We start from the raw sequence: 71,008 nt of genomic DNA, 5'->3' as shown, positions 1-71,008 counted from the left end.
AATTGTAGACCATGTACCAAGGTAGCTCAAACGGTAGAGCGATCGCCCGAATTACAATTTAATCGAACCGAAGATCCTATTTTTTTTTTTAATTATCTCGATACGTTGTTTTTATAAATATACTTTTTGGTGGAAAAAAGATCCTATTTTATAATGACTCGCTGAAGCACACACACACATTCGAACAATCACTATTAATATAATAACATTAATTGAGATTTTACTGCATCATTCGTTGATACATTTTGTGCAACCTTAGTTAAAGTTGGAAGCTCGTGCCAAAAGATAAGATATATTCAAGGAGATAACAGATTGCATGAGTGGACCACGATAATCATCAATAATAATTAAAAAAATAATAAAATCAATAATCAGATAATACTTAATAATTACTAATATAATTCTTTAAGAGAAAATGTACAACTTTTGAAATAATCGTTATTAAATAAAATAGCGTCATGTTCTATTATTTGTGTCATCTTAAATATATCAGAACGTAATTTTTTTCGAAAGTGTTAATATTTATTGTATATATACGAGTATTAAGCGATATATTTACGTAGGACTTCGTAGCTCAGTTGGAAGAGCGTTCGATCGGTAAGCGAGAGGTTCCGGGTTCAAATCCCGGCCTAGGTACAATGGATCTAAAATTTATTAACTTACCTGAGGTTCAGTTCGTACCATATTATTATTTCCTTGCAGCCACTGGTAAGAGGTCCGTCACAGTATTAATTATAATTCTCATCATATTTGATAACCACCCATAAGACTGCGTTTATCCGACTCACTAGTCAATTTCCACTAGCAGCAACTACGTATAATTGCAAGTACATAATGCGAGATGAAAAATCTGGTATGCAATGTGTATTATATTGCTTGTAGTATCGGGTAGTGGTAAGTGACTAGTGTGAAAATCTACAAAAACATATCAGTAATTCTTTCATTAAGACTTCCATCTATTGATGTAAGCTTTTTGAAAAGAAGTGATATCTTTCATTTCATCCCCTTAGTTCCATAAGTTTCTTACTGTGTTGGTTGTTAGAATTAAAAAATTGTAGACCATGTACCAAGGTAGCTCAAACGGTAGAGCGATCGCCCGAATTACAATTTAATCGAACCGAAGATCCTATTTTTTTTTTAATTATCTCGATACGTTGTTTTTATAAATATATACTTTTTGGTGGAAAAAAGATCCTATTTTATAATGACTCGCTGAAGCACACACACACATTCGAACAATCACTATTAATATAATAACATTAATTGAGATTTTACTGCATCATTCGTTGATACATTTTGTGCAACTTTAGTTAAAGTTGGAAGCTCGTGCCAAAAGATAAGATATATTCAAAAAGATAACAGATTGCATAAGTGGGCTACGATAATCATCAATAATAAATAAAGAAATAATAAAATCAATAATCGGATAATACTTAATAATTACTAATATAATTCTTTAAGAGAAAATGTACTACTTCTGAAATAATCCTTATTAAAAAAAATTACGTCATGTTCTATTATTTGTGTCATCTTAAATATATCAGAACGTAATTTTTTTCGAAAGTTTTAATATTTATTGTATATATACGAGTATTAAGCGATATATTTACGTAGGACTTCGTAGCTCAGTTGGAAGAGCGTTCGTTCGGTAAGCGAGAGGTTCCGGGTTCAAATCCCGGCCTAGGTACAATGGTTCTAAAATTAATTCACTTTCTTAAAGTATTGTCAGTACCAAGTTATTATTTCCTTGCAGCCACTGGTAAGAGGTCCGTCACAGTATTATTTATAATACTCATCATATTTTATAACCACCCATAAGACTGAGTTTTCTGACTCACTAGTCAATTTCCACTAGCAGCAACTACGTATAATGCAAGTACATAATGCGAGATGAAAAATCTGGTATGCAATGTGTATTATATTGCTTGAAGTATGGGGTAGTGGTAAGTGACTAGTGTGGGCAAATCTAATGTGCCAACAAATATTTCTTTCATTAAGCTTCCTCCTACTAATAGAAGCTTTATGAAAAGAAGTGATATTTTTAATCTCATTCCCTTAGCTCCATAAGTTTCTTACTGTGTTGGTTGTTAGAATTAAAAAATTGTAGACCATGTACCAAGGTAGCTCAAACGGTAGAGCGATCGCCCGAATTACAATTTAATCGAACAGAAGATCCTATTTTTTTTTTTAATTATCTCGATACGTTGTTTTTATAAATATATACTTTTTGGTGGAAAAAAGATCCTATTTTATAATGACTCGCTGAAGCACACATACACATTCGAACAATCACTATTAATATAATAACATTAATTGATATTTTAATGCATCATTCGTTGGTACATTTCGTGCAACATTAGTCAAAAATTGAAACTCGTATCGAAAGATGAGATATATTCAACGAGCTAATAGACTACATAGGTGGATGACCACGATCATTATCAATATGAATAAAACTTAATAATTACTAGAATAATTCTTTGAGAAAATGTATAACTTTTGTAAAAATAATTTTTCAATAAAATAACATAATGTTCTATCTTTTTTGTCAGCTTAAATTTATCAAAACCTAATCATTTTCCAAAGTTTTTATATTAAATATATATGTGTATGTGTATTAAGCATCATATTTACGTAGGACTTCTTAGCTCAATTGGTAGAGCGTTCGTTCGGAAAGCGAGAGGTTCTGGGTTCAAATCCCAGCCTAGGAACAATGGTTCACAAATTTTCTGCGCATAATTACCTAAAATTATATTGTTTCGTGACTTTGCCTCCCTCCCGGAAACGATAAGTGGTATTAATATTATAGTTGTAGGAAAATATTTTTATGATACTTTAGCTTTTAAGACCTGTGAATAGTCTTGGAACAAAACACTGCGGGGGTCAATTTTTCACTTGTAGCTCAGTGTGCAGTGAAAATGATCGGTGCCAGACTATAATAACACTTACAACACTTCTTCCGTGTGAATTCCACGTTTTAATGTGAATTTTCAGACGTAATGTGATATTTTAGAATAATTTACCATAGAGTATTATTTCTTACCGTGAATGGGTAGTATAAATGGATAGTTCAAATTTTAGGCCTAGTTCCTGGGTAGCTCAAAAAGTAGAGCAATCGTCCGAAATTCTAATTAATCGAACTGAAGATCCTTTTTTTCCATCATCTGAATACCACGTTTTTATAAATATATATTTTAGATATAGAAAAGAAAAGTGAGAGGGGTTATGTTACAATGACTCGCTAAAGCATTTAAACAAGCATTACTATATCATTTAAAATGTGCATGTGTGCGACTATAGTTCTGAAAGAATTGATACAAATACTATATAACATAATTATCGAGATTAGGTATATAAATTTTGAAGACAATCTGACAATATTTGAAGTAATTATGAGATATTTTATTTTATGAATTTCTAATATAACTATTTTTTATAAGAAGTAATAATATTATTACTAACTAAGAAATTACTACATCATTTATCTGCCATTTTTGTGCAATATTCGTTATTATTTTTGTTAAATTGAAGGTATTCTCCCAGAAAAGTTCTATGTATCTGGTTGTAAAAAACTGACTCTTTGTGTCGAGTTCCATCGAGATACGCAAATTATCATTGTCACTGTGTGCTGGAAAAAGAACTCGAACAATTCTAAGAAACAAGCGTGACAATGCAACCTTTTGCAAAAATGTTAGAAATTGGTGGAATTTGGAATTTGTGCCAATATAGGAGACATAAGCTACGAGTTAATAGATGGCATGGAAGAATCACAATCATAATCAATTTGAATGAAATATGATAATTAATGGAATAGTATGATTTTTCAAAGATTGAAAACTTTTATAAAAATACTTTTTACAAAATATATTTCTACGTTATAACATTAGAATCTATCGTTACCTTTTACGTGGATATTTCATAACGTAGTAATTTTTCTAAGATTTGAAAATAATCATCTATATATATACACGTATTAAACTATTTATTTACGTAGGACTTCGTGGCTCAAGTGGTAGAGCGTTCGATCGGAAAGCGAGAGGTTCTGGGTTCGAATCCCGGCCTACGAACGGAATGGTTCCTCAAATTCTCACGTGAAGCGTGTAAGTAATCGTTTGGTTAATGGAGGGATCGGCTGTCGTGTAGTTAAAGATTTCATGTTGAAAAATGCTGGCACATTTAATTGTGGCAAACAATTGACGGTGGTTGTGTAGTGTCACACAGCTTTTTTCTCGAGATCGTGTTTTCTGAAACCCACTGGTAGTCAATCAATTATTTACATACTTCACATTGTGTACCGAGCTCTCCCTCTCACTCGACCTGTGAAGCGCGTTAGATATAATCAAGAGTTTTTATGAATACGGGAAAATATCACTTGAAATAAATTCCATGCAACAAATTGTAATTGTAAAGCAATTGGTCAACTTTTACTTGCAGCAATGTATAGTGAGAGAGCGACCGATGTTTATGACTACAACAAAATATATTCGCAAATGCCTTCTATTACAAATTCCATTATGTACTGTGAATGTTAAGAAAAAGTACATGATATTTTAAAAATATTTGGAATTGTAGTTTACAAGTGTTAAAGTGTTCCATTACTTAGTTCTTTCCCTTATAGATTTATAAGAGACCAAATGTTCGTAGGTAGCTCAAACGGTAGAGCAATCGCCCGAATTACATTTTAATCGAACCGAAGATCCTATTTTTTTGTAATGATCTCGATACATTGTTTTTATAAATATATATTTTTAGATGGAAAAAAAGAGCTTAGTTTGAAAGACTAGCTGAAGCATTCGAACATTCACTATTAATATAATAACATTAATTGAGATTTTACTGCATCATTCGTTGGCACATATAGTGCAACGTTAGTCAAAGATTGAAGCTCCTGTCGAAAGATGAGATATATTCAAGGAGATAACAGATTGCATGGGTAGCCCACAATCATCATTAATACAAATAATACTTAAGAATTACAAATATAATTCTTTGTGGGAAAATGTACAATTTTTGAAATAATCCTTATTAAATAAAATAACATAATGTTGTACTGTCTGTGTCATCTTAAATATATCAGAATGTAATCTATTTACAAAGTATTGATATTAATTGTATATATACGAGTATTAACGGATATATTTTCGAAGGACTTCGTAGCTCAGTTGGTAGAGCGTTCGATCGGTAAGCGAGAGGTTCCGGGTTCAAACCCCGGCCTAGGAACGATGGATCTAAGATTAATTTATTATGGATCATTTCTGTGAGACGTTTCATGTTTATATTTCCTTTCATGGTAAGAGGTACGGAACAGTATTATTTGTTATACGAATCATATTTGATAACCACCCATGAGACTGAGTTAATCTGACTCACTAGTCAATTTCCACTAGTAGCAACTACGTAATGCAAGTACATAATGCGAGAAGAAAAATCTGGTATGCAATGTGTAGTAGTACATAGCTTGTAGTATGGGGTAGTGCTTAAGTGACTAGTGTGCAAATCTATGAAAACATATCAGTATTACTTTCATTAAGACTTTCATCTATTGATGTAAGCTTTTTGAAAAGAAGTAATATCATTCATATCATCCCCATAGTAGTTCTATAAGTTTCTTACCGTTAGAATTAAAAAATTTTAGACCGGGTTCCTAGGTAGCTCAAACGGTAGAGCGATCGCCCGAATTACAATTTAATCGAACCGAAGATCCTTTTTTTTTTTAATTATTTATATAAATTGTTTTTATAAATATTTATTTTTAGATGCATAAAAAAACCATCTAAATAAAAACTCGCTGAAGCACACACACACATTCGAATAATAACTATTAATATAATAACGTTAATTGAGATTTTACTGCATCATTCGTTGATACATTTTGTGCAACCTTAGTTAAAGTTTGAAGCTCGTGCCAAAAGATAAGATATATTCAAGGAGATAACAGATAGAATGAGTGGACCACGATCATAATTAATTCGAATAATACTTAATAATTACTAGAATAATTCTATAAAAAATTGTATAATTTTTGAAAAAATACTTTTTAAATAAAATATCATTATATTGTTCTGTTTGTGTCATCATAAATATATCAAAATCTAATCTTTTTCCAAAGTATTGATATTAATTGTATATATACGAGTTTTAAGCGATATATTTACGTAGGACTTCGTAGCTCAGTTGGAAGAGCGTTCGATCGGTAAGCGAGAGGTTCCGGGTTCAAATCCCGGCCTAGGAACGGTGGTTCTAGAATTTGTTATCTCTGAATGATACGGTTACGCTTATATTCTCCCGCCAGCTGGTAAGAGGTACGATAAGCAATATTTATGTTCCTAATCATCATATTTGATGACTACCTATAAGACTTGAATATATCTGACTCACTAGTCAATTTCCACTAGTAGTAACTACGTAATGCCAATGTACATAATGCGAAAGGAAAAATCTGGTATGCAATGTGTAGGAAAGAGCTTGTAGTATGAGGTAGTGGTAAGTGACTAGTGTGAGCAAATCGCAGATGACAATCAATATTTCTTTCATTAAGACTTCCATCTACTAATGTAAGCTTTTTGAAGGAAGTGATATCTTTAAAGATTAATTATTTTAAGATTAATCTCATCCCTTAGTTCATAAGTTTCTTACTGTGCTGGTTGTATCTCCTAAGAATTAAAAAATTGTAGAACATGTTCCAAGGTAGCTCAAACGGTAGAGCGATCGCCCGAATTACAATTTAATCGAACCGAAGATCCTTTTTTTTTATAATTATCTTGATACACTTTTTTTATGAATACATATTTTTGAATAGAAAGAAACATATCATTTTATAATTACTCGTTAAAGCATTCGAAGAATAACTACTGTTGTCATAATACTTACTGACTTTTTATTGCATCATTCTTTGGTACATTTCGTGCAACCTTAGTCAAAGATTGAAACTCGCGTCGAAAAAGATGAGATATATTCAACGAGATAACAGATTGCATGAGTGGACAACGATCATCATCAATAATAAATAAAAAATAATAAAATCAATAATCGAATAATACCTCATAATTACTAATATAATTCTTTAGGAAAAAATGTACAACTTTTGAAATAATCCTTATTAAATAACATAACGTCATGTTCTATTATTTGTGTCATCTTAAAAATATCAGAACGTAATCTTTTTCCAAAGTATTGATATTAATTGTATATATACGAGTTTTAAGCGATATATTTACGTAGGACTTCGTAGCTCAGTTGGAAGAGCGTTCGTTCGGTAAGCGAGAGGTTCCGGGTTCAAATCCCGGCCTAGGAACGGTGGTTTTAAAATTGGTTACTATTTTATTAGTACTTATCGGTACACTGCATTTATACAAGGTTTCAGGTCAAGCATCTGTAAGAGTATTAATGATATTACAATAAATACTCATCATATTTCATATTACGCATAAGTTTGAATTCATATTTCTCAATAGGACACTAGTCAATTTCCACTAGTAGCGAGAGTAATGCAGGTACGAAAATCTGGTATGTAATGTGTAGTATAATATAGTGTGTAGTTGTGTGTGTAAAAGGAAGTGACTAGTGTGTCATTCTATTACATAATAATTATTTCTTTCACTAAGACTTCCATCTATTAATGTAAGCTTTTTGAAAAGAAGTGATATCTTTAATCTCATCCCCTTAGTTATATGGTTCTTTACCGCGATTAAGTAGTATATAAAAATTTTAGACCATGTTCCAAGGTAGCTCAAACGGTAGAGCGATCGCCCGAATTACAATTTAATCGAACCGAAGATCCTTTTTTTATAATTATCTTGATACACTATTTTTATGAATACATATTTTTGAATAGAAAGAAACATATCGTTTTATAATTACTCGTTAAAGCATTCGAAGAATAACTACTGTTGTCATAATACTTACTGACTTTTTAGTGCATCATTCTTTGGTACATTTCGTGCAACCTTAGTCAAAGATTGAAACTCGCGTCGAAAAAGATGATATATATTCAACGAGATAACAGATTGCATGAGTGGACCACGATCATCATCAATAATAAATAAAAAATAATAAAATCAATAATCGAATAATACCTCATAATTACTAATATAATTTTTTAGGAATAAATGTACAACTTTTGAAATAATCCTTATTAAATAACATAACGTCATGTTCTATTATTTGTATCATCTTAAATATATCAGAACGTAATTTTTTTCGGAAGTGTTAATATTTATTGTATATATACGAGTATTAAGCGATATATTTACGTAGGACTTCGTAGCTCAGTTGGAAGAGCGTTCGTTCGGTAAGCGAGAGGTTCCGGGTTCAAATCCCGGCCTAGGAACGATGGATCTAACATTTATAATATGTGCTTAATAACGGTTAACGTTTATATTCTCCCGCCAGCTGGTAAGAGGTCACAGCACAAACTATGTTCTTCCACATCATATCTGATGATTACCTATAAGACTGAGTTTATCCGACTCACTAGTCAATTTCCACTAGTAGCAACTACGTATAATGCAAGTACATAATGCGAGATGAAAAATCTGGTATGCAATGTGTAATATATTGCTTGTAGTATGGGGTAGTGGTAAGTGACTAGTGTGAGCAAATCTAACGTGCCAACAAATATTTCTTTCATTAAGACTTCCATCTATTGATGTAAGCTTTTTGAAAAGAAGTGATATTTTTAAAGATTAATTATTTTACGATTAATCTCATCCCCTTAGTTCCGTAAGTTTCTTACTGTGTTGGTGTATTTTCTTAGAATTAAAAAATTGTAGAACATGTTCCTAGGTAGCTCAAACGGTAGAGCGATCGCCCGAATTACAATTTAAACGAACCGAAGATCCTTTTTTTTTTTAATTATCTTGATACACTGTTTTTAAGAATATATATTTTTTAGTAGAAAAAAATATACCATTTTATAATGACTCGTAAAAGCATTCGAATAATTACTACTGATGTAATATTACTTACTGACTTTTTACTGCATCATTCGTTGGTACATATCGTGCCAACTTAGTCAAAGATTGAAACTCGTGTCGAAAGATGAGATATATTCAACAAAATAACAAATTATATGAGTGGACCACGATCATCATCAATAATAAATAAAAAAATAATAAAATCAATAATCGAATAATACTTAATAATTACTAATATAATTCTTTAGGAAAAAATGTACAACTTTTGAAATAATCCTTATTAAATAAAATAGCGTCATGTTCTATTATTTGAGTCATCTTAAATATATCAGAACGTAATTTTTTTTGGAAAGTGTTAATATTAATTGTATATATATGAGTATTAAGCGATATATTTACGTAGGACTTCGTAGCTCAGCTGGATGAGCGTTCGTTCGGTAAGCGAGAGGTTCCGGGTTCAAATCCCGGCCTAGGTACAATGGTTCTAATAATTATTTAACTTGCTTAAGATTGTGTTCGTATTAAGTTATTATTTCCTTGCAGCCACTGGTAAGAGGTACGTCACAGCAATAACTATGTCCGTCCACATCATATTTGATGATTACCTATAAGACTGAGCTTATCCAACTCACTAGTCAATTTCCACTAGTAGCAACTACGTATAATGCAAGTACATAATGTGAAAAGAAAATCTGGTATGCAATGTGTAGTATATTGCTTGTAGTATGGGGAAGTGGTAAGTGACTAGTGTGTGCAAATCTAAGATGACAATAAATATTTCTTTCATTAAGCTTCCTCCTAGTAATAGAAGCTTTTTGAAAAGAAGTGATATTTTTAAAGATTAATTATTTTACGATTAATCTCATTCCCTTAGCTCCATAAGTTTCTTACTGTGTTGGTTGTTAGAATTAAAAAATTGTAGAACATGTTCCTAGGTAGCTCAAACGGTAGAGCGATCGCCCGAATTACAATTTAAACGAACCGAAGATCCTTTTTTTTTTTTTTTAATTATCTTGATACACTGTTTTTAAGAATATATATTTTTGAATAGAAAAAAATATTCCATTTTATAATGACTCGTAAAAGCATTCGAATAATTACTACTGATGTAATAATACTTACTGACTTTTTACTGCATCATTCGTTGGTACATATCGTGCAACCTTAGTCAAAGATTGAAACTCGTGTCGAAAGATGAGATATATTCAACAAAATAACAGATTACATGAGTGGACCACGATCATCATCAATACGAATACTACTTAATAATTACTAGAATAATTCTTTGAGAAAATGTATAACTTTTGAAAAAATACTTTTTAAACAAAATAACATTATGTTGTTCTGTTTGTGTCATCTTAAATATATCAGAACGTAATCTATTTACAAAGTATTGATATTAATTGTATATACGAGTATTAAGCAATATATTTACGTAGGACTTCGTAGCTCAGTTGGAAGAGCGTTCGTTCGGTAAGCGAGAGGTTCCGGGTTCAAATCCCGGCCTAGGAACGATGGATCTAAAATTTGCAATCTTTGCACAATAACGGTTAACGTTTATATTCTCCCGCCAGCTGGTAAGAGGTCACAGCACAAACTATGTTCTTCCACATCATATTTGATGATTACCTATAAGACTGAGTTTATCCGACTCACTAGTCAATTTCCACTAGTAGCAACTACGTATAATGCAAGTACATAATGCGAGATGAAAAATCTGGTATGCAATGTGTATTATATTGCTTGTAGTATGGGGTAGTGGTAAGTGACTAGTGTCGGCAAATCTAACGTGCCAACAAATATTTCTTTCATTAAGCTTCCTTCTACTAAAAGAAGCTTTTTGAAAAGAAGTGATATTTTTAAAGATTAATTATTTTACGATTAATCTCATTCCCTTAGCTCCATAAGTTTCTTACTGTGTTGGTTGTTAGAATTAAAAAATTGTAGAACATGTTCCTAGGTAGCTCAAACGGTAGAGCGATCGCCCGAATTACAATTTAAACGAACCGAAGATCCTTTTTTTTTTTAATTATCTTGATACACTTTTTTTATGAATACATATATTTGAATAGAAAAAAATATACCATTTTATAATGACTCGTAAAAGCATTCGAATAATTACTACTGATGTAATAATACTTACTGACTTTTTACTGCATCATTCGTTGGTACATATCGTGCAACCTTAGTCAAAGATTGAAACTCGTGTCGAAAGATGAGATATATTCAACAAAATAACAGATTACATGAGTGGACCACGATCATCATCAATACGAATACTACTTAATAATTACTAGAATAATTCTTTGAGAAAATGTATAACTTTTGAAAAAATACTTTTTAAATAAAATAACATTATGTTGTTCTGTTTGTGTCATCTTAAATATATCAGAACGTAATCTATTTACAAAGTATTGATATTAATTGTATATATACGAGTATTAAGCGATATATTTACGTAGGACTTCGTAGCTCAGTTGGAAGAGCGTTCGTTCGGTAAGCGAGAGGTTCCGGGTTCAAATCCCGGCCTAGGTACAATGGTTCTAAAATTAATTATATTTCTTCAAAGACTATTCGTCCCAAGTTAATATTTCCTTGCAGCCACTGGTAAGAGGTGCGTCACACCAATAACTATGTCCGTCCTCATCATATTTGATGATTACCTATAAGACTGAGCTTATCCGACTCACTAGTCAATTTCCACTAGTAGCAACTACGTATAATGCAAGTACATAATGTGAAAAGAAAATCTGGTATGCAATGTGTAATATATTGCTTGTAGTATGGGGAAGTGGTAAGTGACTAGTGTGTGCAAATCTAAGATGACAATAAATATTTCTTTCATTAAGCTCCCTCCTACTAATAGAAGCTTTTTGAAAAGAAGTGATATTTTTAAAGATTAATTATTTTTCGATTAATCTCATTCCCTTAGCTCCATAAGTTTCTTACTGTGTTGGTTGTTATAATTAAAAAATTGCAGAACATTTTCCTAGGTAGCTCAAACGGTAGAGCGATCGCCCGAATTACAATTTAAACGAACCGAAGATCCTTTTTTTTTTTTAAATATCTTGATACACTCTTTCTATGAATACATATTTTTTAATAGAAAGAAACATATCATTTTATAATTACTCGTAAAAGCATTCGAAGAATAACTACTGATGTAATATTACTTACTGACTTTTTACTGCATCATTCGTTGGTACATATCGTGCAACCTTAGTCAAAGATTGAAACTCGTGTCGAAAGATGAGATATATTCAACAAAATAACAAATTATATGAGTGGACCACGATCATCATCAATAATAAATAAAAAAATAATAAAATCAATAATCGAATAATACTTAATAATTACTAATATAATTATTTAGGGGGAAATGTACAACTTTATAAATAATCCTTATTAAAAATAACTTCAAAAATTACGTCATGTTTTATTATTTGTGTCATCTTAAATATATCAGAACGTAATTTTTTTTAAAAGTGTTAATATTAATTGTATATATACGAGTATTAGGCGATATATTTACGTAGGACTTCGTAGCTCAGTTGGAAGAGCGTTCGTTCGGTAAGCGAGAGGTTCCGGGTTCAAATCCCGGCCTAGGTACAATGGTTCTAAAATTAAATATCTTAAGACAAAGACATCCCAAGTTATTATTTCCTTGCAGCCACTGGTAAGAGGTCCGTCACAGTATTAATTATAATTCTCATCATATTTGATAACCACCCATAAGACTGAGTTTATCCGACTCACTAGTCAATTTCCACTAGCAGCAACTACGTATAATTGCAAGTACATAATGCGAGATGAAAAATCTGGTATGCAATGTGTATTATATTGCTTGTAGTATCGGGTAGTGGTAAGTGACTAGTGTGAAAATCTACGAAAACATATCAGTATTTCTTTCATTAAGACTTCCATCTCTTGATGTAAGCTTTTTGAAAAGAAGTGATATCTTTCATTTCATCCCCATAGTTCCATAAGTTTCTTACTGTGTTGGTTGTTAGAATTAAAAAATTGTAGACCATGTACCAAGGTAGCTCAAACGGTAGAGCGATCGCCCGAATTACAATTTAAACGAACCGAAGATCCTTTTTTTCTTTTAATTATCTCGGTACGTTGTTTTTATAAATATATACTTTTTGGTGGAAAAAAGATCCTATTTTATAATAACTCGCTGAAGCACACACACACATTCGAATAATAACTATTAATATAATAACGTTAATTGAGATTTTACTGCATCATTCGTTGATACATTTTGTGCAACCTTAGTTAAAGTTTGAAGCTCGTGCTAAAAGATAAGATATATTCAAGGAGATAACAGATAGAATGAGTGGACCACGATCATAATTAATTCGAATAATACTTAATAATTACTAGAATAATTCTTTAAAAAAATGTATAATTTTTGAAAAAATACTTTTTAAATAAAATATCATTATATTGTTCTGTTTGTGTCATCATAAATATATCAAAATCGAATCTTTTTCCAAAGTATTGATATTAATTGTATATATACGAGTTTTAAGCGATATATTTACGTAGGACTTCGTAGCTCAGTTGGAAGAGCGTTCGTTCGGTAAGCGAGAGGTTCCGGGTTCAAATCCCGGCCTAGGTACAATGTTCTAAAATTAATTCACTTTCTTAAAGGCGTGTGCGTACCAAGTTATTATTTCCTTGCAGCCACTGGTAAGAGGTCCGTCCTGTATTATTTATAATTCTCATCATATTTGATAACCACCCATAAGACTGAGTTTTCCGACTCACTAGTCAATTTCCACTAGCAGCAACTACGTATAATGCAAGTACATAATGCGAGATGAAAAATCTGGTATGCAATGTGTATTAAATTGCTTGTAGTATCGGGTAGTGGTCAGTGACTAGTGTGAAAATCTACGAAAACACATCCGTATTTCTTTCATTAAGACTTCCATCTATTGATGTAAGCTTTTTGAAAAGAAGTGATATCTTTCATTTCATCCCCCTAGTTCCATAAGTTTCTTACTGTGTTGGTTGTTAGAATTAAAAAATTGTAGACCATGTTCCTAGGTAGCTCAAACGGTAGAGCAATCGCCCGAATTATAATTTAATCGAACCGAAGATCCTTTTTTTTTTTTAATTATCTTGATACACTGTCCTTATTAATATATATTTTTTTGAATAGAAAGACACATCCTATTTTATAATTACTCGTTAAAGCATTCGAACAATCACTACTGTGGTAATAATACTTACTGACTTTTTACTACATCATTCGTTGGTACATATCGTGCAACCTTAGTGAAAGATTGAAACTCGTGTCGAAAGATGAGATATATTCAACGAGATAACAGATTGCATAAGTGGACAACGATCATCATCAATACGAATAATACTTTTTAATTACTAGAATAATTCTTTGAGAAAATGTATAACTTTTTAAACAAAATAACATTATGTTGTTCTGTTTGTGTAATTTTAAATATATCAAAATGTAATTTTTTTCCAAAGTATTGATATTATTTGTATATATACGAGTGTTAAGCAATATATTTACGTAGGACTTCGTAGCTCAGGTGGTTGAGCGTTCGTTCGGTAAGCGAGAGGTTCCAGGTTCAAACCCTGGCCTAGGAACGGTGGTTCTAAAATTGGTTACTTTTTTATTAGTACCTGACGTACACTGAATTTATACAAGGTTTCCCGTCCAGCCTCTGTAAGAGTATTAATGATATTATAATAAATACTCATCATATTTAATATTACGCATAAGACTGAATTCATATTTCTCAATAGAACATTAGTCAATTTCCACTAGTAGCGAGAGTAATGCAGGTACGAAAATCTGGTATGTAATGTGTAGTATAATATAGTGTGTAGTTTTGTGTGTAAAAGAAAGTGACTAGTGTGTCATTCTATTACATAATAATTATTTCTTTCACTAAGACTTCCATCTATTGATGTAAGCTTTTTGAAAAGAAGTGATATCTTTAATCTCATCCCCTTAGTTATATGGTTCTTTACCGCGATTAAGTAGTATATAAAAATTTTAGACCATGTTCCAAGGTAGCTCAAACGGTAGAGCAATCGCCCGAATTATATTTTAATCGAACCGAAGATCCTTTTTTTTTTAATTATCTTGATACACTGTCCTTATTAATATATATTTTTGAATAAAAAGACACATCCAATTTTATAATTACTCGTTAAAGCATTCGAAGAATCCCTACGGTTGTAATAATACTTACTGACTTTTAACTGCATCATTCGTTGGTACATTTTGTGCAACCTTAGTGAAAGATTGAAACTCGTGTCGAAAGATGAGATATATTCAACGAGATAACAGATTGCATAAGGGGACAACGATCATCATCAATACGAATAATACTTAATAATTACTAGAATAATTCTTTGAGAAAATGTATAACTTTTGAAAAAAATACTTTCTAAACAAAATAACATTATGTTGTTCTGTTTGTGTCATTCTAAATATATCGAAATGTAATTTTTTTCCAACGTATTGATATTATTTGTATATATACGAGTGTTAAGCTATATATTTACGTAGGACTTCGTAGCTCAGGTGGTTGAGCGTTCGTTCGGTAAGCGAGAGGTTCCGGGTTCAAACCCTGGCCTAGGAACGATGGTTGTAAAATCGGTTACTTGTTTTCACAGCACGGGTTCTTACCGTAATTTACACAAGTTATCCCCCCCCCCACTCACTGTAAGAGTATTAAATATATTATAAGAAATTCGGTATGTAATGTGTAGTGTAATATTGTGTGTAGTTGTGTGTGTAGAAGAAAGTGACTAGTGTGTCATTCTACTGCATAATAATTATTTCTTTCACTAATACTTCCATCTATTGAAGTAAGTTTCTTGAAAATAAGTGATATCTTTAATATCATCCCCTTATATTGTTCTTTACCGTGATTGGGTAGGATATAAAAATTTAAAACCTAGTTCCTAGGTAGCTCAAACGGTAGAGCAATCGCCCGAATTATATTTTAATCGAACCGAAGATCCTTTTTTTTTTTTAATTATCTTGATACACTGTCCTTATTAATATATATATTTTTGAATAGAAAGACACATCCCATTTTATAATTACTCGTTAAAGCATTCGAACAATCACTACTGTTGTAATAATACTTTACTGACTTTTTACTGCATCATTCGCTTATACATTTTGTGCAACCTTAGTGAAAGATTGAAACTCGTGTCGAAAGATGAGATATATTCAACGAGATAACAGATTGCATAAGTGGACAACGATCATCATCAATACGAATAATACTTAATAATTACTAGAATAATTCTTTGAGAAAATGTATAACTTTTGAAAAAATACTTTTTAAACAAAATAACATTATGTTGTTTTGTTTGTGTCATCCTAAATATATCAAAATGTAATTTTTTTCCAACGTATTGATATTATTTGTATGTATACGAGTGTTAAGCAATATATTTACGTAGGACTTCGTAGCTCATGTGGTTGAGCGTTCGTTCGGTAAGCGAGAGGTTCCGGGTTCAAACCCTGGCCTAGGAATGATGGTTGAAAAATAGGTTACTTGTTTTTATAGGACCCATATTTACCCTAATTTATACAAGTTTTCCCCCTCCCAGTTACTGTAAGAGTATTAAAGATATTATAAGAAATTCGGTATGTAATGTGTAGTATAATATTGTGTGTAGTTGTGTGTGTAAAAGAAAGTGACTAGTGTGTCATTCTACTACATAATAATTATTTCTTTCATTAAGACTTCCGTCTATTGATGTAAGCTTTTTGAAAATAAGTGATAGCTTTAATATCATCCCCTTAGTTATATTGTTCTTTACCGTGATTGGGTAGGATATAAAAATTTAAGACCTAGTTCCTAGGTAGCTCAATTGGTAGAGCAATCGCCCGAATTATATTTGAATCGCACCGAAGATCCTTTTTTTTTTATTACAATGATTTTATTTACGTTTTTATAAAGTTATCTTTTATTCGAAATACATAAGATAGATTGTTAAATACGTTTAAGAAGGTAACTGTTTGAATGATGTAACGATAAAAATAAATTTTTAAACCGCATGACATAACATAAAGAGAATAGTTTAAGAAAGGGTGAAAACTCATTTAAGTATTCGAACACTGGCTACTAAAACTTTAAAAAATATAGTATATCATTTCTAAAAGTAATGATGCAAATACTATTCGACTCATCTATCGAGATTATTTATATAAATTTTGAAATGATTCGAACAATATTTGTAGAAGTCTGAAACTCATTGAAAGATTATATTAATATTTAATTTTATTCAACTTCAATCATACATAAATACAAATTTACAATATAGGAAATATTAGGAGTGCAAGTAAAAATAAGGCAAATATGTTTTGAATTAAATATTTTATAATATGTAATAAATTTTAATACAAATGTTGAATATATTACAAAAAATGGCATTTAAAATACAAAATGTCTATTTTAGAAAATATTAATGCACAATAAATATATTATATGTAAATGAACAATTATTTTTTTTTGATACCCTCAAGTAATTTCCTGTTATCAATTTCAAATTGTAATTTTGTTTATTTATTCTTTTATTTTCTCTTTTATTATTTTTGATTAATTTTATTTTTTTCTATATTCAATGCCATAATAATTGCATCAGAGAGAGTTTCCGGTTTGAAAGCTTTGAGCAATAATAGGATTTTGATATCGTACTTTAGACCAGAAATATATGCAGTTAATGCACTTCTTTTTTCGTCCAATAATCTAAATTTCTTTTTCGGCATTGGTAAAGCAGGATTGTTAACAATAGCTTTTATTATATCTATCTGAGTTTGTAAAAATTTTAAACTATACATTGATACCGAATCGCGTCTTTGAATGCATTCGTTCCTTTTCATTCTTGCATTTACAAGTGCATTTGTATCTCCAAATAATACGCGAAGAGTTTCAAACAATTCTATGACGTTATTTATTTGAATTCCATCTAACAAACTTTTTGCCTCACCGATTATTTTCTGTTTATGGATTAATACGATGAACAATTCTCTTTCTTCGATGGAAAGTTTGTCCAATACTATTCTAATATCGGTGATAAATTCTTCTACGTGTATATTGCTCCCGTTGAAATAGCTTATAAGATTCAAATATTTCTTTAAATTTTCAATTATTTCTGCACGTTTATGAATAGAATGTGTAGATTCGTTTTGATAATTTGTTATATTTATTGCAACTTTGACAAGTTGATTATCCTTTTCTATTATATTTTCGGAACGAGCCAAATTTTCTGATTTTATTAACTCCTCCTTCGATTCTAATTCCGTAATTTTATCATCAATGTCACTGAAAATATCGTTCAAACGTATCAATTGGGTAATCAAAAATTCTGATCTTTGCTTGTTAAGTTCCATTATAAATTTGTTATCTGCCATATCTTTATTTTCTAATCGTTTTTTTAAATTGTAAATCTGGTTTTATTTAATCCGTCGATTAAAATAAAATCCGAACTGAAATTTGAGTTAGTTATAACAGTTTAATATGATAAGATACTTCTGGATGAAATAATTAATTTTTTACTCACGATACAATACTTTCAAGTATATTTTTTTTTTTTTTTTTTTTTTTTACGTAAAAAGATCACGTCGTTATTTCTTCTTTCTTTTTCTTTTTATCGATGGTATCCTGATAAATTACTTTTACAATTGTTATATGGAAAACTCGTGAAGAACGTTTGACAATAACTACAAGAATAGCAATGAGTAAATACTACAGTATTATCATACGTTAAAGTAAAAGGGAAGGAGTGAGAACAATTTTAGAATTTCTAACGCAATTGGTGGGGATTTGTAGGATTCCTTCAAACAAGATGTGTCTAATCTTTTAACTTAATTTATGCTACATATATAAGGAAAAATCATTTTTCCGTATAGTATATCAAATACAATAATTATGAAATATCCAATTTTTAATTGAAATTATATTAGAGTAATAATCGGACATTTCATACTTATTTTAAAAAAAAATTACAAACAATTAATCTACAAAAAACGAAATATTTTAGCTCCCTTCATATTCGGCAAAATGGATATATATATCTTATCATAATATTTAATTCAATTTTATTTAGAAGTTAATTTATTTTTTATGTATAAGTACACATTAAATTATGTATATTAAATCGTTATTTAATTTGTAAATTTTCGGATACGTCTATGATGTGAAAGTATGTGTATATATAATTATTTCTAATCTTTATTTATCTACGATATAATATAATTTAAATTGATAAGTAAATACGTGCTTGGGCACAATTAAATGTCGTTAGATGTGTTTATATTTACGCATAGGAAAGAATCCTATTTAAAGTTCTTAGAACAAATGTTTTTCGACTTTGAATCAAATTTCGAGAATAAACCTACATAAGCAAACTGTTATTTAAAGCAATACAAAATTGTAACATTTCAAAATTAAATTGTTAATGTTATAAATTCTCAATTGAATCTATTTTTATTCATATCCTTTGATGATACGTAATAAAGAAATATAAAGATGAATTTTATACCGTTTTTGATCTCTCTATCACCAATATTATATTCCTATTATATTATATTACATTAAATTTGTATTATTTTATTCTTTAATTATATTATTAGTGTTTTATATATTAATTTATTATTATATTATTATATATTATATCAATTAAGAATTATTAACATAATATTATTAATTCCTTATTAAATAACTTTATTAGAAATTTAAACGTACAATTATATTTATCATTAAACGCAATTCCGTTAACAGAAAAATTATTATTTAGTAGATTATAGTAAGCTCATTACACAATTTATTATTATATTATTATATATTATATCAATTAAGAATTATTAACATAATATTATTAATTTCTTATTAAATAACTTTATTAGAAATTTAAACGTACGAATATATTTATCATTAAACGAAATTCCGTTAACAGAAAAATGATTATTTAGTAGATTATAGTAAGCTCATTAGACGTATTACGAAAATCTATCGCATATAACCGTGTTTAGATATAGGTTCTAACGTAGGTCTTCGTAGCTCAGTTGGTAGAGCATTTATTCGGAAAGCGAAAGGTTTCGGGTTCGAATCCCGGCTTAGGAATAATAGGTTCTTTATTAAATTTTATTGACAATACGTGACTTGCGTTACTAAACTTTATTCCATATATCCTCTTTAAATCCTAAACACGGGACGAGATTTTTATAATTTATATTATACATATGCAATCTTATGTATGTATAATCATGTTTCGTTTTCTCTGCAAAGAAAAAAAGACAATATTCGTTATAAATACCATTAGAAGAGTTTACACTGATTTACATTTTGCGTGTTATTGTAAAATACTATTATATTAATACAATTCTCTTAAAAACGATACAAACAAACATTTATATCTATCCTTGTTTTGTGGGTTACAAACGATATTTAATATTTAATCATTTATCTATCTATAATAATCTCTTACCGTTAACAAGATTTTACATCGAAGGATATTCTAAACCTGGTTCCTAAGTAGCTCAATTGGTTCAGAGCAGTCGCCCGATAAAATTTATTAAATCAAACGAAGACCTTTATTTTTTTTGTATTCCTTCAACAAAATAATTTTACAACGACACAAAGGTTATCGATATTTGTTTTTTTTTTTTTAAATAAAATTCAATATTTCTTTTATAATTATAATATATTCTCTTGTAAAACATAAGAAAAATAAATTGAATTACTTCAACGACCATATGATTTTGTGACCACACACGAAAATTTAATATCAGTCTGTACGATCGGAACAAGAAACAAAGAAGAAAGAAAGTAAACGAAGCTTACGAAAACGCCCTACGTTTCTTAAAAGTAAAGTTTTTCTCAAAATGAATTCTTTTTTTGAGTTATCGTCGTATATTGTTATACGTATGTTTTGAAAGATCTTGTTTCTTTTTGCGTAAGCATAAAATAATATCGAAAATGATCGCGCTTTGAATACAATAAAATATACACCTAATTAAATTTGTAACAAGCAGATATTGTAGGAATTAACAATCAGCCTTAAGCAATACTATTAACTCAGCAAATTTTGTATGCGAGGAAAGTATTTCCATAGAATTTAAAAATCAAGAATTCAATCATTATTCTCCAGTCGACAAACACGGTTATTATTAAACTAAAACAAATTTGTAAGTAATCGATATTTATTTCTAAATTAATAATTAACGATGAATACTTTAATGAATATGTCGTCGGTAATATACTCGCCAAATATGTGGTTACCAGTCGATGTTACATGGGATCATTTAAACAAGTACATCGATTATCAAATTTTTATATATTCTTTACCGATAGCCGTTATTCTGATGATAATGAAATATTTTGTAGAAAGGTAAGAATTTTCATATATTATGGAATTGAAATTTTATTTATTATACCAACCTGTTGATGTACGACAAAAAATTGACTCTTGATACGTAGATATAAATTCGATAAAGTAATACGATTGAAAGAACAATTGTTTTCAGCGTAAGTAGGAAAAGGTAAAAACCTATAACTACGAGTATTGTTGTAAAAATAAAAGCAAACCTTAAGAGACGGATCAAATTTTAATCGCATAATGTAACTACTCGCCTCGCATGAATTTGACCTATTATTTCCTAAAACAATTAATTTAAGTGTATCATATAATACAATTCTTTTTATAAAAAGAAAATATATAAATATATTTTAATAATTTAATAATATATTTAATATAATATAATAATAATATATATAATATATAATAATAATAATATATATATATAATAATAATAATAATTTAATAATAATTTAATAATTTAATAATATATTTATATAAAAGAAAAATATATAAATATATTTTTCTTAAATTATGAATTAACACGTTGAGTGTCAGGCGAATTTGTGACGTGGCCTAAACAGAAAGTTCAGTGTCGTTAACTGTAAATTGTCAATGTGTTAACCGTAAATTATACATATTTAACGATAAAATAATATATACTATGTTAATAAATGTAAAACTTTTGTATCTATTTTACACAGATATTGCTTCGAATATTTTGGTAGATGTCTTGGTATAAATGATACTAAAGCAAAAAAGGTACCGCCAAATGAAATATTGGAGAAAGCTTACATCAATCAAAAATTACAACAGAAACAGGTAGTTTATTATAATAAAAATTATATAAAGCATATTATTATTAATAAATTATTATATTTTCAAGATATTATCATTGGCTAAACAATTGGATTTATCTGAACGACAAATAAAAAGATGGATTAGTGTTAGACGTTCTCAAAATAAACCGTCCAAGTTGAGAAAATTTTGCGAAAGTGGGTAAGATTCGTACAATTTTGTCTATAATTTCTTTTTTACAATTTTTATGTTAGAACTTATAAAAAGTATAAAGCTTGGGGGCTGAAATTTGCTCGAAATTATCTGCTCTCTCGAAGTACGTGTGATATTTAATAAAATATATTTTTATTATAGCTGGAGATGTTTCTATTATACATGTTCATTCTCATACGGACTTATTATTTTATGGAATAAGCCATGGTTATGGGATATAAATCAATGTTATTACAATTATCCAGATCATGTAGTGACCAATGACATATGGTGGTATTACGCAATTTCTATTGGATTTTACCTGTTGTCGAGTATTTCCCAATTCTTCGATGTAAAAAGAAAAGATTTTTGGCAAATATTTATTCATCACATGATCACTAATCTATTATTGTATATTTCGTGGATCATGAATTGGACACGGATCGGCTCATTAGTTTTATTATTACATGATTCTTCTGAAATATTCTTAGAAGTAAGTAAAATATAACATATACTTCGAATATCCTTTTCGTGATTTATTATTTGTTGTAACTTTTATATTAATATTTTATTAACTTTATTGAAAAGATCCACATATATATATATCAATTAATAGATAAATGTTACAGAATTATTATTTTCTTCTTTTCTTTTTCTTTTTAGATGGCAAAAATGACAAATTATGCTAATTATCAACGAACATGCGATTTTCTATTTATTATTTTCACAATAATATGGATTGTTACGCGTATTGGTATTTTTCCTTTTTGGATAATTCACAGGTAAAAGAAGATCTTTTATGTGATCTTCTTTAAAAAAATTATTTTACAATAACAAAGATTTTAAATTAATATTCTATTATAGTTTATTTTATTACAGTTTATTTACTGAAGTGTCCAAACTTATGATAAATCTAACATTCTATTTACTTATTACATTAATGTGTCTATTATTTCTTCTACATGTAATTTGGACTTGTGTTATTATTAGGATTGCATACAATGCTCTCTATGTTGGTCAGGTAAATATATTTATAAAATTAATAATATCACAACTAAATGTCTAAAGAACACTGTGATTAACGATGTTCACAAAAAAAAAGCCAAATTTTTAATTAAAGTGTATTTGTGTTCGTATATGATATTCATTATTTTACATTTATATGAAAATTATAATAAATTTACTTGATTTTACATTCAATAAAACACTGTTACAGGTGGAAGGTGATATAAGAAGTGAAAGTGATGAAAGTGATATAGAAAATTCTGATATTGTTATAAATAATGCAACAAGTTACGCTGAAAAACGAAGTCATACGAAAAAAACGCATTAATTATTCGATGTATTCAAATATTTGCTTATATTCATTTACTTTTGTATATTCTTAAATTAATAATAATAAAATAAACTAGGAAAGGCGCACACAATGACACTTTGAGCAAACAAATTGGCCCTCAAAAATCTGTATTAGATAAATCCAAAGATCCTAAAATTAATAATATGATTTTACCTAAAACAATAGGAGTCATTATATAAAAATAAATTATTTATAAGTAAGTAATTAACTATTATCTATGATTAAATGTACTAACAATAATTATATACATTAAATAATAAATTACATGCGAAACATAAAATATTATTAATATTCTAGTCTAAAATATGGATCTCATAAATTGCGATCCTCGTTGAAATTCAAATTTACGATCTGAATTTTCAAATTGCATTACTTGCTCATATTTCGATCTCCTAAGTGAATATCAAAATTGCGATACTTCTTCAAATTTCTATCTATTAAATGAATATTCAAATTGTGATACTTGTGGATATTCCAGTGTTTCATGTACATTGCCCATTTGCGGTAATGGTTTGAATTCCGGTGTACTAAATGGATATTCAAATTGTGATACTTGTGGATATTCCAGTGTTTCATGTGCATTACCCACTTGCGGTAATGGTTTGAATTCCGGTGTACTAAACGGATATCCAAATTGTGATACTTGTGGATATTCCATTCTTTCATGTTTAGTGCCCATTTGAGATACTTGTTGGAATGCTGATTTTTCATCTATATGACCTACTGGCGATACTTTTTGGAATTCTGGTCGTTCATCTGTATTGCCCACTGACGATAATTGGGATTCCGGTCTTTCATGTGCATTGTCCATTTGCGGTAATGGTTGGAATTCCGGTCTACTAAACGGATATCCAAATTGTGATACTTGTGGATATTCCATTCTTTCATGTTTAGTGCCTATTTGAGATACTTGTTGGAATGCTGATCTTTCATCTATTTGACCTACTGGCGATACTTTTTGGAATTCTGGTCGTTCATCTGTATTGCCCACTGTCGATAATTGGGATTCCGGTCTTTCATGTGCATTGTCCATTTGCGGTAATGATTGGAATTCCGGTCTACTAAACGGATATCCAAATTGTGATACTTGTGGATATTTCAGTGTTTCATGTGCATTGCCTACTGGCGATACTTGTTGGAATTCTGGTCTTTCATGTGCATTACCCACGTACGGCATTTGTTGGAATTCCGGTCTACTAAATGGATTGGCCAATTGCGGTATTTGTTGAAATCCCGATATACTAAATGGATATCCAAATTGTGATACTTGTCGAAATTCTGATCCAACAATTGAATTGACAAATGCAAGTGGATATCCGAATTGTGAAACTTGTTGAAATTCCGGTCTATTAAATGGAACTGCTCCAAATTGTCCTACTTGTTGGTAGTTCGATGTATTAGATAAATGGTTATATGGCCATAAATTTTCCATATTAGTTTGATACAACAAATTTTGGTCAGTTAGATATTTCTCTTTGATCACTATTAATATATCAGTAATAGATTTATCTGTGTTACGAAATAATGAAGCTGGTTCCCCGACAATTTTTGAAAGAATAATATTCCTTAATTTCTCATTATTCTTTTTTGATGTCAGTTTACAAGCTCTTTCGCATTGAATAACAAAATCTACAGCTTCCGAATAATAACCACTAAATTTAGGAATTAACTTTGATATTTCTTTTAATGAAGCATATCTCTTCGTTTTTTGAAATTTCACAGATTTTTTGCAAGATGTCATTTTTAATTCGTATTTAAATGAACAATTATCTACCGTATTCAATGTTAAAACACTAATCATGTGAGGATTTCATTAGTAAGTACTATTTTTTTTCTCGAGTATTCTTAGAACAAGTCAAGCGCTTTCAAACTTTGGCCACGATCAATACGGCCTTTTATTTTTCGTAGAGACCCCTGAATTATTTTTGATCAGTCGCTTAAATGACGATTTGTAAGATATCGATAATCATTTAATTACGAGGAACTAGTTTCTTTTCTTTTACTTTATGCTATAATTATAAAGAGATACTAAATCAACAATGATATTTAAGAATCGAAAGGAGACTGAAACCCAAATGTTCATGGGAATTTTGTAGTCCAAAATTGCGAGGGAAAAGTCTACGAAGTGGGGGAAACTTTGTGACCAATTGTAAGTTTCGTCACGAGAGTTGGAGTAGGGGAATTTTGGGGTTAGGGTTGTTCAAGAAGGGATAATAAATTTTTTATAACTGAGCATGTGCGTGTGTGTGTGCAATTAAAAATAATATGCAATCGTATTATTATTAAAATAACAATGATAATAATTATGACATAACAAATATCATTTATTAGTAATATAATAATAATAAAAAATCAACAGTAATTTTATATTAATACGAAATTAATTATATATAATTACAATTATATTATGTATTATTAATATAATTCTGATAATATAAATGATATAAATATTGCAATGAAACATAACATATATTTTCACCTCCCATTACCTTGAAACATAAAGAGATGTAATATAATAATATAATATTTAATATACAATGTGTGTAAGTAATAGATAATGCTCAATTATCATTTCTAAGACAAATTTGTACCTAACGATTAATTTTTACAATTGTTCTAATCTCCAATCTATTTCCCATTACAATCTGACCTATAATTTAATAATTCAATAATCTGCTAGTTCCCACATCTCTTCACCATTTGTTTCTTTATATTACTTAACCAACCCGTTACCTTTAAAATTTCAAACGTACAGTTATTACCTAACCTTGATCAGACTATAACTGTATGCTAAAGACAATCATATATCAATATTTACAAAATTCGAAATTCAGCTGTTAAGTTAGAATAGTACCGAATCTTTTATTTTGCTAATTCTCTTATACACGCATATAAATCTATTCAAATATTTGATTCGTTAAATTTATTTCGTTAATTTATATAATAAGATTAATGTTATTAATTAAAAATGCATACAGTAAGCATTTGGTAAAAACCTTCTTAAATAGACTGACCACCTAACTGGGTCTTCGTAGCTCTGGTGATAGAGCGTTCGTTCGGCAAGCGGAAAGTCCCGGGTTCAAATCCCGGCTCTTTTAGGATGGTCCGAAAAATAAATGCGACCATCACTTGAGTAGCTCAAACGGTAGAGCGTCCGCCCGAAATTCGAACAGAAGACCCACAGGTTTTTTTTTTTTTTAAAGTTTACTCCTTCAGAATCGATTTTCATATAGAGCACCCGGTATGAAAAAAATATGAAGAGTAAAATTTATAGAAAGAATGATTAGATTATAATTTTTTTTTAAATATATTCTACATACTTAAACTTTAACATTTCACTTAAATACAAATGATAATGAAGACGATTATTAAATTCAAACAGTGAGTAAGTAAGCTATTCGAGTAAACCACTATAGTGGTGCATCGACCTGGAAAAATATTCGCAAAAGCCACTTTAGCGGAAAACCAACTAAGGAGATAACAGTAATAGTAGTGCTCTACCTTTAAAATATCTAGCGTCGGTAACGGTAGTTTTCTACTTTAAAAATATCGACCGTCGGTAATAGTAGTTTTCTACTTTTAACAAACCGACTATCGGTAATAGTAGATATCTAATTTGTTTTACTCTACATCGGTACAACTTTATATTAAATTTACCGACGGTCAATGTGATTACAGAAAAATTTTTATCTAATAAAACATAAGATACAAAATTAATTAATATTCAAAGTAGAATAATAGATATTAAATATTTTAAAGTTGAATATAATAGATATGTAAAATTTTAAAAAATATATTACAAATTCGTAAGCAACATTATCAATGATGTATAAAGTAATATCTTATTAACGATTATTTAAAAAGTAGTAGCCTATTATCTATTCATTGCATCTATGATTTAAGAAAGAAACTTGTACAAAAAATATTATTCTAGGACTGAAAAATGCAATGAATAAATCGAATGCAATGTCTTTTATAGATCGCAACTTTTATTTTAATAATTTAGGAGAACTCACCGGTATCTGTAAAAACATAAAAGTTATTAAAAAAACATTATAAAGTAATTAGTTTCTGTATATTAAATGGATAAAAGGAACCAAGGATAGGGGTATAAAAGAATATGATATTAATTAGGGATTTAAAAGAAACTAATTACTATTATAATGTTTATTGTAAGCGGTCTTTGGCTAGATTTTACTTGCAATGGAATGTTTAACGTATAAAATATGTTAAACATTATACTGAAAGTAAAATACCATTGCCCAGGTCTAACCACGAGGAGGTAACCGCTTCTGAAGACCCGGGATGTGCATCCTGAAGATGTCCCATCCGAATCGAATTGAAACCATAGAAAATGAAAGCCCCGAGAACGTTTTTAATAAGTCCCACTCTTGGGCCCCACCCTAAGAGTTTCATTCGGAAAAACCTTGCAATTATTATCAAGAATGTAGAGAAAAGTGGAATACCAAATAACAAAATGATAAAGACGGAGTGAAACATGAATAGAATTGAAATAACATGGAACCTGTGAACGAATAAAATACATTAAAAATAATTATTACATGCCTGCGATGCTAAGGGGAGAAGAATAAATAGATTAAAATTATACATTTAATTATTATAATAATAATTTCCTTATACAATCCGTTACTATAATTAAGTCCTCTTCTGGTCCTCGGCTGGTCCTCGGCTGGTCCTCCTTCTATTAAATCTGCAACAAAAAAAAAAGGGGGATGGAAGAAGGAGAAAAGAGGGCCTGGAAACGAACCTGAAAAAGAAAAGATAAGATTATTTTAGATTTGCAAAATGCAATGAATGATCCATGGTATTTATAGAAAATTTGGCTGGTTCTCGGTTGGTCCTCTTCTGATCCTCGGCTGGTCCTCTTCTGGTCCTCGGCTGGTCCTCGGCTGGTCCTCGGCTGGTCCTCGGCTGGTCCTCGGCTGGTCCTCGGCTGGTCCTCGGCTGGTCCTCGGCTGGTCCTCTTCTGGTCCTCTTCTGGTCCTCGGCTGGTCCTCTTCTGGTTCTCGGCAGATCCTCTTTTGGTCCTCCTTCTATTAAATCTGCAACAAAAAAAGGGGAATGGAAGAAGGAGAAAAGAGGGCCTGGAAACGAACCTGAAAAAGAAAAGATAAGATTATTTTAGATTTGCAAAATGCAATGAATGATCCATGGTATCTATAAAAATTTGGACTGATCCATGGTATCTGCAAGAACATAAAAGTGCATCAACAATGATTTTCTTCACACAAACATAAAACGAGGAATGCATGTTAATAAAATTTAAGTTACACCGATGATTTTACTGAAAAGTAACACATTGTAGTATAATTGCAATATATATACATACGAAAATTACACATATTAAATTGAAAATATTCATAATGTGTAATCTTTTAATTTTGCAATCTACCTAAAATATAGTAAAATAAAAATAAGTGTATATAATTTGGTGGTGTTTCATGGTACCTGTAAAAATAATTATGTCGTATTACCATTTAATATAACTCAGTCCCTCTTTTGAGTCTCCCCCTCTCAGTCCTTCTTCGTTTCTCCCTTCTCTTGGACGAAGTGTTGCATTATCTACATAATTCAACCTGCCAACAAAACATTAAAAATAGGATCGTTTGGTGTGGGTGGAATTTTAGGTAAGGACATGATTCTATCCTTGGGAGTAAGATAGAATCAAGGCTCGCGTGGGCAGGGTCGCATCCCTGAAGTAGACCTTTCTTCGAAAAGAAAGAATCTACCCGCTACCCATTAAAAAAAATACTGGAAACGAACCTGAAAAAGAAAACAGAAAGATTAGTTTAGATTTGCGAAAAACCAATGAATGCATCGAAAGCATATTCCTTTTCTAGATCAAAATCCAATACTTACAAATGCATTGGAATTAATCGCATCCTGAAACAAAATAAAACGAAAAAATTAATTAAATATATAATATAATAATTAAATAAATCTTGATACCTAAAACAATAAAAGAGACATTAAAAAACATTATAAGATAATTAGTTTCTACGAATGAAATGAAGAATGAAAAGTGGGGAAATTGTGTGTAATAGGAAATTAGAAAATGATATGATATTGGGGCGGGAATTCGGGAATGGTATTGTACTCTATCATGATTTTAAAGTATTTTCTATCTTTTAAATGAAATATCATTTATAAAATTAAATTTTCTTAATACTCGATTTATTTTAAGGAAAAATTATGTTTGGTTTTTGGTGGGTGGTATGGCAAATCCAACGATGGTCACCTGTAACAAAAAGAAAACTATTTTAATTATTACCATTCTTAATAACCATTATAAATTATTGACGAGCAAAACAAAAAAATAAAACAATAAAAATATCAAACGACCAACGAGCTATTTTCAAAATATTCAACCATGCCGTTGAATTTGAAAATAACTCATTAAGTCTGTAGTTGCCCTCTTGAGCCACAATTAAGTGGGGGCCTCTTCGGCTTTCAGCCTCTTCTTTCTTCAAGCCTACTGTCGGACATTCCCTACGTGCGAGCACGAAAAGAATCTTTGACCAAAAACGTCAATCGTTCCAAAAAGTATTCGCATAATTTGGCATATTACAACGATTAATGATATAGAATTAGAATCGTCCCTGATTCTATATAATAAAAAAACCTAACCGACCCTAACACAACCCTGAAAAAGAAAAATGTGATTAGTAAAACATCCTGAGCTTTTTACATAGAAAATAATTATTACCTTTTGGTCGAGAGATATCTCATCGCCGAAAGGAATATTATTAACCATGTAAAGTATCGATTCTATTCTAATACCAAACCGTTATAATATGCCAAATTATGGTCGTACAATTTAGAAACGACTTCAAGACATTTTCACCCAATTACTCTCAACTGCTTATTACACTAATATAAATGAAATACATTTCACATTACAATATATATATGAAATAATTCCATTTATTTTCTTTCATCATACATCTTATGCAAATAATTCCGATGTTCGTTAAGGGGGTGACTCTATTTATTAATTATTACAAAATGCATTCGCGTTTCCCGTTAGCTATCCTAGCTCGTGGACAATCAACGAACTTAAAAGTTCATCGACTGTGCACATATTACACGAGCACATTTAATCGAATGTCCGAGCAGTTAATTATGCTAATCGATGACCTAATAACACTTCGCACTTTTACTATCGAGTAATATAATCGAATTGAAATAAAAATAATACTAAAAATGCAATGCATTTCTTTGCAATATTTTTATTTAAATTATTCTTTATATTAAATTATATGAAACATTTCAAAGATTAAATCGCGATAGTGCGAAGTGCTAGTTATAATACTTAAAACTAAGTATCAATTCATCAAAGGTTTTGCGGATTTGATTTCGACTCTATCTCGTTCGAGATACAATCGAAATAGAAATGAATTTCTTAAATGGTTGCAAATCCCTTTGAATCATGATACATAATGCATATTACAGAATTGTCACAAAAAAGATTTACAAGTCAAGCAAGATAGAATAAAAAGATAGAATTTTGTGACAATTCCGTATAAAACCCGGAGGTGGGGACTCGCACTGAAAAGTGCAAGTATGCCACGTGCCATTCCGGGGTCCTACCTACTTATAATTAAAGTTTCACATTCGCTCAAAAAAATACACATGCATACCCACCCACACACTCCACGGTTCTCACACATACCACCAGGGTGCAAAAGCCTAAACTAGAGAGCATGCCCCGGGGCACCTCCGACACCCTAGTTCAAACGCGTTTTCTAAATTTATGGGAGTACGTACCAATTGCTGTAATCGTCTGTCAAGGCTAGTGATTATTGCATAAATGACTAATGCAAAAATACAAGTATAAACTAGTATATATGCATACTAGTTTATACGAGTATATCATAGTTTCCGCAAATAAATGCGGTAACTCTACTATGCAAAACGATTGTTAAAAAAAAAATTTCGTATCGTACGCGTGACTCTACAAGTTATTTTATTCAATAACTTTAAAAAATAATAAGCGCGGTATTACGTATCGCGAAACGATGTACAATGCACATTCCTAACCGCACACACATGTGCAATGTACACCGTGCAATCACTAGCACAATGACAGACGCCAAATGGGGGAGAAAAACTTAAAACTAAACCCATACTAACCGTTTCTCACCCATACGTGTAACACCTGGGCACACGTATAAATGAGAACGCAGAAAGTATAGGGGGGAGAAACGGGGATTAGTAAATTAATTGCTGAAAATCCTAATCTAAGATTTGATTATTATATAAAAATGTTCTCATAATCTAAGCGGGCTATGACTCTACAAGTCATTTATAATGACTTTCAAAAAGATTTTAAGAATTTAAAAAAAATAATAAAAATCTCGGACGACTCTTTCGTTAAATGGCTGTTCTAATGAAAGAACTGGGCTTTGAGCCACCATATAACAGCCAGAGTCTATCCGTCGCGAATGGGTTTGTCTTCTTGCTCATTTTTGATTATATCGAAAAATAAAATCGCGATTAAATAAACTAAGTACGAAGCAATGCATGTAAGACATTTATTACATGCTTTATTGGACGAAATCGAGTAAATTAATACTCGATTTCACCACTACTAAACGCGAACGAAACACGTAATAAAAAAGAAAAGTGCATTAATTAATTGCACTGTTAATTAAATGAATTTAACCGATGAGACAAGAAGACCTATCCTGACTAATAATATAACATACAATAAAATATACAATTTTCATGAGCAATTTCAAAAAAGGACTAATCCTTTTTTAAAATCACTCATGTGCTCGTCAATAATTTTTTGGAATAATTACAACCAGTAACTCGTGCCGATTGGGACCTTTCATCCTCGGCATGATTGAGCACCGGAGGGACTTTAAATTTTACTCACGACCTGCTAAATGTTATATTACATATATGTGGCATTTTAAAATAAAATGACGCATGTATGCAATATGAACAATTAGCATTAGAAGTTCTGCGGTGGCTCCAAAACACTCCTACTTCGTAGCAAATGGTCCAGCTGCATCCCTCGTCCACAGATCCATGGAGAATTCCTCGATGCACTTTTCCTCGCACTCCCGTGACTCTAATATCGCGGTAAACGAATATAAGAAACTATAAAAAGTTTCTTATCGCGAAACCGAAATTTTTCTTATACGGCGAACAACACTGAATCTACATACGCGATACGATTTGAATTTAATTTACGCCCGGTCACTGACTCTACTTCGCGATTAAAATGTTACTTTAATTATTCGTACAAACACTGATTCTACAATCTAATTCAAAGACTGCATTGCACGCAGTCAATGCAAACACAAAAATTTCACTCCCGATACGCGGTCACTTCACTGATGCACTTCACTGATGCACTTCACTGACTCTACTTCGCGAACAGTCTGTACGACTGTTTTAAAATTAAAAAACTATAACTTTATACGAACAAACTCTAATGCAATTAACTGCATTGCTCGCAGTTAATGAATATATAAATCTCAAAAATAACGCGAACGCGAACGCGACACGAACGCGAAACGCGACCGAATTATTATTAACGAACGATCGTGCTTCTAATCCGTGATTTTAATTATATTAAAACGATCAAACACTCCCGTTACATTGCTTCGCGCACGAATTGCAATGACGTTCTGAAACAGAAAATGAAAAAGAACGATTAATATCGTCGTGTAATCAAAAACTATTAAAATTTATCATAGAAAATGTTACATAGAAAAATATACTTACTTCTAATCTTCATTGATGAATGCACGATGGGTCTCCTACCCTTAGGGTGATGATGACCGAATGCACTGACTCTACTTCGCGATAAAAATTGTATTTTAATTATCGTACGACATGACTCTACTTCGCGATAAAAATTGTATTTTAATTATTCGAACAAACATGACTCTACTTCGCGATAAAAATTTATTTTAATTATCGTACAACATTCTACTTCGCGATAAAAATTGTATTTTAATTATTCGAACAAACATGACTCTACTTCGCGATAAAAATTGTATTTTTTAATTATTCGAACAAACACTGACTCTACTTCGCGATAAAAATTGTATTTTTTAATTATTCGCACAAACACTGACTCTAATTTTTGCAACTGCATTGCGCGCAGTTCAAAAATCAAACACCAACACTTGCTTACCTTTCTGAAAAAAAGAAAATAAGAAAATTATTAGTATCATTGTTACCGTTTAAAAATTACAAGTAATTATTAAAGAAATGTTTAATAGAAAAATTAATTTACCTTCTATCTTGATTGATGAATGCCCGATGGGTCTCCTACCCTTAAGATGACGATGTCGTAGACGGTTCCAACGAAAATCAGAAACTTACGTGTTTCTTATCGCGACCACGACACTGATTCTAATTTTACAACTGCATTGCACGCAGTGCAAATATCAAACACTAACACTAACACTTAGCCTTCTGAAAAGAGAGAAAAGAACAAAACGATTAGAATCATTGTTATAGTTTAAAAATTATAAGTAATTATAAAAGAAATGTGTTTAATAGAAAAATTAATTTACCTTTTATCTTCAGTGATGAATGCCCGATGGGTCTCCTACCCTTAGGATGACGATGGCACACGTATAAACCGAATAAAAGAAACTTTCGGAGTTTCTTTACCCGAAAAATTTCCGATTTTTGTTTAACGATGCAAACACTCGAGTACCTCATTGCCTACGCGCTCGATTGCAATGATGTTCTGAAACAGAAAATGAAAAAGAACGATTAATATCGTCGTCGTAATCGAAAACTATTGAAAATTTATCATAGAAAATTTCATAGAAAAATTATACTTACTTTTAATCTTCAGTGATGAATGCCCGATGGGTCTCCTACCCTTAGGATGACGATGGGTGGATGGTAACGAAAATAAAAAACTATAAAAAGTTTTTTATCGCGAACGCGACCGAGACGTGCTTTACCGACCGCACTGCACGTCAAAAACGTCTGAAAGAATGCACAAGATTAGTGTTCCATAAAATAAATCGAGTATTTTAATGTGGGATATAATATGAAGGTAGTATTAAAGAGAAAACAATGAAATGATAATTATTAGGAAAATGAAAGAAACTAATTATCATTACAATGTTTATGGTAAGCGGTCTTTAGCTGGATTTTACTTGCAATGGAATGTTTAACATATAAAATATGTTAAACATTATACTGAAAGTAAAATACCATTGCCCAGGTCTAACCACGAGGAGGTAACCGCTTCTGAAGACCCGGGATGTGCATCCTGAAGATGTCCCCATCCGAATTAAATTGAAACCAAAGAAAATGAAATGAAAATGATCACCCCGTGAATGATTTTTAATGAGCCCCACTCTTATGCCCCACCCTAAGAGTTTTATTCGGAAAATCTTTACAATTACTATCGATAATGAAGAGAAAAATGGAAAACCAAATAAAAAATGATAAAAGAGTAGTAAAACATGAATGGAATCGAAGTAACATGTAACCCGTGAACAAATAAAATACATTAATTATAAATGTCACACGCGTGTAATGTGCTAAGGGAAGAAGAATAAAAGATTAAAATTATACATTAATTATAAATTAATTATACATTTAATTATACTAATAATTATCTTACACTATCATTTATTATAACTAAGTCCTCGTGCTGTGCTGGTATGGTCCTCTTGCTGTCCTGGTGTGGTCCTCCTCCTATGTAACCTGCAACAAAAAAAGCAAAGGGATAGGGAAGAAGTTGAAAAGTATGCTTTTTAAAGTGAAACTTTTTACGTTTTTTTTTTAAGTGGTATCCCACCGGTTGGACTAATCCACTGACTCTAATCTATATTACGAGGAACTTACGCTGCACGTACAGTTTGCCCACCGGTACTATATTTACTGCAGGCTTGAAGAACTTAATCCCTGGGCCCGTCTTACTAATAGCACTGGTAGACATCCCTTCTAATGCAGTTTCAGTTCCTATGCTACGTGCACATCTATGCTTGCAAAATCGCGAGTTAAAAAAAGCAAAGTAAAATAAAAAAAAATAAAAAAAAAAGGATAGGGAGTTTCACTTTAAAAAGCTGAGGGTAGGACATGATTCTATCCTTAGGAGAAAGATAGAATCAAGGCTCGCGTGGGCAGGGTCGCATCCCTGAAGTAAATTCCTTCTTAACAAATGGCGCCCTTTGCGAAGAAGGAATCCACCCGCTACCCATTGAATTGTTTCTAAAAAAAATAATAAAATTGTAATAAACACTTAATATTACATTTTATTTAGCCAGTAACAACGATTGTAAAACAATCTAAGTAATCGGAGAATTTTATAATTATGTGTCATCTAATACTGTGTCATCTAAAATTATAAAAATAAATTCATATTAAAATTATTTTCTATTCAAAATACGTTAATAGGAGAGTATGTAATATTTAAAATAATATAATTGCTTAAACATATACATACATTATGTATTAGTAGAGAACAATACTTTGTTCTATAAACCTTAAATAATTGTTAATTAATAGATAAAAATGTCTATTCTAATCTAAAAAGGGGGATGTACCTTCCTCTTCGAAATCTTCTGTTAGACTGATACATTGTCACATAAAAAAGGTTTTTTTATTGAATGTTGTTTACATGGCTTTCAGAAAGTTTCTTATGTATGTAACGAGAAAATTAATTGTAATAAATATAAATTAAAATTATAACGTTCTCATTTTAATATTCTTTTAATTTTTATGTAATTGTTTAAACTAATGTACATTTTTTTAAACGTTTCCGTGCAGTAGTGACTTTGGAGGGGGAAATTTTTATCTAAAAGAATATAAAATTAAAGTTGATTAATATTCAAAAATATGTTAATAAGTATGTAATGCTTATACTACTACATATATGTGTCTAAATATTCTGAGACATAAAGAGAGTGCATTAAAATAATAAAATAATTGTTAATTAATCGATGCAAGTGTCTATTGTTGCTTAAAAACTCGGAGTATATGGTCTGAGATCCCTTCTCCTCGAAATCCACCGTTAATCTGAGTAATTATCCTCTGTTAAAGTTTTTTGGTGAAAGTTGTTTATGTGACTTTCCGAAAATCGCGCATGTGTATAAAAGAAAATCAATAAAATTAATCAATAAAATTTAATATTATAACGCTCTCATTTTAATATTCTTTTATTTTTTGTATAATTGTTTAAACTAATGTACATTGTTGTTACGTTCTTGCGCAGTGATGACTTCGAGGTGGTGGGGTAAAATTTGCATCTAATAAAATATCGGATCGAAATTATTTAATATTTAAAATATGTTAATAAGTATGTAATACCTATATATATACTAGTACATATATGTATCTAAATAATCTGAAATATAAAGAGAATGTATTAAAGTATTAAAATAATTGTTAATTAATCGATAAAAATGTCTATTGTTGTTAAAAAGTTTGGAATATATGATCTATGTACCTTCCCCTTCGAAATTCACCGTTGATCTGAGTCATTATCCTCTGTTAAAGTTCTTTTGGTGAAAGTTGTTTACAAAACCTTCCGAACGTTGAACATGTGTATAAAAAGAATAATAAGCCTATTTAATAAAATTTAAGATTAAAACGTTATGATTTTCATATTTTTATCTATTTCATGTAATTATTTTAATGCTCCTGCGCAGTGAGGACTTCGAGGGTAAAATTCTGCTGTAACATAAAGAGAGTGCATTAGTGCATTATAATAATTTTTAATTAATCGATGCAAGCGTCTATTGTTGCTTAAAAGATCGGAATATATGATCTATGTACCGTCCCCTTCGAAATCCACCGTTGAAATGAGACGTTGTCCTCTATGAAAGTACTTTTATTAAATGTTGTTTATAAGACCTTCTAACGATGAGCATGTGTATAAAGGGTGTCATACATCTAATACATAATCTTTAAGATTAAAACGTTATGATTTTCGTATTTTTATCTATTTTGAGTAATTATTTTAATGCTCCTGCGCAGTGAGGACTTCGAGGGTAAAATTCTGCTGTAACATAAAGAGAGTGCATTAGTGCATTATAATAATTTTTAATTAATCGATGCAAGCGTCCATTGTTGCTTAAAAGATCGGAATATATGATCTATGTACCGTCCCCTTCGAAATCCACCGTTGAAATGAGACGTTGTCCTCTATGAAAGTACTTTTATTAAATGTTGTTTATAAGACCTTCCAAACGATGAGCATGTGTATAAAGGGTGTCATACATCTAATACATAATCTTTAAGATTAAAACGTTATGATTTTCGTATTTTTATCTATTTTGAGTAATTATTTTAATGCTCCTGCGCAGTGAGGACTTCGAGGGTAAAATTCTGCTGTAACATAAAGAGAGTGCATTAGTGCATTAAAATAATTGTTAATTAATACGTAATGTACACGTATATGTAAATGAAAAAAGAAAGTACATTTCTCTAAACAATTATTCAACCAATCTATTCAAACAATTAATAAACAATATACTAATGGAAAATGTGAATTATTAAAGTTTACCATTATGATAGAAGAAAGCTGAGGTGTTTGCTCGTTTAAATATCAAAAAATATTTCCTGGATTCACTTTAAAATATTGTAAGTTCTTCTCTTATGTATGTACTTGATACATAAAACAATGAGAAATCCTAACTGATGCTGTGGAATTCCAAGTCTTCAAATACTTACAAATCTGCAAATCGTAAGATTATATTAGTAAAGTATCAAGCAAACTGAAAGAGTCTCTATATGTATTTGTATGACATTTGTATAAGATGTCACTCACTCTCTTTTTCTCCTTCTTATACTTTTTATAACAATCTTCTTTATGTTATAAAAGAAAAGACATAAACTTATCACAACTGACATCAATATAAAAAAGTAAACACAATTAGACTGACAATGAGTATGTGTATTCATGCTGTATTCTACCAATGTTTGGAAACCTAAAAAAAGGTATAAAATAACTTAGCATTGGTATAATATAAAGAAAATTAAATATATAAGTGTTTATTATACGTGTAACACTTTCCTTGTTAATATTTAAAAAAAATGCATAGAATAAAGATGATATACACTAAAAACTTTGTCACATTGCAAAGAAAAACACAATGATATAGAAAAGAAACAACGATGCAGATATTTTTAAAACAATTGACATCACATTGCACATAAAAACAAAGTCGTATAGATAAGAAACCACGTTATAGAAATATTTAAAACAAATGACATAAAGCAATATAGCCATCCTTAACGAATTAAAATAAATTGAAACAAAACAATTGACATCTCTCTTGCCAACGGTGAAAGTATAAATTCCCAAACTCTGTTTTGATATGGAAAAACTCTTGTTATTTTAATTCTTGAAGGATGGCTACAATGCTGTATGTCAATTGTTTTTAAAATATCTGCAACGAGGTTTCTTTTCTATACGACTGCGTTTTTCTGTGCGGTTTTTAGTGTATATTGTCTTTATTTTACTCGTTATTTTTTAATATTACCAAGGAACGTATACACTTAATAGAAAAATAAATTAGATAACAATAATTATTAATTGGATTAATAATTAAATAATTATAATAATTCATAAAATTGATATTTAATTATTGTAATAAATAAATTATGTATGTTTTTCTGTTCTGTGTGATAAGGATTATAGTGCATATTGTCTTTATTCTTTTCGTTTTTTTTTAAATATTAACAAGATACGTGTACCTTAAATAGAAAAATAGAATAAATTTTTTATTTATTTAATAAATAAATTATCATATCAAGCTTGACTAGAGTGGTCATGAAGAAAGGCGAGTTACGTACGTGTGCGTAAAATACATTTCTATATGGTAATTGGGAATTTCTGATTGGTCATCTTTTTCTTTTGCAATAATTATCAGCCAATCAGGGCTCTTTGCTGATCATTCCTCTTTCTTTTCGCGGCATCGGTGCTGGAGATCGGACGGATGCTACGTCGTCCCGTTAATCTCAGGTAATTAAAAAATATTTTCTAACGTAAATAATCTTCCTATATACTAATAGATTCTTCTAGCAAATGACTTCCAAATGATATAATCGAAAGATTACGATAATGTCGAGGATAAAGAATATTTGCGTAGAAAAAAATTCCATGTACATTGGTATGCATTTTTCTACGCAATGATATATATATCTTGTTTTACGGCATCATTTCTATGGATATCGACTTATAATGTTCAATTTTGATTGTTTGGATTAATAAAGTATATATTTCGACAATTTTTATGTTCCTATATCCTATTTTTAACTATTCGATATTTTTCTATGATAGATGGAAAAAACGAAAAATTCTGAAGCAGCCATGATGTCGTCTCAGATGTCGCTTCGTTTCTTCACAGCGGCGACCACCATTTTGTATACCTGTCATCTCGTTTAACTCAGGTAATTGAAAAGTATTTTACACCTTTCTATTATATATCAAACGATAGCTACACACAAGATTTTCATACGTGAGTGTTTTCAAAACGAAATATTAAAAAGTTCGTAAGAAATCTGTGAGAATATACATCGATATATCTCGATATCCCGCCAAATCTCACCAATGTTACTTAACAATATTTCTTCTAATTTTCAGCTTTTTTCATAGTATCGATAATTACTACCATCTCTAATAATGCTCTAATTAATTATTTTTCATAATTATGTATTCAAAGATCGTATTTCGTATTAAATTCGATTCCTGTCACATACACACAGACAGGCATATATGCATAAGTATAGGTAGCTCGTACACATACACTCATATATTTGATTTTCTTTATGTTATACTAATGTAATCTTTTTTTTCCTTTTTTAGGTACCGAGCATTAGGAGAGTCCAGCAGGAATACATATACTCAGTCTAACAATTGTGTTTACTCTTTTTTATCTTCATATTCATCGAGGTGAGCGTTATTCTTTTTTTTAAACCATACAGAAATGTATACAAAGAGTGAGAACGAAAGTGAGAGAGAGAGAGAGAGAGAGAGAGAGAGAGAAAATAAGAAAACAAAATATTCTATCTACGGGCAATAACGAATGTGTACGTATATTCCAGGAATTTCTCGAAGTGAGAACAGAAGAAACGAAGACAGTCGAAAACAAAACGAAGACAGCCGAACGTTCGACATGAAGGACGCGGTTACGTGATCATTCCTGATCAGTCCTTCAACGAGCTAAGATCTAACGAACGTGACGTATTAAACTATTATATATATATATAACGTTATCAATTTTTATTAACAATTTTTACTAATATTACATACTTTATATGTAATTTTATACAAGTAGTGAGATAAAGGCAATCAATATTGCTTGAATTTGTATATAAAAATACAAAGCAAGCATTATCAAAAGAATTAAAGCGTACTTTGGTACATTTCTCAAATCTTTTAATTATTTACTTTTAATTATGTCAATTTTAATAGATTATTACATTTTCTTTTTATATTTAACATTGATTGTTTATGATAAAATATCTTTTAATGTGTATGGCCTTCAGAAATGATTGACAGGATATTTTGTTCTATAATCTTTTTAGTATGTTTCAGCTTTTTCAGAGCTTTTCTTTAATTTTATTTTATTCATCGTCATCATAAGGGTAGGATACCCATCCTGCAGTCATCAATGAAGACTAAAAGTAAGTATATTTTTCTATCAAAAATTTCTATATTAATTTCAATGGTTTTTTATTACGACGATGACATTAATTGTTCTTTTTCTTTTTCTGTTTCAGAACATCATTGCAATCGAGCGCGTAAGCAATGAGGTACTCGTGTGTTGCATCGTAAAAATAAAATACAAAAGAATCGGAAAGTAAAGTCAGTGTTGATCGTCGCATGTTAAAGTTTCGTTTGCTCGGTTAAGAAACTCCGTAAGTTTCTTTTATTCGGTTTAAACGTGTGCTCATCGTCATCCTAAGGGTAGGATACTCATCGTGCATTCATCAATGAAGAATAAACGTAAGTCAATTTTTATTTTAAACACTTTCTCAATAATTATAATAATTTTTTTACTTACAACAATGATATTTATAATTTTGTTTTTATTTCTGTTTCAGATCATCATGGGAATATATCAGTGTTGGAAGTGTTTGTGAATTGTGTTTGTGAAGTGTTGCAAGTGTTCGTGCATTGCTATCGTGCGCGAAGCAATATACGGGAGTGTTGTATCGTTAAATATAATTAAAATCACGGATTAGAAGCACGTTCGTTCGTTTTCATTTCAATTTCGTCGCGTTCGCGAACTATTTTTGAAATTTATATATTAAATTAACTGCGACCAAGGCAGTAATTGCATTAGAGTTTGTTCGAGTAAAGTTGTATTTTTATCTTTAAACAGTCGCACAGACTGTTCGCGTATTAGAATCAGTGCATCAATGAAGATTTTTCTACTTGCATTGACTGTGTGCAAAGCAGTCTTTGAATTAGTTGTGTAGAATCAGTGATCGGGCGTAAAACAAATTAAAATCAAACGCGAATTAGAATCAGTGTTGTTCGCCGTATAATAAAATTTCGGTTTCGCGATAAGAAACTCATCTATAGTTTCTTATTTTCGTTTATACCGCGTTTTTAGATTCACGCGAGGTGCATCGCCATGGTGCAATTGAATTTCATCCCATTGGAATGCATTGTAAGTATCTATTTTTATTTACATTTTATTCGATTTTATTTTATATGATTTTGGATTATATTGCAAATAACTTATCATTTTGTTCTATTTTATTTTACAGATATGACGACTGACTTTCTACCTTATCAAAGATGTGGGATGGATTCTTCGATGGATCTTCGATGGATCTTCGATGGATCTTCGATGGATCTTCGGTGGATCTTCGATGGATCTTCGATACTCGCATTTTACAATACTTGCTGCGAAGTAGGAGTGATTTGGAGCCATCGTAGAACTTCTTATGCCGTGAGTTAAAATTTAAAGTCCCTCCGGTGCTCAATCATGTCGAGGATGAAAGGTCCTAATCGGCACGAGTTACTGGTTGTAATTATTTAAATAAATTAGTGACGAGCACATGAGTAATTCCTTTCTAGGAGTTACTCATGAAAATTATATATTGTATTGTATATTGTATTGTATATTTTATATTAGTTCAGGATAGGTTTTCTTGTCTCACCGGTTAAATTCATTGAAATTAATAATGCAATTAATTAATGTACTTTCTTTTTTATTACGTGTTTTGTTCGTGGTTAGTAGTGGTGAAATCGAGCATTTATTTACTCGTTTTTGTCCAGAAAAGCATGTAATAAATGTCTTACATGCATTGCTTCGTACTTAGTTTATCTAATCGCGATTAATTTTAATATATCAATACCTCGATATTATAAATAAATGAGCAAGAAGACAAACTCATTCGCGACGGATAGATTCTAGCAGTTAAGTGGTGGCTCAAAGCCCAGTTCTTTTATTAGAACAGCCAACTTAATGAAAGGAGTCGTCCGAGGTTGTTTATATATATTTATTTTTCTCTTTTAAAATTCTTAAATATTAAAAAATTAAATTTAACAATTCTTGCATAATCAAAAAGTCAAATCCAAATAACTTGTAGAGTCTTAGCCCGCTTAGATGAAATAAAATATTTTGATATATGTTAAAATAAAATGTTTTTATGTGTTCATATATATGTGTTAATCATGTTTTTTAGATCAGGATTTTCAGCTTCTAATATACTAATCTCCCGTTTCTCCCCCCTATACTTTCTGCGTTCTCATCTATATGTGTGCCCAGGTGCTACTCGTATGGGTGAGAAACGGTTAGTATAGGTTTAGTTTTAAGTTTTTCCCTTATTGGCGGCTGTCATTGTGCTAGTGATTGCACGATGTACTTTACACATGTGTGTGCGTATTAGGTAGAGTGTACTGTACATCGTTTCGTGATATTTTTTAATTAATACATCATTTAATACTGAGAACACTACTTCTACATATCACGTGTGATATGAAAAATGCGAGTGTTTCTATATTTTTATATTTATATTAAATTTTTCTGCTTTTTTTTGTAATAAAATCGTTTTGAATAGTAGAGTTACCGCATTTATTTGTGGAAACTATGATATACTCGTATATAACTAGTATGCAATATATACTAGTGTATACTTGTATTTTTGCATTAGTCATTTTAGCAATAATCATTAGCCTTGACAGACGATTACAGCATTGGTACGTACTCCCATAAGTTTAGAAAACACGCGTTTGAACTAGGGTGTCGGAGGTGCCCCGGGGCATGCTCTCTAGTTTAGGCTTTTGCACCCTGGTGGTATGTGAGAGAATCGTGGAGTGGGTGGGTGGGTATGTACGTATGTTTGCTCTTTTTAGATATTGCCAATGTACAGGCAGGTAGCATACTTAGGTGTGAATGTTTATTTAATTTATAAGTAGGTAGAGACCGGAGAAGTCGCGCGATTGTAATTTTCACTTAGGAGTGAACAAATTTCTTCTCCGGATATTATACAAAGTTTCAGCAACTTTTAGATTCATTTATCATTTAAATATTACTTTTATTTTTTCCATATATTGCTGATGCTCTGTACCGCGATATATAAATCAGTATCGAACGATTCAAAAGTCTTTGCATTTTCTTAAAAGTTAATTTTTTTTCGAAAAAGTGAAGATAGCTGAATACGTTGGATACTTACTTAATATTAAGTATATTAACGCTTTGCTCTTTAATAATTCCTACTGAATACTTCATTTGTTATATATACATAGTAAATACAAAGTAGAGTAATGATAAAAGTAGTCGAGTAAAAAAGTAAGACCATATGATGTATGTACAAAGTTCCTGCTTTTGTTTGATATTATTTTATTTTTTTAATGCAAAGTGTTAATAATAGGTTCATCGATTAGATCAAATATCTGTTGAGGCATTCGAGTAAATGTAACTGTACGATTTGTATTGTAAAATGCGCTTAGAAAAAGCCTCACAGCAGCGTTTAGGGCATGAAGAAAGAAGAGGCATTATGCCGAAGAGGCCCCCACTTAAATGTGGCTGAAGAGGGCAACTACTATTGAGGCCATTGAGTTATTTTCAAAAGTTCAACAGCAAGTTCGAACTTTTCGAAAATAGCTCTTTAGTCATTTTTTATATTTTATTGTATAATTTTGTTGCTCGTCATTAATTTGTAGTTGTAATTGGAGATGATGGACCATTCCATCTCCTTGAGACACCAAATTTGTGTCTAAATCGTCAAAAGGATGCATATGTGTATAGTTAGAGTCAAAAGTATTAAAATTTTCTTATTATATAATTGAGAAACTTAATCAACGTTAGTTAAATATTACAATAATTTCTATTTTCTTATTTTGTCTTTACAATTGTTCACTGTGATCAAATTTTATTAAATTTGCAATGATTATTTTTTTGTATATAATGCAGTTTAAAAATATTTCATAATAATTATTAGATTTTATTTGATTAATAACTTAATATTTGAGCTTTTTCTATTTCCTAATTATTATATTTTATAATGTAAATTCATATATTTAAATTTTATTTTATTGCCATGTTAAATAAATATCTCTGATAAAAATAAATAGAAAATTAAATTAAAAAGTGCATCTAAGAATTGGACGATTTATATGTTAGGCTATTGTGCATTGATTGTATGATTAATATAGTTTTCTTTTTGTTACAGGTGATCATCATTGGTTTTAACATCAACTCTTTTTCTTTTTTTTTGTATTGCTATTTAAAATATATAAATATATGCATTTCTGAAGGCCCACATATAAATACAAAATATTATATAAATATTTCAAATTTTATAAAAATTATAATTGAATATTTGTAAAATGTACAAAAAAGTTTTAAGGTGTTCATTAATAAAAATATTTGTTATTTTATTATGTTTTTTTATACGTCGATACGAGATACATCGTTGACCAGCTTATCTGTATTTCAAAAGGAATATCAAATGGTTAATATTAAAAGGTGAGCTATCAACTATAATATAATGTTTAAATAATTATTCTATATTTATTAAAATATTAATTATACGCAACTACACTTACACTCAACACTGTCAAAATGAATATATAACAATGTGAAAATTATTAATTATTCAAACTTGTTTGAAAGAAGAAAGCTGAAATGTTTCTTCTATTCTAGATGTACGAACGAGAGTGAAATTCACTTTTTTAAATCATTCAAAATTGCTTTTTACTTTTCTTAATTAAATAAAATATTATCTCGTCATTTAATTGTATGAATCGATTGAAGTAAATAACGAATTTACATAGTTCATTCACCACATTTTTGTTCATAATATTTCCCCATTATAAAAATGTTACGCTTCTGTTAAAACACGTGCGTTTGTTTACCAACTAATTTGATTTTTTGAATAGATAATACAAGCTCTTGTGCACTTTAAACTTGATTATAATATCAAGTAATGTCTTATAAATACGTATTATTTATTTTTTAATGATTCAAAAAACTTTAAAGTTATAAATTGATTTAATTAGCAATTTAAATAATCAAATGATAAGTAAAAAAAGGACAGAAAATGAACCTAAATGTTTCTAATTCCCTTCTTGTACACTACGTGTCGCTAATGGTTTCTTTTCAAATATTAGGTTATTTTAACTAAAATATTTGATTCATTCATGTGATTTTAATTAACTCCGAAAACAATTAATATAATCGCATAAATTTAAGTTTATTGAGTGATTTTTGTACACCAAAGAAGCATTATTTTTTCAATTACATGTGATCGGTATTTTTTGGTGATATATTTAATTTTTCTGCATTTATCAATTTATTTCATTTTTCATTCAATATTAAGTACAGTTTTATATCATGGATTGGAACAAAATAATTAAATGGGAATTTATTAAAAATAATGTAAAGGATAGAATGATAGAATCATCACTAATTCATAGATTTAGTAAGTCTAAAAAGTATACAGAAAGTACCAAGTTATTAAATAAGTGGGTGCAAAATCATAAAAAATTTAGTTATTTTAAATATATCAACATGAAACGATCAATTAAAAAAAGTATATGGAAAGATGTAATAATTAAGGATTATGATAGCTACGGGGAAGAGGATTATTTGATCGCACACACACAAAATCTATATAAAAGTAAGATAAAAAATAACCGGGCTAAGATATCTAATAATAAAGATAGTTTTACTTCTACTCCAATAAGGACCATACAAAAGGAAAAAGAAATTTCATTCACTGATTCAGACTCATCAGAAACAAGCATAGAGAATACAATCTTAGAATCAAGTATTTTTCAGGATAAGGATGACATAGTAGTAGTGAGTATTCGTTGCAATTTAAGTCGACTTGAATTAATTTCACTGAATTTCAATTATTTTTCTAAAAAATTATCATAGAATACCAAATCATTTTCAGATATAAATAATGCTGATACAGTTTCTGTAGTTGAGATAAAACAATCAGTAAGTTCACCTGAACAATACTTCATTCCAACTAAAAAAACACAATTTATAGATAACGAAGAGAAGAGATTTGTAAATACTACTGATAGTAGTTCTGCAATTGCAAAGAAAAGAAAAACATCAAAAAAAGCATCCCTCAGTCATAAGCGTAATAATTCATTCATGAATGGTGAAAGAACTAGTGAAGAAATATTAGATCTAATTTCTGACGAAGAAGAAATAACAGCGTGTCATTCCAATACATCGCATAATAATATTAACTCATTTGCTCTAGAAGCACAAAGATCACCGGTTATAATTTCGTCTACTGAAATTTCCAATAACAGATATAAAGTAATTAATAAGAAAGAATGTTACCGTTACTTATGGAATGAATATAATGATGTTAGCGTTGAAGAAAAAGAAAAAGAACTAGAAGAAAATGTAATATTTGTCGAAAATACAAGTAGCAGCAGTATTTTACCACTATCTGATAAACGTGTAAATCAAAATAAAAATTTAAATTTAGTTATGGAAAGTTCTTCAAGCGAGGATGAAGTGCAAAAACACGAAGAAAATTTAAGTAAAGAAATTTCGCCTAATTATTCAAACTGTACAGCTACCAAAAAAATAACATTCAATAAAAATTTATTTTCGACCGTAAAAAGTTCTTTAAGTAAGGATAAAATAATAGAACTTAAAGAAAATGTAAATAAAAAAAGTTTACCTAACAATTCAACCTGTATAGCTGACAAAACAAATACAATAGGTAGTAAAAATTTCGATTTAACTATGGAAAGTACTTTGAGTGAGGATGAATTGTTAAAAGGGCAAAATTTAAACGAAAAAATTAATAATTCAAATAGTGTAGCTTCTAAAAAAACAATACAAAGTAAATTAAAATTAAAGAGATCATCAAACGCAGATCATAAAAACGATCAAAGTATTTCTAATATACAAAGTAAAAATAATAGTATAAATCATAATGACAGTATTAATCATCGCAATGATTCCAAAAATTGTGAGCAAATACAAAGATTTGATGGGATACCCTGCAATGTAAGATTAATAATTTACAAAGATTTACATAGATAGTTAACAGTATAAAGTTGATTAACTTTTTTTTTCAGCTGCAAGACTTGATCAATAAACAAAACTTAGTTCACGACTCAACTAAATCAACTTTTACGCTTGAGGATCTCTCTCAAGACAATGAAATATTTCTTTTAAATATTCCAAGTACAGTATGTATTATATTAACGTACATCAATCAAAATTATTTATCAATAATTAGATTTTTGTAATAAAAAATGTAACTTCTAATTTTAATATAGATAAAACTAACAGATTTAAAAGGCCAACAATTGATTTTAAAAAACGAAAAATTAAAACTTGGGGGAAACCAATATAGAATTTCGTATAAAGATGTACCATCTCAATCCTGTGTTTTCGCTACTCATAAAAATAATAAATCATATAAATTAGGTATGTAATACTTTTTCAGATGTACAATGCATTACACATATTGAAACATAATGTGATCATTTTAATAATATTTTTCAGTTAACATTAAACCTACCAGCTCGATCTTAGTGAGAGAAAAATTATCTCCATCATCGTTTATATAAAAAAAATAGAAAGACTTTTAATATTATATATATTAAATAATGTATGAATCCTTTTTCATCAACTGTATTTATTAAAATATTGTAATTGCATTGAATATGTTTTTTTATTTTAGTATTAGAAATAAAATAAGATTTAATCAATGATATAATAATATAATAATAATGATTAATATAATATTTTATAGAACATATATATATATAAATAAATATATAGCTGTTTTATCTCTTTACGATAGTAATATATTTTTAAAAAGTAATTATTCTGTTGATTATATATATAAGATTATGCTTGCTCGTAGAAAGATTGATACATGCAATTATGTAGAAATTCTTTTACTTTTGAGGTTGATCGTTTGTTTATGTTTCATATACACATCGCTTAAAAATGTGTGTGTGCAATAAGTAAGCTGTATAGAGTTCATTTATTAAATAATAATAGCTCCTTGTTCGTGCCAAAAATATCCCAACATACGATCGTAACGGTAAAATTACTTTATTTTATTTGACCGTAAAGAGTTATCACAGTATTGTACAGAAAGGTTATGTATCTCATACGTAGTTGTGTGCGCAAAGTTCGGTTTTAAGAAAAAGTTTAAATAATATTCTAAAACTAATATATATATTAATTAATTAATTATTTATTTGATACTATACAAGAAAAAAAATTTCAAGTAAATATAATTATTTTCATAATAATTTATTTTATATATATTTTTACAGTTTTGACATTTGTATAAGGAATATAATGATAATTGTACATATTTATTAAATAATTTAAAGAGAAATAGAAATGGGAGAAACGATAAAAGAAAACTGTAATACATTGACAATGATACCTTCGATAAAAGATTTTTTAAAAGTTTCATCTAATTGGATGATCGATAGAAACAAAAATTATGTAGATACTATTACCACAATGCCATTATCGCTGGCCCCAGAGAGGTATAAATATATTTTTGAAAAGAAAAGAAAAAGCACATATTATTTGTATATATATTTATTAAATTATACTAAAATCTCGTTATAGTATAGATTTAGATGATATCATTTCCTTGGATACATGTATTTATTTACGCTCCGAGGAACAAGTGACAGAACCATGTACATTGGACATAAAAATAACAAATAATCACAAAATATCACGCATCATTGTTCTATCCGAAGCATATGTTTTAGAATTTTTTAAACAGTATGGAGAATATGCAACTACAATATTCGCAGAATTTGTAGATGAGTTTAAAGGAAGTAGTATATATTTAGCCGAAGTGAATTTTGAACATCCTACCATCGAAGCCAGTATTAAAGTAATACATGATTTTATTTCATAAGAATATTTATTTTCTTATTAAATTGTACTTTATTCTTCTTCATTTTTATCTTTCAGTTTACGAAAATAAAAAATACAGAACCTGTATTATGGATATTCGGTATAAAGCTTGTATTAACAGAATCTACTAAAGAAAATGAATCAGAAATACTTGATTACACGATAACTAATTTTTTAAATAACTTAAATGGTTCCGTACAACAGAAAGCAGCTATAGCTAATATTATGTTAGAATCTGTTAAACAAGATAAGAATACTATTAGTGATGAAATCTTACCGCTAAGAAACCTTATGACTATTATTTCCAACAATTCAAAAGTACAAAATAATCATCAAAATAAAATTGAAGAGACTAAAAAGGCAGATCTTAATTCCAAAGATGATTGTAAAAATATAGAAATCACAGATAACATTGAAACTTATATTAATAATAAGTTCCATGAAATGGAAGAAAGAACCATGCGTAGATTAAACGAAATAGAAAATAACATTAATCAAAAGTTAAACGTTATACTTGAAAAACTTGAAGTTAAATTAAAATAACGATATTTACGAAGAGAGTATTGTATATAATTTTATAATTTATAATATAATACCTTTTTTAATTATAATTCAATACCTTATTTCTATTGTATTCATATAAAAAAAAGACCAACTTAATTAATTAACATTGTTCAGTATTTTCGTTTTCTTTTGGAGGATCCCAATTATGAAGTTGTTTTCTCCATAGTTTAATCATTCCATCCCATCCTCTTCTGCTATATTTATTGTATTTTGGGGGAGTTCTTGGATGATCTTTTGTACGTTGTTCCCTAAATTAAAACAATACCAAATATTATATTCATCAAGAAAATACTAATATAATAAAATAATATAATAAAACGATTATCTATATAAAAATCATTGGTCTTTAAAAATTAATTTAGTTGATTGAATTATTACTTAGGAATCATTTTAATGTATCGATCATATCCAATAGTATTTTTCCCATAATCTATATCCTTTTGTCTGCGTGCAAGTACTGCAGGATCATTTTCATATTCTACATTTTTTTTATCGTCTTCTGAATACGATTTTGTACCATTGTTTGTAGAACTTGACTCATCGCTGTGTCTAAGACATGAGATTTTGGGATCTCGTGTCTCCAATCTATCTCTTTGCCTTTTTTGTATTTTTGGTTGAGCCGACCCAACTTCTTGTTCGCTAGATTTTTCTTTATTTTCATCCTTGGGACATTGTTCATTATTTTCATCCTTTTGTTTGGTTTGTTGAGTAGCATTAATTTTTAATTTTTTTATTTGACTTACAGGTTCGTTTGTACTATTAGTTTTATTTGTTGATTTGTCATCTATTTTGATTAATTCTTTCGATTGTTTAGTTGTCTTTACATTAGTGTTCATACATAGTATTTCGTTAAGAAGATCATCTTCTTCGACTGTCAACCTTAATTCTTCATTATCCGAACTCATTGTTTGTTAAATTGTTTATATTAATGTTTTGAAAAAGAAGGTATATATTTTAATTTGTAATGATTGCACCACTAATCACATGAAAGAAAGCGTTCTTATTGTAGAAAACATTCGTTGCATTTAATGCATTAACCTATATTAGATAAAGAAATTCGTAAGAATCCAATGAAATATAACCTATATAGAAAGACGAAATTGAACAATTCTTGAAGTACTAACAACAAGCTCTGCATACACTGTCAGTCACGACCTCTTTTCCTTCAAGTTAATTATTTTAAATTGAAAAGTTACTTCTCATACCTTTTAATAATTTTTTTTTAACAGTTATTAAATATTTGCAAAGATATTTTCATTCTAATTTATAATTTCTAACTAATTTTTAAAGAACGGATGTAAATAAATATAGTCTTGTCTCATATTTATTTATATAACATTTAATTTTCATAAAATAGATACAGTAAATAAATAGTGTTTATTATTATGTCATAAATAATTGTTTTTTAAATAATAAAAGAATAGAATATTCTCTAAGAGACAATTATGTATTTGCTTGTCAAAAAACATTGTCAAAATTATACATTGGATGTTAAATTATTATAATACTTTTAAATATGTGTACATAAATGCATATTATGTACATAGTTAACAAAAAATATATTTGCAGTGACTGTTGGGTATAAATAGCATCAATAACTGGGCATTTTTAATGTTCTTATTTCAAATTTTCTTCGTTTCTTTATCTAGTTATATTTTCCTAAACCAATATTTGAAATAATTTGCGATCTTAGATTTTGTACAATATTTAACTAAACATTGATATTAGAGAACGATTATCTTTAACATTTTATTTTGCTTTTCCTTGTGCAGCGACAGCAGCCATAGCTGCTTTGACAGTTTCTTCATCGCCCAAAAATTTCATAGAGACAACTGGTTTGAAATTTTCATCCAGCTCATATACAAAAGGAATACCAGTTGGTAGATTTAATCCCATAATTTGGTCGTTTGACATTTCTGTAAAATGAAATATTATTGTTTCATTGTACATTCTATCTTGGTAATAATTTATACCATAATGAATATACATACCATCAAGATGCTTGACTATTCCTCGCAAGCTGTTTCCATGTGCAGCAATAATGATTTTTTTTCCTTCTTTCAATTGTGGAATGATAACATTATTCCAATAAGGCAGAGTTCTTTCTATGGTTAATTTTAAGGATTCAAATTTAGGAAATTCCTCAGGCTTAGGTTCGGCAGCATATCTAGCATCCTTAGTTATCGTCTCATAATATTTATGATCAGATTCCATTGGAGGTGGTGGTACATCAAAAGACCTTCTCCAAATTTGTACTTGTTCCTCTCCATATTTAGCTGCTGTTTCTGCTTTGTTCATACCGGTGAGACCACCATAATGACGCTCATTCAATCGCCATGTTTTAAAAATAGGAATATCTTCTTGATTTATTTCTTTCAAAATAGATTTCAAAGTTTCTTGAGCTCTCGTCAAGACAGATGTATGAGCAACATCAAAAGTAAGACCTGCTTCTTTAACGGCTTTTCCAGCTGACAGAGCTTCCGTTTTACCTGTTGAATATTCATTATATAAGATTGCAAACAAATAGACATAACATATAAATGAATAGATAAATAGATGAATGACTATAACAGTTTGTTTTATCTTAAAAATTTGAAAAAACGATATTTTATGTAATAAATTCAATAGGCTCGTATTTTAAGACATATATTTTGTAGTAAATTTATAAGAATTAAAAAGAAAATAATAAAAAATTGAAAATGCTAGGACATTTTTAAAGATCTCATGACCTTTTGTCCTTGCAAAGATTTTCTATATCAGCATCATTTAGAATCTCTTACCTTTGTCAGATAAATTAGCATCGTACCATCCGCAAAATAGATTTAATTTATTCCATTCGCTCTCGCCATGGCGAACCATAACAATCTTATACTTAGACATATTTTTAATTAATAAATTCGAAGAGTATGAAAATTGACACGATCAAATTTAGAACCCTTCTATGAGGCGCTATTCTCAATAGGCTTGCTTTTAACTATCAATATCTATACTTTCTTTGCTGTCCGTACTTTAATCCCCACCATTTAATTTTGCTTGGAATAATCATAGACAATATAAGAATTTAGATAAACTTTCAACGATTTTAGTTCTCTGTCTGCAACACCAAGTGGCACTAATAGTTCTTTTATCAATTCAACGCGCATCTTAGTTTATTAGATACTTTTTTGTATAACAAATCACGTGCCTTCTGCCATAATTTCTAAATTGTATCAAATTATACAAAATTTAAATGAATCTAATGCATTGTATTATAAATAGGAACTAAATAATATATGTTCCTTATCTTTTTCATGAACATTTTAATGAACGAGAGAAGAAATCTTTGATAAAGCTATGAACAACATTAAGAATAAATATTGGAAGCTTTTTCCTCTTTTAATTGGAAAAACAAGTTTTTTCCTCTTTTAATTGGATATTAAGAATTATTAATAATTTTTACAAGAATACGATTTAAGAAGAAAGGACAAAAAACTTGTAAAAATATATATTTCAACATGTAAGTTTGATATATTTATCCATGTGGAAAAGAAAAATAATATTAATGTCAACGTAATGTTAATTAACTTTATTATGTGAATCTATTGGAAAATAGTGTGTGTATGTGTGGATATAAAACTGTACAGTAATAATTATCAAAATGATCATTCGCAAAATGATTTGGCCTCGCACATTTAGTGACTTTGCTTCTATGGTATTTATATTAACAATTGTACCATTGATTTATTGGTTTGAACTATGGATAGTGTTACCCGCATTGTATGAATACAATACAATACCATATTTTTGCCACTTTATTTTGGGTAATTTTATAATGTTGAACATCGTGGGTAACTTTACGTATACAGTATTGTGTGACACTAGTATTAATAGGACTATTGTACCAGTAAGCACTGCAAACTCTAAGGATGGATGGAGATTATGCGCAACTTGTGAAATACTTGCTCCTCCTCGCTCTTGGCACTGTTCAACATGTAAAACTTGTATTCTGAAGCGTGATCATCATTGTATTTTTACTGGCTGTTGTGTCGGTTACTTCAATCATAGATATTTTATTATGTTTCTTTTATATTTATTCATTGCTACCGTTTATGCCTTTTGTTACAATAACTTTTTTATCTGGTCTAGAATTCATTTCGAGTTTCCAATGTCCATTATAAAAATAATATTTCCATTGGCAATATTTGTATTCGGATTTGATGGTTCTATCGAACAATTCTATTTGTTACTTTATATTGTATCAGTTATAGGAATGTTATTTACAGGCATCTTATGCATTTACCATTTTCAATTAGTTCTTAACGGATGCGTTGCAGATGAAAGTAATAAAAATAGACGTACTTATGATCTAGGTTGGCGACAGAATATAAAGGAAGTTCTTGGCGAACGATGGTATTTAACATGGTTGGTTCCATATATAAAATCACAATTACCGCACGACGGTATTACGTGGGATACAAAAAGTGAATGGAAAATTAATAATGCAAAAAGTAAATGAATTGATATACATTTGTTTATCTGAAATGCAATTGAACTTTTCTAATTTGAACAATTTTAAAATACAAGTGATTTCTTTAAATTTAAGCTTTACATTTAAGCTTTAAATTTAAGATATACAAAATATATACGTTTTCTTTAATTTTTATTTCATTTAAAAATTCTTTTTAATGTAAATTTTCTCAATAATTATGATATTACAAGATCTACAAGTTCAACTGTATTTTATAAATATTTTTTAACATGTTCTTATATCATTCAGTCATACCTAAAATTATATATACATACTTATATATATTGTACAATGAAATTTCTTAATGTTGACTGATAATTTATATTAAGATTATATAAGATATATATATATAGTATATTTTGCAAGATACTGGAATATGTTTTAAAGAAGTAAAATGTATTTCCTATTTTGCATATTACTACAAATAAAAATTTATTAAACTGCTATTTCAAGTATTGTTTAAAGTATACTCTTTTAAAATATGAATAGATAAATAATGTCCATATAGAACTTATTATACTGTACATTGTATCAATAACCAATAGTGTGTATTATTTTTTATAAATCTTATATATAAATAACTGAAAATTTTGTGACATTTTACTGTATAAATACATATACATACACATACAGAGTGTCTGAGATTCTTCAGGCCAAACGATGTCAGCATATTCTATGCACATCTTATATTGTTTTTTAATAAAAAAAAAATGTTATATTTTTTTTACTTTTGTGCATAAAATACGCTAATACCGCTTGGCTGAAAAAAACCTTAGACATCCTGTGTAAAATTTATATAAAGTGATTATTTTTATTTGTTATATTTAATCAAATAAGAATATCAAATCTCAATACAAGTTGATCCTAATGATTGAATCAAATTTCATTAATATATATCCCTTATTGATTGTATATTTAGAAGACTTTGGAAATATATGTATGTATGTATATATATATATTTATATATTTATATATTCATGTATAAAGTTTTGTTTGCATGTATATTTTAGATATATTTATTATATTTATGTTATTTTTTGGAAAATTTAATTTCAGCTGTAAAATAGTATTTACAATTCACAATCATTCGACAAACGTTCATTTTCATTAAAATTGTTGTAACATTGAAGTTTTTGCATTAAATTTGATACTAACGGAAGAGTACTTAACATAATAATCAAACATTTACTCAAAAATCATGTTAAAAATAATATCACAATGTACAATTGGAAGTCTCATAATGTGCATAATTTAAAACTTTTAGAAGAATAATTTGATAATATAAATACATGTGACTTGTACAATTTTGTTAAATAATTCTTGCAGGGATAGTACAAGAATTAAATCTGTTTAGTCGATAATATAAAAATTCAGATAAATATAAAAAGATTATTAGATTATTAAACAATATGAATAATATGTACAGTCGAACACACAGACGTTTAGTGTATATACACAATATTTTTAAAAAATGTACGTATATAATATACGATATACACAGATTGCATAAATTTATACTTTACCGAGTAAATTTATGTACGTTTTTTTCCTGTAACTTCTTTTTACAGCAAATTTAATGCAAACAAGTGTGAGTATAGTAGCGGATGTGACGTATAATATAACGCAAATGCTTATATCAAATATATTAAAATCCCAAACCAACTTTTTAAAACTTAAATACTTGTTAGTGACTAATTGTCCTTGTCTTAGTTTCGATTCATTATTTTTAACGTTATTTTGTTTTTCACTAGATCCATAATAATTTATTCCCGCATAACTATACTTTCTCTTAAGATAATATAAAACCTGGTCCGTTCTCCAAGTTCCATTCGAGTATCTGCACTCGGAACATTGTTCTTTTAATGGATATTGTACTTTTTTATGTTCTGGATCTTCCGTTTCATCTCCTGCCAATCTTGCATTAACTTCATTGTGTGCTTTCCATAACCATAATATATTATCGTCTCCATTCTGTACTTCATATATTTTGTTCCTCGATGCCATTTCTACAAAGTGTCTCGCACAAGCAGTGCAACCAAAGAAATTGGTTATATATCTGTACATAGCTCGTAATACTTCAATCGGATTGTAATGACGTTTGTCTTTATTTTCCATTCCAAAATTAACAGTTAGCATGTGAAACATTGTCCATAATCCACAAGGATATCCTCTATATATTTTTTTACTTCCTTTACATCCAATCCATTGTTGCGGACCCGAATATACTGGTGACATTCTTTTCTCTGTTGATCTGACCAATTCAAGAAATTCTTCGCCGTATATTTTATCCTTTTTATTTATTGCATCACGAATTTCATCGAGAAAAACACTACTGTATCTCATTGGAAAATATTTGGCTAAAACATTCAGGTATATTTTTAATGCCTCGAACTTTTCTCCTTCTATAATTTTATTCATTGGTATTTCGTCATAAATTGAATATCGCAGTGCACTTTCCAAATCTAGTTGGTATAAATGATCTTCAAATATGTCCGAGTTATATTGTTGCTCTTGATGGGAATTTGATTTAGTATTATTTATTGTATCTGGTTTTGCAGTTAGGGAGACAACATTGCGATTAACAATAATTTGTTCATCTATATCTATTCCCTTTGAACGCATATAATTTCCAATAATTTGTTTAACACCTTCTCTTGTTGGTGTTCTAATATTTAAGTGCTTTTGCGGTTCTTCTTGGCTCAATACACTTATACTTGGAAATTTTGTGATTTGACTTGTTACACATAACAATTCATTGTCGGATGTAACCCTACGTATTTGTAGGCTTGTAATATTATGCATATCTAATATGACTTCAGTTCCCAAATGAGAGTCTGTTTTCTCAAAAAACAGAAAGAAATATTTTACAGTTTTAGGTACTATTTTCCATATGTCTTTTATCTCTGCATTCCTACAAACAAATTGAATAAATCATAAAAATATTAAATGAAACAATACAATAATTAAATTGATTTCTACCTGTAAGGTGTAATATTAGGCCACGTTAAACCACGTCCCTCTTCTTGTTCTTTTTCAAGTCTCTTAATCAAATTGTATCTAACACCCTCAATATTATCACCTTTTTCGACTACTATACCCATGAAAGAAGAATGCGCATTAACAGGAAAATATTTAAGCGTTGGATAATGCATTATTTCATATTCGCGACAAATAGGATTGTTGTCTTCTACGGCGCAATCTATTGCTGCAATTACTACGATATCTCTCCAAGCTGAAAAATATATTCAATGAATAGAACAAATTGTTTCTTATGTTGTGCGAATAAAATACAAAGCAATCAATTGGAATAATAAACGTTAGGAAAATAAATACTTACAATAAACATCGTTTGCAAAAGCCTTCCACGTGGGTGCAAAACGATAACAAAATCCACACCAACTATTATAAAATTCAACTAACCATCCTTTAGAATCTCCATAGACACTTGTTTTAAAATTAGTGTCATTTAATACTACTACATTATCACTGGCATTATATAAACCTTGAGCAGGATAATTTTGATATTGATCCTCTTGTACTGCAACTACTGATGTATTTTGACATAGTATTACAATATACAATAAGATTATTTGTATTATGAAATCGTGTCGTTGCATGTTTGTATTTACACCGATTCTTAACCTAAAGAATCTTTAAATGTATTGAAGTGGTGGTACACTGATTTGTGACAGTGATACCAATAATAAAGTAACTGCTTCTAGATATTTCTTATCTTTATATATAAATATTCCAATATCTTTTATTATGTATTAAAAAACAACTTAATTTGTGTTACATAAAATATATATATATACGTTTATATTTTTAAAAAGGAAAAGAAAAAGTTAAAAGCTTTTTAAAGTATATTTTATTTTAATAAATATAAGTGTAATGTACATTATATCATGTGAAATGAATGTTTATTTTCTTAATTTTATAGATAAAGTCTTTACAATTGATAATATTTATCAATGCAAAGAATAATTATATTTATATGTGTGTATTGAAAATTATAGAGATAATAATATATAATCAATGAGTAAATTTTTAGAATTATTTCTTCTTATAAAATTTTCGTATTGCTACAAAAATAATTTTTCTTATAAACGGAATTTTACAAGAAGTTTATAAACATAAATTAAAAAAAAAATAATGTTATTATTATATTAATTATTTTTTGTGATTAATATCAATTAATGGTTTTAAGTAACAGAAAATCAAACCTCGTTATTATACTTGAAATATTTTGTTTTGTTTATCATTCACTCGTTAAAAATTTAAAAATAAAATGAATATAGTAGTCTCTTCTATCAAATATATCAGCAAGTATAAAGACAACAAATTTAAATACAATATGCGCATATTCTAAAGTAAGCTTATAGTTTCTAATTGTTTACTCGAACAAATCTCCTGATTATAATTTTTTGATTATAAATATTAATCATGTTGTAATGATAATTTCCAGAAAGTTATGTGTTAATATTTCCAATTATTAAATCATTATAGTCATGGCAACAATAATATTAAAAAAAAAAAAAAAAAAAAAAAACAAACAGCAAAGCATAGATTTATAAATATAAATATATGTACCCATATATATTTATATTTATATTTATATATATATAAATATAAACATAAATATAAATATATATATGCATGTGTGTGTGTGTATAAAAATTCATATGTATTAATAGTCTAAATTAAAATTTAATGTTATTATCTGCATATAAAATCAAAAAATTGTCCTTTGTGGAGATGGAGGTTTTAGGATGGTGGAGGGATGGGATGGAAAGGGAAGGTAGAAATATTTTATTTATTTGCAGGAGAATCTAATAGCAGCGAATATTATTTGTATTGTATGTAAACCAAACCAATTGAGAAAGAATATGATCGGTATAAACCTTGGAGCACCTTTTACGCTCTTCCCTACTTAGAAAAGATTTTTCGATGCTTCCTTAAGATTTTTCTGAAACGTTCAGCCAGTTTCACCCCCAACAACTGATATTTGTCCAGGTCGGGGGCCAACGATTCTGACTCTTGATGCTTGTGCTTTATAGTACTTGTTGATCTTCTAGGCTTGAGACTTCTCAGCCGGAAGTGAATGCGATTCGGATCATATTCTTTGTCACATGCGCGAAAAACCTTCATATCTTGAAATAGCGAGCAAGACATACATCTTCAGAAATCTTGTCTTCAATTTTTCAAAACTTTCATTTTTTCAGAGTGAAACTTCAAACTTCCCTCTATCATCCAATACCTCTTGATTCAAAACCTTATAAACAAACAAACAGGTTAGAGACCTTACTTCTATTTTCAGGTTTAATTTTGTTTTGTATTTTTTTGCGTTTTATTTTATCATTTTTCGTTTTTTTCTTTTTTTTTTTTGCGATTGATTCTTTTCGTAAATGGATAGGAATACCAGAGATTTTCCGATTTCTACCACGTTTAGTAGTTAGAAGAGAGTAGGTATCTATAGTATCCAATGGCTGGAATACAACTTTAAGCAAATTAATTAAATAAATGAAATTCATAACTCAATTATATTCCAACCTTCACATGATAATTAATAGTACGATTAACTTAAAACCTTATATTTTCGTATAAGATAAAACATTACCGATAACTTCCGATTTCAATATCGATATTCGATATAGACAAAATGTTATTGGGAAAAAAAAAAAAAAAAAAAAAAAAAAAAAAAAAAGAAAAAGAAAATTAACTATTGTGTCCATTCCAACCTTACTGTTTTCATGCAAAGAATATGCTAGACTCCTTTGCATATTGAAAAATGTTATCTCATTAATTGATATTGTATAATATTAACGTAAAGGTTATACATTAAACGCGTATAATGCAGAAATAGGTAAGGTAAGAACAACAGCAGAAAGAATGTGTAGAATTTTTTGACCCGGTGTATTGAAATTTGGGGTCAAAGGGTCAAGTCACACAAATGGCTCCCAAACACCTGGCCTCTCGCATCTCACTCGGTCACTTAATATCGACCTGAAATTCATTAAGCAACAAAAACCATGATTGTTCGACCCAGGGTACAGGGTGCACTTAGTTACTACCGTACGATTTATTCGACGCATTTCTTGATGCTTCTGCCATCGATTCTTGATAATTTACGTAGATTCTTATTTCATCTTATACTTTGGACTGAATATAAGCGGTCTACGGAAATATGAATCTGTGAAAGAAATATACACTGTTTTTTGTCGTTCAAAAGTATTCTTTCTTTTCACTATTCCTTTTTTTTCTTTTCTTTTTCTTCCTTCCTTTCTCTTTTATATATATATATATATGTATATATATCTCTTTAAAAAATGTACGATTAATATATCTTATACCTGGTACTTGTTAACCACACAGCACAGTTATTTTATTCTTACACTTTTATTATAGAAAAAATGAAAATCAATTTGTGCACACAATAATTATTATTATCATCGTTATTATTATTATTATTACTATTATTATTATTACTAAGTTAAAATTAATATAATAAAATAAAATAGGAGAATTTTAAACCATTAAAGATATATAATTTGTAAGACATATAAAAGAAGGATCTTTGTCGTTTGCTTCATTGAGTCTTGTGATAGTAATAAGATTTTTTGTTCTCATAATAATGACAATATCTTTTGATCTCCCTGATACATTATGTATTTATTTATTAATTATCTTATATAGCTTTGACATGACAATTTCAATGAATCTGTCATTATATTGGTTTATTTCTAAATATATATATATATATATATAAATATATATATATATATATTATATATATTATATATTTATATATATGATAGAGTATATGAAATGTTTTGAAGATGCATATGTGTAAGGGTTTATGATAAACTGACCGTATCATACAATATCAAATCAATGAGAGTGTTGTTATTATTACTAATTATTATTTATATTATTATTAATACTACTATTATTATTATTACCATTATTATTATTATTATTATTATTATTATTATTATTACTATAATAATAATTATAAAAAGATTATGAATCCTTGTATGGGACTACTATCTGTTTTTTTTTAAAATGTATAACACATGATACGCAGCACATATTATTTCAAAGGAGACACATATCCATGTAGACTGCTTATATTATACTTCTAAGTAAAATTGAAATAAGACTTACGTGGAGAATAGGAGCGTGATCTAGACCTGTCATAACGTGATCGTCGTCGGCTGTAATATGGACTCGGAGAACGCCGGTAGCTTCCTCTGTAACTGCTCCTATGTTCAAAATAATTAAATTTAGTAAATTTATTATAATTCAGGTATTTTTATTCGTTTGTTCGATCTTTTTTTGTTTCTCTTTTATTGGAAGGGGTGTTCTAAAAAGTACATATACTGACTCTCTACGCCTGGGTCCATCCCATCCTCGGTCGGGTAGGTGCGTCGGTTTTCCCATATAAATACCGGGCGTAGGTGTGTGGGCTCTTTGTGTAATTGAATAGTCTACTCTTATCCGTCGTCCATCAATTTCCATTCCTGTGCATTGTTCTTTAGCAACCTTAGCATCCTCGGAGGATTCATAATAAACAAAGCAAAAACCTTTGGATCGTCCTGTCTGAAAATGAATATTAGTTAATTTAATAAATATTTAGTTATAGAATTTAATGTTAAACGATTTGGTAGAATTTAAAATATATTGTAACCAGAGGCCTTTAACGTTTCACATTTACTTAATAGATAAAACGTTCTAAATCTCTGGCAGTTTATTATTCCCTTCAAATAAATATAAATACAAATATAAATATATATGAATCTGTGTAAGGGGTAAAAATTGAGTTATAAAGAGTTTATACAAAAATACCTTAGCATCGATAACAATTTGTACACTTTCAACGGGTCCATGTTTGGAAAAGATGTGATGTATTTGTTGTTCTGTTGTAAATATCGAAAGTCCAAAGACACCTAAACATCGAGAAGGAGAAGGATTGTCTCTGTTACCAACATGACGTCTTCTAGTCGACATCGGACTGCGAGAATGTGATCGATAAACGTTCCTTTCACGTTCACGCGAATAACGGGAACGCGAGTAAGATCGAGATCTGCTGCGAGAATATCTGCCACCTCTGTACAGAGACCGACTGCGACTGCGACTACTTCCACGATGACCAGTACCAGTGTACTTATTACTGCGATATGACTTTCGGCTTCTTGAGAGAGAACGACTACGTGATCTAGAGTATTCTTTAACCGCTCTATGTGATTCTTTTCGTTCACGTGATTTTCGTGATCTTGAATGTGAACGAGAATCTCTGAGACCACCATCTGCTGTACGTGGCCTTCGGGGACTTGAACTTCGACTACCACTTCTCTGAAAAATTAAACCATAAAGATATCAGTTTAAAATAATGAAATATATGCATATAATATAAGAGCATGTTTTCTACAATCAGATATTAAAACATTAGGGAACAATAATAGTTTCTTCAGCATTACATCAAAGCGAGCTGAGTAGATCATCATTATATTGTTGATTTTCTATTAAATAAAAATATATTTACTAAAAGGCCATATACAAGAAAAATTAAAGATAAATAAAAATTCTTGGATAAATTTATAGTTTTGCATTAAAAAAGTAATACGATATATATACACAAAATATATATATATATATATATATATACACATTGAATGTCCTATATATTTGCTAAATAAATATTCGTAAGAATGATAATTTTTTAATAGTTAAATATTGATAACAATGTGTATATGTGTCTATATATATATATATATTGTATAGAAAACTAAATAAATTAAATAATTGTAATATTTAAAATACATGCGACGTGCGTAGAACATTACGGATCGATAATGGCTGTAGTTGCTGGCCGCATGTGTAACATATTTGTTTAATATTACAAATAAATGGAAAATAATAATCGATTATTATAGTACGTTACTTACTTCGATATCGCTCATTATCAATTTTTAGACAAAAACTATAGAAGAAAATTAAACGTAAGGAATCTAAACGAATATAGAACCGATGATATTCGTGGCGTCGATATATAGTAATGGCGCAGGATCCTGTATTTTTCGGGCGTTTCAGCGGGTAACGAACGGAAATAGTGATATTTTTAGATAGGAACTAGGAAAACACCGACATCCGTCGTTGCTAAGAAACCTAATATCATTGGATAATAAATTGGCGCCACATGTTAAGCAATATTTAAATTTTACGCGCGAATAAATTTGAACGACGATATCTTTTTTAATTATAAAATCTACCTTCATTTAAATGATAAAAAGTATACGTTCATAGATAAATAGATCGTACATTTATCCATTTTCTTTGAATCATTAAAGGGAAGGATATTAAAATAAGTGAATTGTAATATTTAAAGTTTTATTTAATCGTAACGTAATCATAGAAAGTGAAATCATTTAAAACATAACACGCGTTACTTTAGTTTATTAAATGTAGATACGATTAAAGAGATATATTAAAATTGTAATTCATTTATTTTATTTTTTTTTTTTAAATGGTACCGAATTGTACGTTTGTTCTTCAACGAATTCAAAATTGTAACGATTAAATAAAATATCCCTAGATAATATTTAAACGGTTGTTAATTGAACTATATAGAAAGTTATTTGAATAATATTAGTTTGGTATTTTTTCCCGCGTGAAAGAAAAATATAATATAAATATTCTTTATATTTTGAAATTTGTGAAAGTTATCAGAATGATAATATATTTTATATCTTTATATATTTTTAATAGATGTCGTTTAAACCGGCATAAGTGTGTATATGCGCAGAAATGTGCGCGTAGTTAATGCGTCTATAAAAATTGTTCATATCGAGTATTGCCGCAGAGCCACATAGAAGAGGAAGGATTCTCCGGTAGTCAGCGAACCATTTTTCTGTCGTCAAACGGATCAAGCTTTTTGTGAGATTTGGATCGATCACAAAAAGCGGGATTCGCTTTTCGTATAGGAATTGGCCTGTTGAAGGAGTCTACCCTCCCCCCGAGCTTAGTCGCGTAGAACCTTTATAAATTGTGAGTAAAATAATAAAATCGTGACTTTATGTACGAATTCGTGTTTTTCCAAAGATGCATACCCAACCGGTCAACCTCTACGAATACGTCTTTTCCTATTTCAAAATGAAACTTTGTTTTATTTCGAATACATTCAAGAATTCAATTAACAATAAGTAACGTTTAAATATTAATCTATCTATTATTCATATAGTGTTACATAGCATACATTCATTTACCATTAATATATTTAAAGTTAATCGATGAATTTTACAACTATCATGGCTGCCAGTGCCGGTTTTTACTATCATTTTAATCTTAAATTAAAGGATATCGTATTCGCTTTTTAAATTCGCCTTTTCATACATTTAAAGAGTTTACTCTTGTATCATTTCTATTACTTTCATTCAACTATCTTATATTAATATTTATCTATTTCTTTTTTTCTTTTTCTAGAAAGTTTATTTCATTGCGTAATGATTAATCCTATCGTGAAAATCTGTTTAAGATAGAAGAAAGTAATGCATATATAATAATAAGTTGTATATAACTGCTCAAGAACATTTGTACTTCTCTATTTAATCTAAATATTGAAATTGAGTGTTAGTCGTTACTAAATAGTTGTGTCTATTAGAAATCAACACATTGACGAATTTCATATTTCTTGTACATGTTTTTGTTCAATTTTTCATATGCTAGTTTAAATACATATTATTATTATATATATATAAGATATTGTATCTTTGACAAGCTTTATTAATAAGAAGTTTTCGTTACAATATCATTACAAATCGTTACAGTATTGTTATAAATTCTCAATATTACTTAAAATTATGATCATAAATTTTGTCAATTATTTTTTACATATAATATCCTTTAATTGTAATCATCAATCATAATTAGTTCTAATTATTGATTTATACATTATATTACGAAAATACAGTTTAAATAATGAGATTTATAATAATTAATTTAGTTGAATTAATTATAATCTAATATTACTCTTTAAGCTATTCAATATTTTATTCATTTTGACATTGTTAATAAATAAACACACACACATATATACACATACACATATAATATAAATAAATTTATGTATGAAATTCTTTCAACTAACATTAAATTTTGTTTCTTTTTTAGATTTATAAAATGGAAGAAATACGTCAACAACATCAACAACATCAACAACAACAACAACAACAACAACCACCACCACCACCACAACCACCACAACAACAACAACAACAACAGGTTGGACCTAATATGTTGGTCAACGTAGGTAACGTTTCCACCCATTCAAGTAATTCCCATCGCCGCAGCAAAGCACGGTTAACATTACAAGCTATGATGTCTGAATCATTATCACTATCAGAAGCAGCTCGTTTAGAAATGGAAGCATTACCTAATAAGACACCTGTATCGGTTCTTCAAGAATTACTTTCTCGCAGAGGTACAATACCTAAATATGAATTAGTTCAAGTGGAAGGTGTTATACACGAACCAACATTTCGTTATCGAGTTACTGTTGGTGATGTTATTGGTAAGTATTTAAATAATATTTATATAAAAGTAATTTTATATAATAATTCTGCATATACGTTAGGTACGATCTATCATTGTGAAAAATATATTTTCAAAAATATAAGATTCAATTAAAAAGAAATTTGATTAACGATAAAAAATATTATATTTCAGTTAATCCAATTGTTTTTACAGCAATGGGAACTGGCCGATCTAAAAAAGAAGCTAAACATGCTGCAGCTAAGGCTGTTTTAGATAATTTAATTGGAAGTAGTAATGAGTCAACAGAATCTGCTATTTTAAAAAGTTTGACCAAGTAAGAGTACACCTTTGTAAAGAAATTTTTTATATATATTATTAAGAAACACATTAAAATGGAATAATATTTATTTATATATTATATATATATAACTTAAAATATTTTATATTTAGTCAAAGTATGCAAGAACTCGAAGGATATGGGGAAGAAAAAGATTTAGCCAATCCAATTGGAGTTCTGCAAGAGATGTGCGTGTCTCGGCATTTCCCACCACCAAAATATACGATGGAAAATGAAGAGGGATTGCCGCATGAAAGAAAATTTACTATCGTTTGTTCCATCATGAATTTACGCGAATTTGGTCACGGTAAAAGTAAAAAAATTGCAAAGAGGCATGCAGCTCATAAAATGTGGCGTCTTCTTAACGACTCGGGCAGTTCATTTATTTTGCAAGCAGAAGAGGTAAGACCATTCATATCTGTTTAACACTTTATATAGTTTAAAATAATCATATATATTTATGTAAATTATGAGAGAAGGATATTATACAATCTAAAAGAAAATTTATTATTTTAGATAATGTAAATGTCGATGACAAACGATTATCATTCATTATTTTTTTGCGCGTATAATTTTTAACTATACTACTATACACACAGTCAATTTAATTTAAAAAATATATATATATATGCATCTTTTATGTGCGTGCATGTGTTTTGTTTGTGTGCATGTGCATGTATGAAAGAACAATGAAGTGGAAGTAATTTGTAAGAAATTGAAATTTTTTTTAATCTATCATTTTATTTATAAGAAGCTACCTTTCTGATCATATTTAGGATCTATAGCGGACAATATTGGTACGATTAAATTGCAAATACAACAAGAATGATTTATGAATAACAGATTGGTCGCCTTTAAATAACTTACGTTCTTTTTGTCATTTCCACTTCATTTTGTCTTTTTTTATGAAAGTAGTATATTCCATTGTAGACAAATTTCATAAATGTTTAATACAAATTATTGATTAACACGTCCGTTATAGAATGAAAAAAAGTCTGCGAGATTGAATGCTTATTACTCTGACCTGAAAGGTAGCAATGTTGCGACATTATCATCGACTCATAGTCATAAAGTTTCACAATTTCACAAGAACCTCAAGTTATCCAAAGGTGTAATACTTGATAAATTACAGGTTTGTATATTTTATTTTATTATCATTAAGTAATTCATTATATTTCTTTTCTATGCTTGTTTATTAATTATAATTACAAATGAATTAATTATAGTTAAATATAGTATAATTTAACTATAGTTAAATATAGTTATTTGTTTCAGGATACTTGTTTGAATGATGGAGATGTAAATTTGGTACAATTCTTGCAAGAGATTGCTTCGGAACAACATTTTGAAGTAACGTATGTTGATATCGAAGAAAGGTCTGTTAATGGTTAGTTCATTTATACATTTACATATGTTTAAAATAACAGAAGTTGTAGGAAATATTTTCTTTTTCTATTTTATGAGATCAATATTTTTTTTTTATTTTTTCTAAAAACGAGTTTATAAGGTAACGAAAGGAAATAATTTAATATTTAAAAATTCTATGCAATATTGCTTATATAATTTATTTTTAAATGTACAAATATTTATAAATGCAATATTTAAAACAACAGATTAATTAGTCAAATATTAGGATAATTTTCTTTTATTTTTCTGTAACTACTAAATCAATTAAGACATCGCTTTCGGTTGTTGGTATGTCGTCTTTTATTTGTTCATTAAATGCTATTGCAATCAAATGCGGTTTCCTTTGCTGTTTTTCAAAAGTATAATTCAAGAATTTATCATAATATCCTTTACCGTGGCCTAAACGTTTTCCTATAAATGTAATAGCATTATATAGTTACATTAAAATACACGTTAATTGCATTTAAAGATTAAAATAATTTACCATTGTAAGTAAAGGCTACTCCTGGTATGAGAATAAGATCTAATCCACCTATAAAAAAAGAAAAGAAAATATTTTTATATTTTATATTTTGATATTTATTTAGCGTTATATGATTGATACATTTGAATTTTTCATTTACCGGATTGGAAAGAATTTTCTCTAGCTTCAGAAAAGTCTGGTTGCTTAATGTTCCATTTTGTTAACGGTAGTTTATCATAATCATCCATAGAAAGTAACTTAACCATTTCCATGGTGTTTCCGCTATATCTGGGAACAAACACATCCTTTCCTGTTTTGAATATGTCTTTCAAAATAAGCGTAGTGTCAATTTCGTCTTTAGTACTAAGATATATGGAAATCCTTTTACTATTTTGGTATTGTGGTAAAGCTTTCAACTGAAAATAATGTATTTTAAAGTCATTGTATTATTTTTTAAATTGTATTAATGGCTATCCACTATGTAACATAACCTCTTTTGGTTAAAAAGTTCTTGAATTACTAAAATACTTGTATGAAAAATAGTTTATCTTACTTTTTCAAATACTCTCATAGATTGTCGTGCTTTTTCTTCAGCGCTGATATTTGAAATTACATTAGCCATTTCTTTTCGTAATAACTTTTTCAAAGATTTTATAGTTGCCATATTGTTCTGCATTTTAGGAATGTGTTCAATAGTATGATAATCATAACATTATAATTAGATATTTATATATTTTAGATGATAACAGTTTCTTATATAAGATATATAAGAATCTTATATAAGATATATCATATAATTGAAATATTTTCTTTTTCTTTTTTTACATGTTTATTTTTTATTTAATATAATTTATTTTATTATTAAAATATTTAGATTAAATAAATAATAAAAATAATAAGAACAAAGAATGAATTATAAAACAAATAACTTATGTCAATTTAATGAAATTGTAGGTAAATGCCAGTGCCTTGTACAACTGTCCACATTGCCAGTGGCAGTTTGCTACGGTTGCGGTTTAACCAGTAAAGATGCTCAAGCCAGTGCTGCTCAAAACGCTCTTGAATATCTCAAGATCATGACCAAGAAGTGAGCCAGCGCTCTGCTCCTGCCAGCTGTCACTATAAACTGCAAGTCCCATAGTAATATATTATCTAAAAATCTGAATAGTCGTACGGATGGTAAAATGATGGTGCAGAACAACAGCCAAGTTCCAGAAAAGAGGAAAAATGTCCAGAAATTCGAACATATGGGTAACAAGGGTAGAACATCTAAATCATCAATGAAAATGGTCAATTCAATGGTAGGAAACAAGGATACAATTTTAAACAACATTACTACAACGCAGGATGTTACTGTCGCAACTACTAGAATGAATTCATCAATGAAGAAAAGTAGCAATAATACAGATAATTTAAAACTCAATGATCAAACATTGACTAAAGGTTCGTCTATCTCGGTGACGAATCAAAGAAGTTCAACGTTTGGTAGCGGGCGAGGTGTTAACAGTTGCGTCGGTGGTAATGTGAGTCACGAAAATAGTGGAAAGATAAAGGATTACTCGGTTAAAAAGTATTCCAACGAAATAGATTCGAAATTAAATAATTATCAAATACAGCCGGATTACGGTAATAAGGATACGTCGGTAACTAATCAGGATTACAAAAGTCGTAATAGTAACGCATCTATGACCAATTTGTCAACGAGATTTTCTAATCAAACGTCCATCCAATCTTTCCATAGAGAAAACCATTTGACTTCTAATATGCATTCACGTTCAGCATCGAGGAACGATAGTACCGCATTTGCAGTGGCTAGAAAGGCTTTGGAGCAACAAAATCCGACAGTTGGAAAAATGGCGCCAATCAATTTTCCACCATTGCGCGCACCTCAAAGTATAGTGAACGTACGACATCCGTCGGTAACCGAAGCTAGAATCAAACACAACGAGATTAGTGGCGGGTCGAGCATAAAATCGAAATTGAACGTGTCAAGTTCCTTGCAAACTGGTGGTGGCATTAAGGATTTGGAACACGGCAGACAAACTTTTCATAATTATGGTACCTCGCAAATAGCCGGTATTCCAAATGTACAGAATTTGAGTAACGTTACGGCTAATATCTCGGCATACCCGAGACCCGATTCGTTTCCTCAGCCAACTGTTGCCAATGTGTTGTTCCCAGACACAGCACCCTTTCCACAATCACCACCATTCAGTACGACA

General features: G+C 29.2%; 11 protein-coding genes across 18 annotated transcripts in view; 6 read left to right on the top strand and 5 right to left on the bottom strand.

The window, feature by feature from the left end:
• The first annotated feature begins 21,144 nt into the window (after nt 1-21,144).
• On the top strand, nt 21,145-23,598 carry LOC122515260 (ceramide synthase 5-like). Its single transcript, XM_043632543.1, has 7 exons — nt 21,145-21,308; nt 21,980-22,097; nt 22,162-22,274; nt 22,428-22,758; nt 22,929-23,047; nt 23,145-23,286; nt 23,482-23,598. The coding sequence occupies exons 1-7, from the start codon at nt 21,145-21,147 to the stop codon at nt 23,596-23,598; spliced, it is 1,104 nt and encodes a 367-aa protein (XP_043488478.1).
• A 22,628-nt stretch (nt 23,599-46,226) lies between these two features.
• On the top strand, nt 46,227-48,742 carry LOC122515169 (putative leucine-rich repeat-containing protein DDB_G0290503). Its single transcript, XM_043632397.1, has 5 exons — nt 46,227-46,901; nt 46,980-48,083; nt 48,155-48,268; nt 48,359-48,509; nt 48,588-48,742. The coding sequence occupies exons 1-5, from the start codon at nt 46,434-46,436 to the stop codon at nt 48,650-48,652; spliced, it is 1,902 nt and encodes a 633-aa protein (XP_043488332.1). The 5' UTR covers nt 46,227-46,433; the 3' UTR covers nt 48,653-48,742.
• A 132-nt stretch (nt 48,743-48,874) lies between these two features.
• LOC122515201 lies at nt 48,875-50,537 on the top strand. 2 transcript variants are annotated; one of them, XM_043632441.1, is made up of 4 exons: nt 48,875-49,134; nt 49,373-49,594; nt 49,680-49,956; nt 50,037-50,537. In XM_043632441.1, the coding sequence occupies exons 2-4, from the start codon at nt 49,443-49,445 to the stop codon at nt 50,520-50,522; spliced, it is 915 nt and encodes a 304-aa protein (XP_043488376.1). In that variant the 5' UTR covers nt 48,875-49,134; nt 49,373-49,442; the 3' UTR covers nt 50,523-50,537. The 2 variants fall into 2 exon arrangements, with proteins under 2 accessions (XP_043488376.1, XP_043488377.1); XM_043632442.1 differs by having other exon boundaries at nt 48,875-49,191.
• Nucleotides 50,538-50,600: 63 nt separating this feature from the next.
• On the bottom strand, nt 50,601-51,687 carry LOC122515200 (histone RNA hairpin-binding protein). Its single transcript, XM_043632440.1, has 2 exons — nt 50,922-51,687; nt 50,601-50,791 (listed from the first exon to the last, which is right to left on the bottom strand). The coding sequence occupies exons 1-2, from the start codon at nt 51,446-51,448 to the stop codon at nt 50,644-50,646; spliced, it is 675 nt and encodes a 224-aa protein (XP_043488375.1). The 5' UTR covers nt 51,449-51,687; the 3' UTR covers nt 50,601-50,643.
• A 284-nt stretch (nt 51,688-51,971) lies between these two features.
• Nucleotides 51,972-53,518, bottom strand: LOC122515124 (phosphoglycerate mutase 2). The gene is made up of 3 exons (XM_043632335.1): nt 53,324-53,518; nt 52,535-53,032; nt 51,972-52,459 (listed from the first exon to the last, which is right to left on the bottom strand). The coding sequence occupies exons 1-3, from the start codon at nt 53,421-53,423 to the stop codon at nt 52,293-52,295; spliced, it is 765 nt and encodes a 254-aa protein (XP_043488270.1). The 5' UTR covers nt 53,424-53,518; the 3' UTR covers nt 51,972-52,292.
• Nucleotides 53,519-53,662: 144 nt separating this feature from the next.
• Nucleotides 53,663-55,049, top strand: LOC122515123 (probable palmitoyltransferase ZDHHC24). Its single transcript, XM_043632334.1, has one exon. It carries the CDS (start codon nt 54,181-54,183, stop codon nt 55,036-55,038), a length of 858 nt encoding a protein of 285 aa, XP_043488269.1. The 5' UTR covers nt 53,663-54,180; the 3' UTR covers nt 55,039-55,049.
• A 1,513-nt stretch (nt 55,050-56,562) lies between these two features.
• LOC122515342 (sulfhydryl oxidase 2-like) lies at nt 56,563-58,787 on the bottom strand. The gene is made up of 3 exons (XM_043632659.1): nt 58,388-58,787; nt 58,030-58,282; nt 56,563-57,961 (listed from the first exon to the last, which is right to left on the bottom strand). The coding sequence occupies exons 1-3, from the start codon at nt 58,665-58,667 to the stop codon at nt 56,563-56,565; spliced, it is 1,932 nt and encodes a 643-aa protein (XP_043488594.1). The 5' UTR covers nt 58,668-58,787.
• Nucleotides 58,788-59,737: 950 nt separating this feature from the next.
• On the bottom strand, nt 59,738-64,138 carry LOC122515154 (transformer-2 protein homolog beta). 3 transcript variants are annotated; one of them, XM_043632379.1, is made up of 5 exons: nt 63,996-64,138; nt 62,896-63,402; nt 62,435-62,649; nt 62,215-62,312; nt 59,738-61,053 (listed from the first exon to the last, which is right to left on the bottom strand). In XM_043632379.1, the coding sequence occupies exons 1-5, from the start codon at nt 64,008-64,010 to the stop codon at nt 61,043-61,045; spliced, it is 846 nt and encodes a 281-aa protein (XP_043488314.1). In that variant the 5' UTR covers nt 64,011-64,138; the 3' UTR covers nt 59,738-61,042. The 3 variants fall into 3 exon arrangements, with proteins under 3 accessions (XP_043488314.1, XP_043488313.1, XP_043488312.1); XM_043632378.1 differs by having other exon boundaries at nt 59,738-60,322; XM_043632377.1 differs by lacking the exon at nt 59,738-61,053 and adding an exon at nt 61,111-61,240.
• A 2,114-nt stretch (nt 64,139-66,252) lies between these two features.
• LOC122515104 (interferon-inducible double-stranded RNA-dependent protein kinase activator A homolog) lies at nt 66,253-70,005 on the top strand. 5 transcript variants are annotated; one of them, XM_043632296.1, is made up of 7 exons: nt 66,253-66,355; nt 66,449-66,616; nt 66,772-66,913; nt 67,030-67,318; nt 67,899-68,048; nt 68,192-68,303; nt 69,741-70,005. In XM_043632296.1, exons 1-7 carry the CDS (start codon nt 66,340-66,342, stop codon nt 69,875-69,877), a joined length of 1,014 nt encoding a protein of 337 aa, XP_043488231.1. In that variant the 5' UTR covers nt 66,253-66,339; the 3' UTR covers nt 69,878-70,005. The 5 variants fall into 5 exon arrangements, with proteins under 5 accessions (XP_043488231.1, XP_043488230.1, XP_043488233.1 ...); XM_043632297.1 differs by having other exon boundaries at nt 66,262-66,351; XM_043632295.1 differs by having other exon boundaries at nt 66,253-66,616; nt 66,793-66,913.
• Nucleotides 68,546-69,474, bottom strand: LOC122515105 (5-formyltetrahydrofolate cyclo-ligase). The gene is made up of 4 exons (XM_043632300.1): nt 69,340-69,474; nt 68,947-69,202; nt 68,808-68,855; nt 68,546-68,734 (listed from the first exon to the last, which is right to left on the bottom strand). The coding sequence occupies exons 1-4, from the start codon at nt 69,460-69,462 to the stop codon at nt 68,562-68,564; spliced, it is 600 nt and encodes a 199-aa protein (XP_043488235.1). The 5' UTR covers nt 69,463-69,474; the 3' UTR covers nt 68,546-68,561.
• LOC122515103 overlaps nt 69,934-71,008 on the top strand; it is a 2,257-nt gene continuing 1,182 nt past the window's right edge. Inside the window, exon 1 of the mRNA XM_043632293.1 lies at nt 69,934-71,008. This exon is cut by the window's right edge and continues 1,182 nt beyond it. Coding sequence (XP_043488228.1) covers nt 69,971-71,008 — 1,038 coding nt within the window. The 5' untranslated portion in view covers nt 69,934-69,970.

This window comes from Polistes fuscatus, unplaced genomic scaffold, assembly GCF_010416935.1.
Source record: "Polistes fuscatus isolate 324 unplaced genomic scaffold, CU_Pfus_HIC Scaffold17, whole genome shotgun sequence".
NCBI lineage: Eukaryota > Metazoa > Arthropoda > Insecta > Hymenoptera > Vespidae > Polistes > Polistes fuscatus.
This window is presented reverse-complemented; position numbering and strand designations above follow the sequence as displayed.

What these genes read in the sequence shown, in the direction of transcription:
- LOC122515154 (XM_043632377.1), bottom strand. An exon ending in GATGGACCCAGGCGTAGAGA is followed by an intron (nt 62,313 to 62,434) that starts GTCAGTATATGT and finishes TTTTGAACATAG; the next exon opens with GAGCAGTTACAGAGGAAGCT. An exon ending in ATCACGCTCCTATTCTCCAC is followed by an intron (nt 61,241 to 62,214) that starts GTAAGTCTTATT and finishes TTTCTTTCACAG; the next exon opens with ATTCATATTTCCGTAGACCG.
- LOC122515169 (XM_043632397.1), top strand. Translation starts at nt 46,434, where the DNA reads ATGGATTGGAACAAAATAATTAAATGGGAATTTATTAAAAATAATGTA. An exon ending in ATAAGGATGACATAGTAGTA is followed by an intron (nt 46,902 to 46,979) that starts GTGAGTATTCGT and finishes AAATTATCATAG; the next exon opens with AATACCAAATCATTTTCAGA. An exon ending in TAATAAATCATATAAATTAG is followed by an intron (nt 48,510 to 48,587) that starts GTATGTAATACT and finishes AATATTTTTCAG; the next exon opens with TTAACATTAAACCTACCAGC.
- LOC122515104 (XM_043632295.1), top strand. Translation starts at nt 66,340, where the DNA reads ATGTTGGTCAACGTAGGTAACGTTTCCACCCATTCAAGTAATTCCCAT. An exon ending in ATTTTAAAAAGTTTGACCAA is followed by an intron (nt 66,914 to 67,029) that starts GTAAGAGTACAC and finishes TTTTATATTTAG; the next exon opens with TCAAAGTATGCAAGAACTCG. An exon ending in TTATTTTGCAAGCAGAAGAG is followed by an intron (nt 67,319 to 67,898) that starts GTAAGACCATTC and finishes CGTCCGTTATAG; the next exon opens with AATGAAAAAAAGTCTGCGAG.
- LOC122515342 (XM_043632659.1), bottom strand. Translation starts at nt 58,667, where the DNA reads ATGCAACGACACGATTTCATAATACAAATAATCTTATTGTATATTGTA. An exon ending in TTTTGCAAACGATGTTTATT is followed by an intron (nt 58,283 to 58,387) that starts GTAAGTATTTAT and finishes TATATTTTTCAG; the next exon opens with CTTGGAGAGATATCGTAGTA. An exon ending in CCTAATATTACACCTTACAG is followed by an intron (nt 57,962 to 58,029) that starts GTAGAAATCAAT and finishes ATTTGTTTGTAG; the next exon opens with GAATGCAGAGATAAAAGACA.
- LOC122515105 (XM_043632300.1), bottom strand. Translation starts at nt 69,462, where the DNA reads ATGCAGAACAATATGGCAACTATAAAATCTTTGAAAAAGTTATTACGA. An exon ending in CTATGAGAGTATTTGAAAAA is followed by an intron (nt 69,203 to 69,339) that starts GTAAGATAAACT and finishes CATTATTTTCAG; the next exon opens with TTGAAAGCTTTACCACAATA. An exon ending in AGTAGCCTTTACTTACAATG is followed by an intron (nt 68,735 to 68,807) that starts GTAAATTATTTT and finishes TTACATTTATAG; the next exon opens with GAAAACGTTTAGGCCACGGT.
- LOC122515260 (XM_043632543.1), top strand. Translation starts at nt 21,145, where the DNA reads ATGAATACTTTAATGAATATGTCGTCGGTAATATACTCGCCAAATATG. An exon ending in ATGAAATATTTTGTAGAAAG is followed by an intron (nt 21,309 to 21,979) that starts GTAAGAATTTTC and finishes TATTTTACACAG; the next exon opens with ATATTGCTTCGAATATTTTG. An exon ending in AAAAATTACAACAGAAACAG is followed by an intron (nt 22,098 to 22,161) that starts GTAGTTTATTAT and finishes TATATTTTCAAG; the next exon opens with ATATTATCATTGGCTAAACA.
- LOC122515123 (XM_043632334.1), top strand. Translation starts at nt 54,181, where the DNA reads ATGATCATTCGCAAAATGATTTGGCCTCGCACATTTAGTGACTTTGCT.
- LOC122515124 (XM_043632335.1), bottom strand. Translation starts at nt 53,423, where the DNA reads ATGTCTAAGTATAAGATTGTTATGGTTCGCCATGGCGAGAGCGAATGG. An exon ending in TGCTAATTTATCTGACAAAG is followed by an intron (nt 53,033 to 53,323) that starts GTAAGAGATTCT and finishes AATATTCAACAG; the next exon opens with GTAAAACGGAAGCTCTGTCA. An exon ending in AATAGTCAAGCATCTTGATG is followed by an intron (nt 52,460 to 52,534) that starts GTATGTATATTC and finishes TTCATTTTACAG; the next exon opens with AAATGTCAAACGACCAAATT.
- LOC122515200 (XM_043632440.1), bottom strand. Translation starts at nt 51,448, where the DNA reads ATGAGTTCGGATAATGAAGAATTAAGGTTGACAGTCGAAGAAGATGAT. An exon ending in TACATTAAAATGATTCCTAA is followed by an intron (nt 50,792 to 50,921) that starts GTAATAATTCAA and finishes GTTTTAATTTAG; the next exon opens with GGAACAACGTACAAAAGATC.
- LOC122515201 (XM_043632441.1), top strand. Translation starts at nt 49,443, where the DNA reads ATGGGAGAAACGATAAAAGAAAACTGTAATACATTGACAATGATACCT. An exon ending in TTATCGCTGGCCCCAGAGAG is followed by an intron (nt 49,595 to 49,679) that starts GTATAAATATAT and finishes ATCTCGTTATAG; the next exon opens with TATAGATTTAGATGATATCA. An exon ending in CCATCGAAGCCAGTATTAAA is followed by an intron (nt 49,957 to 50,036) that starts GTAATACATGAT and finishes TTTATCTTTCAG; the next exon opens with TTTACGAAAATAAAAAATAC.